General features: G+C 45.6%; 2 protein-coding genes across 3 annotated transcripts; one reads left to right on the forward strand and one right to left on the reverse strand.

Annotated features, from left to right (window-relative positions):
- Nucleotides 1-7,925: 7,925 nt before the first annotated feature.
- Nucleotides 7,926-49,038, forward strand: SLC48A1 (solute carrier family 48 member 1). 2 transcript variants are annotated; one of them, XR_011319386.1, is made up of 5 exons: nt 28,699-29,230; nt 29,313-29,381; nt 29,575-29,764; nt 29,925-30,081; nt 39,972-40,107. XR_011319386.1 is itself a non-coding variant. In XM_069758689.1 (3 exons), exons 1-3 carry the CDS (start codon nt 8,005-8,007, stop codon nt 41,966-41,968), a joined length of 438 nt encoding a protein of 145 aa, XP_069614790.1. In that variant the 5' UTR covers nt 7,926-8,004; the 3' UTR covers nt 41,969-49,038. The 2 variants fall into 2 exon arrangements, 1 of the variants encoding a protein (XP_069614790.1); XM_069758689.1 differs by lacking the exons at nt 28,699-29,230; nt 29,313-29,381; nt 29,575-29,764; nt 29,925-30,081 and adding exons at nt 7,926-8,137; nt 41,832-49,038 and having other exon boundaries at nt 39,972-40,139.
- Nucleotides 32,738-33,937, reverse strand: LOC138672295 (uncharacterized). Its single transcript, XM_069760247.1, has 2 exons — nt 33,685-33,937; nt 32,738-33,540 (listed from the first exon to the last, which is right to left on the reverse strand). The coding sequence occupies exons 1-2, from the start codon at nt 33,798-33,800 to the stop codon at nt 33,255-33,257; spliced, it is 402 nt and encodes a 133-aa protein (XP_069616348.1). The 5' UTR covers nt 33,801-33,937; the 3' UTR covers nt 32,738-33,254.
- Nucleotides 49,039-72,089: the final 23,051 nt, after the last annotated feature.

The raw sequence follows: 72,089 nt of genomic DNA on the forward strand, positions 1-72,089 counted from the left end.
GCACCCCCATTAGGCAGTCTGTATAGTATAATGCACCCCCATTAGGCAGTCTGTATAGTATAATGCACCCCAAATAGGCAGTCTGTATAGTATAATGCACCCCCATTAGGCAGCCTGTATAGTATAATGCACCCCATTAGGCAGTCTGTATAGTATAATGCACCCCCATTAGGCAGTCTGTATAGTATAATGCACCCCCATTAGGCAGCCAGTACAGTATAATGCACCCCCATTAGGCAGTCTGTATAGTATAATGCACCCCATTAGGCAACCTGTATAGTATAATGCACCCCCATTAGGCAACTTGTATAGTATAATGCACCCCCATTAGGCAGCCTGTATAGTATAATGCACCTCCATTAGGCAGTCTGTATAGCATAATGCACCCCCATTAGGCAGTCTGTATAGTATAATGCACCCCCATTAGGCAGCCTGTATAGTATAATGCACCCCATTAGGCAGTCTGTATAGTATAATGCACCCCCATTAGGCAGTCTGTATGCACCCCCTTAGCATCCCATTCGACAAAGCAGGTACGCAAAACGCGCGTCAGGGGCCGCGGGGCGGGTGACAGCAGCTGTGATGCACTATGGGTAAGCAGATAGGTACTTTGTATCAACCACTGACTGATGTACATCATGCACACTATGCACTTTACTGCTGCTATCTTTAAACTGTCGGGTCTGTATTGTAATCATTTCTTCTAATTTGCTTCCCTGATCTGATTGGTTACTAGGTGCTGTTTTGTCTCCCTGCCTACCTCCACATCTCCTCCATATGTTTCCATGTATATTTTTTTGATTCATACTTTTTGTTATTTTAATCTGTGTGTTCTATACGAATTAATAAATTTGGTCTATTTTTATACTTAAACGTTTTTGGGTGGCTTGTTCTTATACTCCACTGGTTCAGTTTCATTATGTTTCGGAGTATTCCGCGCCTTTTCTTATTTTCCTTTAAGAACTTTTGGGTGAGTTATATTTTTATTATGATCTCGGCCCCAGAACATAAGTTGTGCTTTCAGATTACTGTTATATTCTATATATAGGGAGCTATGTGGGTCTCGTGCTGTGTGTAGGGGGCTCATATTGTAAGTGGGGGCATATTGCCTGGGCCTGTGAGCTGTTATCCACATTGCAGTGCGGCTTATGGTTTCCTTTTATCGTCCCGAATGACGGAAATCCCTGATAAAACCCTGAATGACCAGGAGAGGGGGAAACGCGTTGGAAGATGCCATGCCATATTACGGCTGTGTTATTTATATTGTTGTGCATAGTAGCAGCATTTCTGATGATTTTCGTGTACGGATGTGCTCCAGAGCACCTGTGTGTTACTCTCATGACCTATCACATGAGCTATTGGGGGTCCAAGAAAGAAAAGATGGCCGACAGCACTCACAGCCCGGAGCGCTCGTCCAGGTCCAGGGAACACACTAGGACCACAGAAGACTCATGAAATAAAATGACAGCGCTCCATCCAGGTGTATAGTCCAAACGAATAAGTTTATTGAGCCACCGAATAGCCGAATAGCTGTTCGGTGGCTCAATAAACTTATTCGTTTGGACTATACACCTGGATGGAGCGCTGTCATTTTATTTCATGAGCTATTGGGGGATCATGTGACATGTCATGTGATGCATCATGTACCGGGGGGGGGGTTGGCCCACACCTTCTAAGCTGCCCGGGGCCCTGGCTACTCTTAATCCACTGCTGCTCACATGATTATAGATTCTCTCATGCAAGATTTTTGGATTGATTTTGCTAATAACACTCGCTGCACTCAGATGACATTCGAGTGCAGTCTGATGTTTTATACACGCCCATAGACTTGAATGGGTGCGCGTGATCCAAATAGCAGAGTCCGTTGTAGCACGCTGCAATTTTTGCTACAGACTGAGGCTGCCGTCACACTAGCAGTATTTGGTCAGTATTTTACATCAGTATTTGTAAGCCAAAACCAGGAGTGGGTGATAAATGCAGAAGTGGTGCATATGTTTCTATTATACTTTTCCTCTGATTGTTCCTCTCCTGGTTTTGGCTTACAAATACTGATGTCAAATACTGACCAAATCCTGATAGTGTGACGGCAGCCTGATTCAGTATGTAGATACAATCGCAGAGCTGCACTGCCCCCTAGTATAACATTGGTCCTAGTGCTATCCGATACCACTCGGCTGTGTCATACGCTCCTGTGAGCGATCCCTAAAGATGCACGGCTCCTCCATGACTCTTCATCTGCAAAGCTTTCACCAGATCAACAACAAGGCTAACCGTTGTAGATTGCACAGTTTACACTGGACGTGTACAGAGTGGGCCCTATTACCAAAATTTCTCCACCAGGTGTGCCTAGTACAGGACTATGAAGCCCAGACCAGCGGATACCGGCTGAGGGCCGGAGCGGGATCTGCAGGGGATTGATGACGGAGTATTTATTTTATTAACGGGCATTTAAAAAAAATTGTATCTTGCCAGGAAAACCCCTTTAACACAGTTCACAACTGGGACCCCACCTCAGTGCACTTTACCTTTAAGGCTATGTGCACACATTGCGGATTTTCTGCACAAAATCTGCATCTCCTGGCAGATTTTTATGTGGATTTTGTGCGGATTTCACGCGTTTTTTACCTCTGCGGATTTCTATAATGGAAGGGTGCGGAAACGCTGCAGATCCGCACAAAAGTGACATGCTCCTTCTGTTGATCCGCAGCGTTTTCCATGCGTAAGTTTCCGCACAGCGGGTTTTTTTCTCATTGATTTATATTGTACTGTAAATCACTTTGCGGATCTGCAGTGTTTCTGCGCGGAAAAAAACGCTGCGGATCCGCCGTAAATCCGCATCGTGTGCACACGGCCTAAACAGCACAAAGGCCTCATTCACACATCATTATGTTGGATCAGTATTTGGAGTCTGCAAAACACAGCACGGCTGTCGGTCTGAGTTGTGTCAGTTCTCCATAATTCGGGGGGATAGTCCATTCCTGTGGCCGCCAGCGACCAACGCCGCTGCCGATATGTTCCCAATCACGGAGATATCCATGGATGGTGACAAACTCCTATGGGTGTAAGGATGCCCTCACCATACCAGGCTGCGGAGCCACCCTGGCTGGGGCTACTCAGGCCTTCTCACCTTTGGTTGGCACCCAGGTGTTCACAAGGAAGCTGGAGAGAAACATCTGCCCCAATATTGGGTTACGTAGAATTCTCAGCTACTCGCTAATTAGTCTATGTACACACAATGGGGGCTGGTTTCCATTACCTGCCCAGATTGGGGGCCGCCAGTCTCAGATGGCCTAAGCCTTACATTGCCATAATTCATCACTCCATTCCCTTTTTCGAGACGACATGGGAGACCCAGTTGTAGTTTACATTTTAGCTTTAGTCCTGTGTCTTTGGGGACGGGGGTGTACTAATTTGTGCCACACTGTAGTCAATGACTTTGTTAGGAAATATAAGAACCCTCGTACGCCCTCAGTGCCCACATTCGTGGGAGTATTTAATAGTTTATCCCAAGGAAATGTTGATTCTGAGGCCGGCGTCACACACAGCGTAAAACAATACGGTCCGTATATTACGGCCGTAATACGCTGAAAAGTCCCGAAAAAAGTGGTCCGTAGCTCCTCCGTAGGCAGGGTGTGTCAGCGTTTTTTGCGCATGGCATCCTCCGTATGTAATCCGTATGGCATCCGTACTGCGTGGTTTTCTCGCAGGCTAGCAAAACCAACATACCGCTATAGAAGTGATCCATGTGTCCCAAAAAGAAAAGAAAATATATATATACTGTCTATATATATATATATATATATATATATATATATATATGTGTCAGTAGACACATATATTAGAGAGAAAAGCCGGTAATTCAGTGCGGTGTACAGTAAAATCACACTGACAGCTTACAGTAGAATAGGTAGAATAAATGTGTACACATAGAATAGGTATATATATATATATATATGTCAGTGAGACACATATATGTATATATATTAATATTTATTCCAGCGCTAGACAGCTTGAAAGCCGGTAATTCAATTACCGGCTTTTTCCTTCTCCTTCCTAAAACCCGACATGATTTGAGACATGGTTTACATACAGTAAACCATGTCTTCTCTCCATTTTTTTTGCAGATTCCACACTACTAATGTCAGTAGTGTGTATCTGCAAAATTTGGCCGTTCTAGCTCTTAAAATAAAGGGTTAAATGGCGGAAAAAATTGGCGTGGGCTCCCGCGCAATTTTCTCCGCCAGAGTAGTAAAGCCAGTGACTGAGGGCAGATATTAATAGCCTGGAGAGGGTCCACGGTTATTGGCCCCCCCCTGGCTACAAATATCTGCCCCCAGCCACCCCAGAAAAGGCACATCTGGAAGATGCGCCTATTCTGGCACTTGGCCACTCTCTTCCCATTCCCGTGTAGCGGTGGGATATGGGGTAATGAAGGGTTAATGCCACCTTGCTATTGTAAGGTGACATTAAGCCTAATTAATAATGGAGAGGCGTCAATTATGACACCTATCCATTATTAATCCAATACTAGTAAAGGGTTAAATAAAACACAAACACATTATTTAAAATTATTTTAATGAAATAAAAACAATGGGTGTTGCAGTATTTTATTCAACGCCCAATCCAGTCACTGAAGACCCTCGTTCTGTGAGTAAAAAAACATAATAAACCAACAATATACTTACCCTCCGCAGATCTGTAACGTCCAACGATGTAAATCCTTCTGAAAGGGTTAAAACATTTTGCAGCAAGGAGCTGTGCTAATGCAGGCTGCTCCTCGCTGCAAAACCCCAGGGAATGAGGCTAAAAATAGATCAATGATCTATATTTAGCTTTATTTGCGGTGAGGCGCCCTCTGCTGGCTGTTCATAGATCGTGGGAAATTACCTAGAAAGCTCCCTGGCTTTCTAGGTAATTTCCCACGATCTATGAACAGCCAGCAGAGGGCGCCTCACCGCCAATGAAGCTAAATATAGATCATTGATCTATTTTTAGCCTCATTCCCTGGGGTTTTGCAGCGAGGAGCAGCCTGCATTAGCACAGCTCCTTGCTGCAAAATGTTTTAACCCCTTCAGAAGGATTTACATCGTTGGACGTTACAGATCTGCGGAGGGTAAGTATATTGTTGGTTTATTATGTTTTTTTACTCACAGAACGAGGGTCTTCAGTGACTGGATTGGGCGTTGAATAAAATACTGCAACACCCATTGTTTTTATTTCATTAAAATAATTTTAAATAATGTGTTTGTGTTTTATTTAACCCTTTACTAGTATTGGATTAATAATGGATAGGTGTCATAATTGACGCCTCTCCATTATTAATTAGGCTTAATGTCACCTTACAATAGCAAGGTGGCATTAACCCTTCATTACCCCATATCCCACCGCTACACGGGAATGGGAAGAGAGTGGCCAAGTGCCAGAATAGCGTATCTTCCAGATGTGCCTTTTCTGGGGTGGCTGGGGGCAGATATTTGTAGCCAGGGGGGGGCCAATAACCATGGACCCTCTCCAGGCTATTAATATCTGCCCTCAGTCACTGGCTTTACTACTCTGGCGGAGAAAATTGCGCGGGAGCCCACGCCAATTTTTTCCGCCATTTAACCCTTTATTTTAAGAGCTAGAACGGCCAAATTTTGCAGATACACTCTACTGACATTAGTAGTGTGGAATCTGCAAAAAAAATGGAGAGAAGACATGGTTTACTGTATGTAAACCATGTCTCAAATCATGTCGGGTTTTAGGAAGGAGAAGGAAAAAGCCGGTAATTGAATTACCGGCTTTCAAGCTGTCTAGCGCTGGAATAAATATTAATATATATACATATATGTGTCTCACTGACATATATATATATATATATACCTATTCTATGTGTACACATTTATTATATCTATTGGACTGGAAGCTGTCAGTGTGATTTTACTGTACACCGCACTGAATTACCGGCTTTTCTCTCTAACAGCGCTGCGTATTTCTCGCAAGTCACACTGCTTGTCCGTGTGTAATCCGTATTTTTCACGCTTCCATAGACTTTCATTGGCGTATTTCTTGCGCAGTACGGTGACAAACGCAGCATGCTGCGATTTTGTACGGCCGTAGAAAGCCGTATAATACTGATCAGTAAAATACGGCAAATAGGAGCAGGGGCATAGAGAATAATTGTGCCGTATTTTTTGCGAGTTTTACGGACGTAGATTCTGCGCTCTTACGTCCGTAAAACTCGCATGTGTGACGGCGGCCTGAAAGGTTTTCTGACAAATCTTTAGGGGTGTACAGTGTACTCATTTATTCTTCGCACTGTACATGCCCGTTTAAGAGCACATTACTCTTAAAGGGGCTGTCCACTATTGGTGGGCTCTGCATCATGGGGGGGGTCACATGAGAACTGCAGCCAATCAGTGACAGGTGGCAGACCAGGAAGTATCAGTTTCTATAAGTTTCACCTCCCTGGGGTCATTATTAAAGGGGTCTCCAGCTATGGACAATCCGTGTGGAGAGTTACAGTCTTAGTACTTTCACATTTAGGCCATGTTCACACAGTGCGTTTTTTTCTGCGGAACCGCAGCGTTTTTGCCGCTGCGGTTCCGCAGCTGTTTTCCATGCAGGGTACAGTACAATGTACCCTATGGAAAACAGGAACCACTGTGCACACGATCCTGAAATTCAGAAAAAAAGCCGCGCTGAATAGCTGCGGGAAAAAAGAAGTACCATGTCACTTCTTTTTTCGGAGCCGCAGCGGTTCTGCACCCATAGACCTCCATTGTGAGGTCAAACCCGCAGTAAAACCCGCAGATCAAAAATATATCTGCGGGTTTTATTGCGGTTTGTGGTGCCGAACCGCTGCAGCAGGAAGTGCGGGGAAGCGGGCGGAAGTGCGTGGGCGGAGTGTGGCTGCCCCGATCCCACCCCCCCGTGCTCCGATGCCCCCACCCCCGTGCTCCGATGCCCCCCCCCACGTGCTCCGATGCCCCCCCCCCCCCCCCCCCCGTGTCCTAATCTCCCCCCCTTATACTTACCCGGCCTCCCGGTGTCCATCCGGCCGTCTTCTCCCTGGGCGCCGACATCTTGCAAAATGGCGGGCGCATGCGCAGTGCGCCCGCCGAATCTGCCGGCCGGCAGATTCGTTCCAAAGTGCATTTTGATCAATGAGATATAACCTATCTCAGTGATCAAAATAAAAAAATAGTAAATGACCCCCCCCCCCCCCCCCCCCCTTTGTCACCCCCATAGGTAGGGACAATAAAAAAATTAAGAATTTTTTTTTTTTTCCACTAAGGTTAGAATAGGGTTAGGGTTAGGGGTAGGGGTAGGGTTAGGGGTAGGGTTAGGGGTAGGGTTAGGGGTAGGGTTAGGGTATTTTCAGCCATTTTAACCCTAAAAAACTCCCTAGAAAACACACAGACTCTGCATAGAAAACTGCATAAAAAAACGCATAAAAAAACGCACCAAAAAAAGCACCAAAAAAAGGACCTGCGTTTACTGCAAAGAGCTGCGGTTTTTAGTCCTGAAAAAAAGGATGGAAATCAGGAACGTGTGAACATACCCTTAATGGCTCCAGTGTCACCCGCACACACAGGTGAATGGCGGTCCTGGTTTTTGCACTTCTCCAGTCCCAAAGCACCGCTGTGCCCGTATCTCCATGCCAACGTGAGCTCCACTCAGTCAGCACCCGGGTGCGATGACGTAAGCCGGAGCACTGCGTGACGTCACTAGCGCGGCTCCCCATCACACTAGCTTTGTACAATTGTACTACCGGCCAACTACAAATTCTACCTGGCAACAGCAGATCATAGCGCTCATCCTATTGGCCAACAGGCTTGATTTTTTTCATTGGTCCTGGCTTTGTAATTTCTCCCATTTTGCGTGCAGCAATTGGTTCCCAGCAGTTTCGCTGACAGCTGTGCTAGCCAATCCGCGCTGAGAGCGAGGAGGGCGCTCTTGTTTGCCACCCGTGCTCCGGAGCGAGGCTTCTGCCTGTGTTGTCGGAGCGCAGCCCCTGTCTTCATGGCGGTCACCAAGCAGCTCTGGATCCGGATCATTTACGCCACGATGGGCACCCTCATTGGTGTGTCGGCTTTCCTGGCTTGGAATGTGGCCTTTGGGCAACCCTGGACTGCGGCCATGGGGGGCCTGTCAGGTAGGGGCAGTCCTGTGCTGAGCCGCAGGTGGTGATGTCATCTGGTGCTTTCCTAGTTTGGAGGAAGAGTCTAATGTGAAGAATGTTATGTCATCTGTTGTGTGCAGAAATGGTGGGATTGTAGGGCGCTGTGCGTGTGCGGAAGGGCTGTGCAGAGGGGGGCGCTGTGCGTGTGCAGAAGGGGCGCTGTGCGTGTGCAGAGGGGGCGCTGTGCGTGTGCGGAAGGGCTGTGCAGAGGGGGGCGCTGTGCGTGTGCGGAGAGGGCGCTGTGCGTGTGTGTAAGGGCGCAGTGTGATGGGGCGCTGTGCGTTAGGGCGCAGTGTGGAGGGGGGGCTGTGCGCGTGTGGAGGGGGCGCTGTGTGCGTGTGGAAGGGCGCAGTGTGGAGAAGCTCTGTCCTTACATGGAGGAGTTCTGTGCATTAGAGCGCTGTGCATAGGAGCTCTGCGTGTGTGCTCATAGGAGCACTGTGCGGCTGTGGCGGAGTCGTGTGAGCGGATGATGGCAGCCCTACCTAGTCTGAGCAGTAGAGGTTGTGCCGCTGATCACTGATGGATGAACAGTTGTTGCTGCGATAGTTTTATTACAATACACCAAGTGACGACGTTACTTACATAACTGAACTTGAGTAAGAATTTATCGTCATGATGTCACTGATCGGCCCCTGATCAGGTGACCACAGTGCGGAGTGCAGGAGATCTGACACTTGGCTGTCCGCACAGATCTGCCCCGGACAAGACCAGTATCAGTGACCACAGCTTCGTTGGACTCTGATCGGGGGGATTTTTCCCTCTGTACAAAGCTGATACTACGTAGACCAGGAAGAACTGACCTCACTTGTATTTCAAGAGTAGAGTCAATTTGGGGTAGGACTTGTGTGAAGGATGTGCGATGTGTTGGAGAGACCCCACTATATCAGCACCCCCATCATGGAGGACTCATGCCAGCAACCCCATCATGGAGGACTCATGCCAGCCTGGTATTACAAAGTAGGCCAATAACCAGGATAATTGCCAGGAGTGGGACCTTGAGAAACCCACCTAAGGGTATGTGCACACATATAGAACTCCTCTGCGGATTTTTCCGCAGCAGATTTGATAAATCCGCAGGGCAAAACCGCTGCGGTTTTTCCTGCGGATTTATCGCGTTTTCTATTGCGGATTTACATCTGCAGTTTTCTATTGGAGCAGATGTAAAAACGCTGCGGATTCCGCACAAAGAATTGACATGCTGCGGAAAATAAAACGCTGTGTTTCCGCGTGTTTTTTTTCCGCAGCATGGGCACTGCGTTTTTGGTTTCCCATAGGTTTACATTGTACTGTAAACTCATGGGAAACGCTGTGGATCCGCAGCAAAATTCGCAACGTGTGCACATACCCTTATGAGACACATGCTTATCTGGCCAGATAAAAAGTGGTTTAAAGGGTTATTATCAAAACTTAAATTGTTCTCTATCCATAACATGGGGGATTAGTTACTGAGGGTTGAGGAGTCCTACTGCAATGATCCCAGGAACCCACACTTTGCAGAGCAGCTTATTGAATAGTGCTGTGGTGTGTGCGCTCAACCGCTGCTCCACTCATTCTCTATGGAATGGTCAGAAATGGTCAAATACAGCCCATTGAGAATGAATAGAGTTCAGGTCAAACAGGGGCCCCTTCTCTCTGTTCCAAAATGTGGCCCTTAGTAGCCCAGCTCTTGTTATCCAGAGCCACATTCTGATGATTCCTCAGATCCCCAGCAGTCAGACATCAAGTGATTGGGAAGTTACATTATTATGGCTAAGGGAGAACTTATGATTTTGGGATTAACCCTTTAAATCTGATTGAAATGAAGATTCGATAATCTTTCAACTATTGGCTGACCACCCTCTCTCTCTCTGCGCGCCGGCCTCCCTCTCTCTCTCTGCGCGCCGGCCTCCCTCTCTCTCTCTGCGCGCCGGCCTCCCTCTCTCTCTGCGCGCCGGCCTCCCTCTCTCTCTCTGCGCGCCGGCCTCCCTCTCTCTCTCTCTGCGCGCGGGCCTCCCTCTCTCTCTCTCTGCGCGCGGGCCTCCCTCTCTCTCTGCGCGCGGGCCTCCCTCTCTCTCTGCGCGCGGGCCTCCCTCTCTCTCTGCGCGCGGGCCTCCCTCTCTCTCTGCGCGCGGGCCTCCCTCTCTCTCTGCGCGCGGGCCTCCCTCTCTCTCTGCGCGCGGGCCTCCCTCTCTCTCTGCGCGCGGGCCTCCCTCTCTCTCTGCGCGCGGGCCTCCCTCTCTCTCTGCGCGCGGGCCTCCCTCTCTCTCTGCGCGCGGGCCTCCCTCTCTCTCTGCGCGCGGGCCTCCCTCTCTCTCTGCGCGCGGGCCTCCCTCTCTCTCTGCGCGCAGGCCTCCCTCTCTCTCTCTGCGCGCCGGCCTCCCTCTCTCTCTCTGCGCGCCGGCCTCCCTCTCTCTCTCTCTGCGCGCCGGCCTCCCTCTCTCTCTCTCTGAGCGCCGGCCTCCCTCTCTCTCTCTCTGCGCACGGGCCTCTCTCTCTCTCTGCGCGCCGGCCGCCCTCTCTCTCTCTGCGCGCCGGCCGCCCTCTCTCTCTCTGAGCGCCGGCCTCCCTCTCTCTCTCTCTGCGCACGGGCCTCTCTCTCTCTCTGCGCGCCGGCCGCCCTCTCTCTCTCTGCGCGCCGGCCGCCCTCTCTCTCTCTGCGCGCCGGCCGCCCTCTCTCTCTCTGCGCGCCGGCCGCCCTCTCTCTCTCTGCGCGCCGGCCGCCCTCTCTCTCTCTGCGCGCCGGCCGCCCTCTCTCTCTCTGCGCGCCGGCCGCCCTCTCTCTCTCTGCGCGCCGGCCGCCCTCTCTCTCTCTGCGCGCCGGCCGCCCTCTCTCTCTCTGCGCGCCGGCCGCCCTCTCTCTCTCTGCGCGCCGGCCGCCCTCTCTCTCTCTGCGCGCCGGCCGCCCTCTCTCTCTCTCTGCGCGCCGGCCTCCCTCTCTCTCTCTCTGCGCGCCGGCCTCCCTCTCTCTCTCTCTGCGCGCCGGCCTCCCTCTCTCTCTCTCTGCGCACGGGCCTCTCTCTCTCTCTGCGCGCCGGCCGCCCTCTCTCTCTCTCTGCGCGCCGGCCTCCCTCTCTCTCTCTCTGCGCACGGGCCTCTCTCTCTCTCTGCGCGCCGGCCGCCCTCTCTCTCTCTGCGCGCCGGCCGCCCTCTCTCTCTCTGCGCGCCGGCCGCCCTCTCTCTCTCTGCGCGCCGGCCGCCCTCTCTCTCTCTGCGCGCCGGCCGCCCTCTCTCTCTCTGCGCGCCGGCCGCCCTCTCTCTCTCCGCGCGCCGGCCGCCCTCTCTCTCTCCGCGCGCCGGCCGCCCTCTCTCTCTCCGCGCGCCGGCCGCCCTCTCATACTCCTACTTTCTCTATGACAGCTGTCCTGATTTCAGTGGTGGTCAGTTCTAACAGAAGGCTCGCTCCCCGTCTCTGATGGCACATGACTGAGACTGACACAGCGGACTAGTGATTAAATGGTGGCATTGGAGCAGCTGTCACAGTGAAAAGTATAAAGTCCTAAGATTTAATGTTACATATGCAAGTTGATGAAGTTTTTATCTTCCTTTTATCTTACTGGGTGCCCCTCTGATGACACTGGTGCGTATAGTATTTCCAGTGCTATCAACATCCTGAGCTCCCGCTCTGCAGCCCCTGGATCCAGTGCTTCGGGCCACATAGGGCTTTCAGCTGTAAGAAGGGGCCTCCTATGGAGAACCATGCCAGTCAGTGACCCCCACACATGCTGAGAGGGGCATACAATAGTCCCCCCCCCCCCCCCCCATATGTCTCCATGTGACTGCCTCCCCGTTGGTAGACCTGACCTTAGGAGAGGAGAAGAGAGGGGCAGCTGATGAGCAGGTTTCTCCCTCTCCTCTAAGGCACAGGACCCCCATTGTTGTGAGTGGTAGGTTGCAATTATAGGACAACCCCGTGTAAACCTCTCCAGGTACACACACCTTTAAAAACAATTCTGTATGAAGAATGTGAAGTTTTCACTAGTGATCATTATCATTTTTTATGGCCATTTTTGATGATAGGTAATGCCCTGGTATTGCGTGAAAATGAGTCTTCTGTGCATAAACCATACGTTGTGTTGTGGCTCTGATCGGACGTTCATTTTCACATACGCGTTCTGTCAATGTTTTTCATGGCTATAACAGAAACCTCTAGAATCTGCAGAGCTGTTCACGTGTTCGTGGTTTTTTGTGCATTGAGTGGTCAACAAGAAACAAATGTCCATTTTTGATCCGATTTTCAGAATGAACTCTTCGTTCATGAAACACTTGGAGAGGGCCCTGATGGCGTCCCAGAGCCTCCCAGTGCTGTCCGTCTGTCACTTATTGCCAGGACTAGGAGAAGCTTGTGAAACCTTCATCAGGGTTTTTTTTTATTTTGCATGTGAGAAAAACTGATGAAACATTGGTGGCATCAACTGATACATTGATGAAATTGCTCCATTTTTTTGCATATGAGAATAATAACCAGTGTCTTACTTGAGCCCGCCATACATATGGTGCCAAGAGCCAACTAAGACCCCATTACTGGAGACCGGGGATTAATTTCCCAAAGTCTGCTGTGGAACACGTGATAAGGGAATGTTCAGAAAACTTATTGCTGCCGTTTTCTCTTCTCTACTATGGTCACTTGGATGTCTTGACCCAAACTAACAGCCGGTCATGAGACTTATGGATAAGTCAGGGATTATCAGCCACGTTGCGCTGATGTGTACTGTCCATTGCCCTGTGTTGGGGATCTAAGGGAACCCGAACTTCTATACCATGCCCCGTTGAGGACATCATTTGGAAGAAATGCTTTGTGCATAGATGTTAGACTGTAGCATAGAAGCGGAATGCAACAGTAAGAAAACCTCCACCTGAAATTGGGGATATATGGACGTACAATAAAAACCAAAATGGTCTTCTATAGGTGCCCTGTTAAAGCCGTGTCTTCCCAGTGAACCATGTAATGGCCTTGTCATCAAGCTTCATGTAGGAGATCAAGAACAATTATGTATTAACAATAATTGCTTAACTCTGGGACTATTCATGTGTCCGTTTTTATTGTGGTGGAGGGGGTATTGGTGTGACTGATTTAACCTGTACATCATTGTGAACTTGTCTTGAAGTGCTACTGTCTTGTGACAGGGGAACCAAAGGGAATCTGCAGCAGGATTTGACCCCTCAAACTCTCTCTCTATCTATCTATCTATCTATCTATCTATCTATATATATATATATATATATACACATATATATACACATATATACAGCCAGTGGACTAAGAACACCTAGTGTTCGAAACGCGTTCAGCTGTATCATGGTCGTCCTTCCGTTCATTGGATATTGCTGATTTTTGACATGCAGTGTTTCCTCTTTTTTAAAATATTTTGGAATAAAAACTTTTGATTTTATATACTTTCCTGAGCTGGATTCCTCTTTCATTCTCATCGTTTCCAGAGAGCCTTGGCAGAAGCTCTTTCCGTGCTCGGACTGAATAAATCCCATGGAGATTACTCAAAAAGGGTGAGCTGAAATTTTGTGTGTGTTTTTCCAGCAATATCTTTACATGGCCAGTCCATTCCTCCTTTACGGAGAAATCAACATTTTAATTGATATGCAAATGAGGCTGAAGAGCTATTGTAAATATGAATCCCCAGTCACTCCAGCTCTATTCCCTCTCTCAGTGCCACCGCCGCCTCCTCCTGCTTGACTGATAGCCTCTGTGCTGTGTGACGCCAGGAAAATGAGCTGTTAATCAAGCAAGAGGAAGCTGCACTGGGCGAGAAATAGATCTGGAGTGACAGAGGCTTCAGATCTACAAAAGATCTTCAGCACACTCGCTCATCACTACTACTGATGCCAGCAAAACTGTCAGCAGACCTCACAGTGGTTGAACTTCCTTAGCTCTCAAGTGCTAACGCTTAGGCTATGTGCACACGTTGCGGATTAGCCTTAGGAATTTCTGGTGCGGATTCTGCCTTTCCTGGCAAAAAACGCACCTGCGGATTTGTCGCATTTTTTGTGCGGTTCCGCAACTTTTTTTGTGCGTTTTTTCTGCGTTTTTTTGCGGATTTGCTGCGTTTTTTTACCCCTGCGGTTTTCTATAATGGAATATACAAAAACGGATTAGCAAAAAAGAAGTGACATGCTACTTCTTTTAAACCGCAGCGTTTCTGCAGCGGATTTTCCGCAAAGTGTGCACAGCATTTTTTTTTTCTCTTTCATTTACATTGTACTGTAAATCAATTGCAGATCTGCAGCGTTTCTGCACCGCAAAAAACGCTGCGGATCCGCAGAGAATCCGCAACGTGTGCACATAGCCTAACAATTGTAAGTTCACATTTCTTTTTTTGTTAATGTGGATTTTGAAGCCGATTCTGTTACAAGATCCACGTCAAAATCTGCTCCCAATATTGTTCACTTCCGATCGATTTCATTGTAAAAGTTATTGAATGTTTGTCACCCCTTTTCCTAATTCTAGAATAAAGACATGGTGAAAAAAAATAAAACTACCGTAATTCAAACAGTAATCCGCATAGAGAAAAGGTAAACATGGAAATGCCAAAATTGACTTTAAAAAATGCCCCTCCCTCAAAAATGTAATAAAAAGTGCTCAAAATGACATACGTAAACCAAAATGATATCAATAGAAACTGCAGCTTGCAGAAAATGAGTTCTCACACAGCTCCATTAAAGGAAAAAGTTATGGGTCAAAGAGAATGGCGACATGAGCCAAGATATGTTTTTACAAATCTCTGAATTTTTTGGGGGCTATGTGCACACGTCAGGATTTCTGCAAGAAATCCGCATGCGTTTTTCTTGCGTTTTTTTGCATGTGTTTTTTTTGCGGATTTTTGGCGTTTTTATCTGGAGGTTCCCAAAGCAATAATATAGTGGGAAATCCGCAAAATTAATGAACATGCTGCGTTTATTACCGCGGAAAAAAACGCAACATATGCACAAGAATTGTGGAATGCATTATAAATGATGGAATGCATATGTATGCGTTTAAGCGTTTTTATAGCGAAAAAACGTGAAAAAATGCAAAAAATCCTGAACCTGTACACATCTTAAACTGCTAAAATAATAAAAAGAGAATAAATTTGGTAATCGCATTAACCTAAAGAAATAATTTAGTCAGGTCATTTTTACCATAAAATAAATGCTGTAAAAAATGACACAATGTAGCAGAACTGCATTATTTTCTGTCTTAATTTTTTTCAGATTTTTCTGTATATTATACAGTGTGGAAAATAAGTATATGATACACTGCTGATTTACAAGTTTTCCCACCTACAAAGAATGGAGAGGTCTGTAATTTTTATCGTAGGTATACTTCAACTGTGAGAGACAGAATTTAAAAAAAAAAACAGAAAATCACATTTGTATGAATTTTAAATACCATATATACTCGAGTATAAGCCGACCCCCCCTAATTTTGCCACCAAAAACTGGGAAAACTTAATGACTCGAGTATAAGCCTAGGGTGGAAAATGCAGCAGCTACCGGTAAATGTCAAAAGCAAAAATAGATACCAATAAAAGTAAAATTAATTGAGACATCAGTAGGTTAAGTGTTTTTGAATATCCATATTGAATCAGGAGCCCCATATAATGCTCCATACAGTTTGATGGGTCCTATTAAATGCTCCATATTAAAATATGCCCCATATAATCCTGCATAAAGGGTAATTATGGCCCCATAGGATGCTCCATACAGTCACTGCCCCATTTGCTTCGCTAAAAAAAAAAAAAAATCACATGCTCACCTCTCCGTCGCTCAGGACCCTGGCACTTTTACCTGCTCCTCGTGCGGCTCCGTCCTCAGCAATGACGTTCAGCAGAGGGTGCGCACTGACAACGTCATCGCGCCCTCTGACCTGAGCATCACAGCCAGAGGACGCTGATGACGGAGCCGCACCGCAATAAGGATCGGTAAATATCGCGCAGCGCTGCGCTCCCCTCCCCATATACTTACCTACTGCTGGCGTGGTGCAGTCCCTGCTTCTCCCGGCGCTGCATATTCTTCCTGTACTGATCGGTCACCGTTACCGCTCATTACAGTAATGAATATGCGGCTCCACCCCTATGGGAGGTGGAGCCGCATATTCATTACTGTAATGAGCGGTACCATGTGACCACTTAGTACAGGAAGAGTATGCAGCGCTGGAAGAAGCAGGGACCGCACCAGGAGTAGGTAAGTATAATTAGACAGCCCCCACTCCCCGTCACCTGCCGACACCCGGGTATGAGTCGAGTATAAGCCGAGAGGGGGACTTTCAGCCTCAAAAAATGGGCTGAAAATCTCGGCTTATACTCGAGGTATATACGGTAGTTTTCATTTTATTGCATGAAATTAGTATTTGATCACCTACCAACCAGCAAGAATTCCGGCTCTCACAGACCTTTTAGTTTTCCTTTAAGAAGTCCTCCAACTCTGTACTCATTACCTGCATTAAATGCACCTGTTTAAACGTGTTACCTTTATAAAAAAACAAAAATAGAGATATCACCGCAGTGTTGCAATGTAACGTTTCTACCCTCTGGGTCTTTCTCAAACCTTACTTCTAACAGTAGAAACGGAGAGGAGGGCACAAATCCCTGGAGAGGTGCAGGAGTCCCGTTAGGGGCTATAAGTTGGCAGCTTCAGGTGTCCGTTTCTACTGTTAGAAGTAAGGTTTGAGAAAGACCCAGAGGGTCGAAACGTTACCTTGCAACACTGCGGTGATATCTCTATTTTTGGTGTTTTTTCTAAATTAAAAAACCACGTATTTGGCTAAACAATATCTTGAAGACATCTTTCTTGAGTGCGACTGTTGATGTTTATGACTACATTTTGGAGAATCACTCCATGTTCAGTCTGCACCAGCATTAGCGAGAGTGCACGTCTTGTTCTTCATTACCTTTGTAAAAGACACCTGTCCACACAATCACAATCCAACGTCTCCATCATGGCCAAGACCAAAGAGCTGTCTAAGGACACCAGGGACAGAATTGTAGACCTGACCAAAGCTGGGATGGGCTACAGGACAATAGGCAAGCAGCTTGGTGAGAAGGCAGCAACCTTTGGCACAATTATTAGAAAACGGAAGAAACTCAAGATGACGGTCAATGTTCCTCGGTCTGGGGCTCCATGCTAGATCTCGCCTCATTGGGTAAGGATGATTCTGAGAAGGGTCAGGAATCGGCCCACAACTACACGGGAGGACCTAGTCAATGACCTGAAGAGAGCTGGGACCACGGTGTCAAACATTATCATTAGTAACGCACTACGCTGTCAGGATTAAAATCCTGCAGGGCACGCAAGGTCCCCCTGCTCATGCCAGCACATGTCCAGGCCCGTTTGAAGTTCACCAGTGACCGTCTGGATGATCCAGAGGAGGCATGGGAGAAGGTCATGTGGTCAGATGAGACCAAAATAGAACTTTTTAGTATCAAATCCACTCACTGTTTTGAAGGAAGAAGGATGAGTACAACCCCAAGAACACATCCAAACCGTCAAGCATGGTGTTGGAAACATCATACTTTGGGGGTACTTTTCTGCAAAGGGGACACCATATTGAAGTGAGGATGGATGGGGTCTTGTATCGTGACATTTTGGCCAACAACCTCCTTCCCTCAGTAACAGCATTGAAGGTGGGTCATGGCTGGATCTTCCAGCATGGCAATTATTTAATAACAACTTGTTAAAGAAGTCGCAAATGAAGCATTCATATGGCTCTGTCACTGGGAAATATTTCAAAGGAAACAAAAGTGCAAAAATAAAAATGGCTCTGACCTAAACTGTTTAGAACTTCAATACTACAGCTCTGGCAAAAATTAAGAGACCACTGCAAAATGTTCAGTTTGTCTGATTTTTCTCTTTATAGGTTTATTTTTGAGTAAAACGTAAATTGTTCATTTATTCTATAAACTTCTGACAACATGTCTCCGAATTTCCAAGCAATAAATTTTGTATTTTTTTTAACAAAGAAAAATGGTCAAAATAAAAAACAAACAAACAAAAAAAAAACCAGTGCTGTCAGACCTCAAATAAATGCAAAGAAAACAAGTTAATAATCATTTAGAAACAACAATACTAATGTTATAACTCAGGAAGAGTTCAGAAATCAATCTTTTGTGGAATAACCATGATTTTTAATCAAATCTTTCATGCGTCTTGGCATGCTTTCCACCAGTCTTTCACACTGCTTCTGGCGCATAATTGTAAGCAGTTCTTTGTTTGATGGCTGGAGATTGGGCTGCCCATGACAGGGTTTTGATGTGGTGGTCTCTTAATTTTTACCAGAGCTGTAGATCTAGTACATCTGTGGGCACTATTAGTAACACTGCCGTGTTTCCAGCAGTAGTTCTTAGTCATGGCTGCCATATCTAAGAGCCTTGCTGTATAGTTACTCCGCATATAATAAGCTTTTGAGCCCACATCTGCTAGAACCACATGGGTACATAAAGAGCTAGACATCCAGGACATCTTCTTGGGCTAATGTACATTTTGTTTTACAACCTCAATTCCCCCCCCCCCCCCCCCCCCAAAAAAAAAAAAAAAAGTTGAAACACTGTAAAATGTAGAGAAAACAAGAATGCAATGATTTGGAAATCTCGTACAGCCATATTTTATTCCCAGCAGAACATAGAACACAGATCAGAAGGTGAAGCTTAGACATTTTTCCGTTTCCATTGAAAAAATGAATTCTAGAAATTGATGGCAGCAACACATCTCAGAAAAGTTTGTACAGGGTTAAAGGGAATCTGTCACCTACTTTTTCGTCTAAAGGTACCTTCACACTAAACGACGCTGCAGCGATCCAGATAACGATCCGGATCGCTGCAGCGTCGCTCTTTGGTCGCTGGAGAGCTGTCACACAGACCGCTCTCCAGCGACCAACGATGCCGGTAACCAGGGTAAACATCGGGTTACTAAGCGCAGGGGCGCGCTTAGTAACCCTATGTTTACCCTGGTTACCATCCTAAAAGTAAAAAGAACAAACGTTTCATACTTACCTTCCGCTGTCTGTCCCCGGTGCTCTGCTTCTCTGTACTGGCTGTGAGCACAGCGGCCGGAAAGCAGAGCGGTGACGTCACCACTGTGCTTTCCGGCCGATGTGCTCACAGTCAGTGCAGGAAAGCACAGCGCCGGAGGACAGACAGCGGAAGGCAAGTATGAAGCGTTTGTTCTTTTTACTTTTAGGATGGTAACCAGGGTAAACATAGGGTTACTAAGCGCGCCCCTGCGCTTAGTAACCCGATGTTTACCCTGGTTACCAGCGAAGACATCGCTGAATCGGCGTCACACACGCCGATTCAGTGATGTCAGCGGGAGAGCCAGCGACCAAATAAAGTTCTGGCCTTCTAGCCCCGACCAACGATATCACAGCAGGATTCTGATCGCTGCTGCGTGTCAAACTGAACGATATCGCTAGCCAGGACGCTGCAACGTCACGGATCACTAGCGATATCGTTTAGTGTGAAGGTACCTTAAAAGCTGTGGCCACCTGCATCAGGGGCTTATCTACAGCATACTGTAATGCATTCTGTAATGCTGTAGATAAGCCCCGATGTAATCTGAAACATAAGAAAAACAAATTAGATTATACTCACCCAGGGGCAGTCCCGCTGCGATCCGGGTCCGATGGGCATCGCGGTCCGGGTCCGGCGCCTCCCATCTTCATAGGATGACGTCCTCTTCTTTTCTTCCTGAGCAGGCGTACTTTCTGTCCTTTTGAGGGCAGAACAAAGTACTGCAGTGCGCAGGCGCTGGGAAAGGTCCGAGAGGCCCAGCGCCTGTGCACTGCAGTACTGGGTGAGTATAATATAACTTGTTTTTCTTCTCTTTCAGGTTACAGCGGGGGCTTATTTACAGAATGCTGTAGATAAGCCCGTGATGGCGGTAGCCGAAGCTTATATATGAAAAAGTAGGTGACAGATTCCCTTTAACAAATGACAGCTGAAGAGTTAATATACAAATCACATGACTGTATTATAAGAGCATGTTAGAGAGGCAGAGTCTCTGGAGCAAAGATGGTCAGAGATTCACCGTTTTATTGTGGCAATGCAGCTGTGCGACTTCTTTCCCTTTAGCCGATCCGTCCCAGCGTTGTTGGAAGGTGCGGTGCTCTGTCTGGATAGAATATTTTCTGCTTGGCTTCGCTAAAAACATCTGCTTTTTGCTAGATAAAAACAAATCTGCTGCCAATTACCCCTTCAGGACTGAATATATTCATGCCTTCATTAAAATCATATGTAATATACCTGGCAGGCTAGAACTCGGTGAAGTCTGGTGCCAGTAGTTAATATTTTCAGTTAATTTAGTGTTTTGGTGGTCCCAGAGTATCTCAGCTATGTACTAGTAGCAATACATGATCATTGCAAACGTATGCAACCTGGAACTCAAAGTGGGAGCTATTACATCTAGGAAATGATCAATCTGAGAACTTTATTTTCTTTGACCAAACTAATGGACAAGTTGGAATGACCACTGCGGTCAGAAATGAATTGGCCACAGCCGTTCTCCAATAAACGAGGTTCAGTTTGAGGTTTCTTGGGATTGGTGGAAATAGAAAGCCCTATACTTCCCTGGTGGGCTGCAGTTCTGAAAAGTGAGCCACGATGTTATTTTAGCCTTGCTACCCGCCACTAGCTGAAGCCACAGTTTAATTCAGTGCAATGGTTACCAGCACCCGGGAAACAGTAGTGGATTAGTAGTAGAAGTAGATTGCTCCCCCACTTTTCTTTTTTTTTTTATGTGATGTGTTGTACTGGAAAGCAAGAAAAAACATTCCAAGTGTGTTGAAATTGCAAAAAAAGTTAATTCCTACAATTGTTTTATTTGCCAGATTAATTTATTTTTCTGGTCATATAAACGTGAGTGCTTGTTTTTTGCCGGACGAGTTGTATTTTTGAGTGACACCATTCTTTTTACCATATACTGTACTGAAAAAGGGGGGAAAAAATCCAAGTGCGTTGAAATTGCAATTCCACAATTGTTTTTAGGGTTTCTTATTTACTATGCCACTATATGGTAATACTGAACTGGCAATATGATTCCCAGGGTCCATACGAGTACACAGATACCAGCCATGTATACTATAGTTTTTTTTTTTAATTTTATTTAGGTAGTGTTTTTAAATTGTCACCATTTTTCGACACCACTAAAGTAACATGTTCGTGTTTAATTATTTGGGATATGGGGCTGTGTGAGGGTTTACTTTTTGTGCCCGGAGCTCATGTTTTTTTATACCATTTATGATTCCCTTTTTATTATATTGCAATGTTGCGGCAGCCAAAAAAAACCCAAACGTAATTCTGGCGTTTTGATTTTTCTTACTCATTATGTCGTTGGATTCATTTTATTTTTTTGGATCAGACTTTTAAGAAGGCAGTGATACTAAATGTGTGTTGATTTCATGGTTTTATTTTTAATGGGGCAAAAGTGGGGTGATTTGAACTTGTTTTTTTTTTCCCACATGTTTAACTTTTTTTTCTTTTTAATTTTTTTACTGAATTTAATAGTCCCCTTGAAGCTATGATCGTCCGATCGCGTGTCCTGTACATAGCAGTGCTTGAGCCCTGCTATGTATAGCAGAAATCATAGGTCGGTGTTCACAGGAGGCTCATTATCACAAGCACGGTGGTCATCAGAAGACCCCCGTCTGTTATGACAACCCATTGGCGCCCTGCGATCACATGACAGCGGCGCCGATGAGCGGGATGTATGACGCGCTTCCGGTCGGCGCTTGTTAAATCCCACTGTCAGTGATTGACAACGGCATTTTACTGGATATGGGGTGATGATCATTAAGGGGTTAATGTACAAATTGGATCTGAACAGTAGATCAGTTTAACCATACACTTCCTTTTAAAATGCTGCATGTGAAGATCTTATTGCATAATATTTTTTTGCCTCCCTCTTGTAATGCTTTCCAAATGGCGACATTCCTGAACTAAGAAGGAAGAGCGTAAACCTAAACAGTGAGGGTCCATATTACCCATTTGTGAAGAACTTCATGAAGCTTTTATGCAGATTGGTTCCCCCTATTTGTTTATACATGTATATATTTTATCCAGTCAGAAATGCATACTCCCTAAACCGTATAGTTGTGTAGGACTTCAAACAATAAGCCAGTCGATCCTTCATGATCCCAAGCGCTGCCTCAGCAGCGAGAAATTGCATTTAGAAATGGCGTCTGTAAATCCATTGGTGTGTGACGACGCACTTACAGCTTCTCAGCCTAGCGCTGTAATTCTTCCCTATCAGCACCCTCACCTGGCTTACTGACAGGTTATTGCACCATGTACCAGAGCAAAGGATCTGTCAGTTGGCCAGGTAAGGAAAATGCTGGGGAGAAAATACAGCGTGAGGCTGAGAAGCTGTAAGGCTGGTTTCACATTTGCGTTTTTTGCCGCTGCGTTTCTAACGCATATAAACGCATTCGTCTTGTTTTCCTATATTTAACATTAAAAACGTTTCGATGCTTGCGTCTTGGCGCGGAAATGCAACATGTAGTAATTTCTAGAGGCGTTTTTTTGCCGCAAAAAACGCATACGTTCGGTTGCATAAAAAAAATGTATTGCTGTCTATGTAAACGCATGCGTTTTTTAGCACATGCGTTTGGTTGCGTTTTCTCTTACCCCATGATGGCACTAACGAGAGAGAGGGATCCGCCCTCAGGGACAGGAAACCCACAGGTTAAAAAGGCAGGACCTCTCCTCCACCTCAGTTCGGTTTCCTGTCCCCGACGGGGATCCCACAGCTCACCATCCAGGAGTCCAGGGACCATCGGGCCGAGTTCAGGCAGTGGGGGACCCTGCCACGGTCTCAGGTGGATTCCTCCCTGAGGGCGCGATCCGGGGTCGGCGGGCCTCGTAGATGTGCGCAGAGGGGAGGCAGTGAAGAGGCCAAGAAGAGAGACTGCCTCTTCCCTTTCAAAGGAGGACGATCGGTAATAGGTAGCGGCGGCTACCTGGAGTTTTCTCCGCCGGTCCATGAGGCGCACAGGGGGTGGTGACGCCGGTCACCGACAAGCGGCAGAACGCTGGGAGCAGCGGCGGCTGCGGAAGCTCCGTCCCTCCTGTGAGCCGGTAACCAGTGAGCGCGCACGCGAGGTTCGGCGACTCTGGGTAAACCGGAAGTTGCCTGGCGCCGCTCTGTCGGTATATATCCGGAAGGAAAGGGGCATACCGCTGCTCAGAGATTACCACCATGAGTGGAATTGAGCAGTCGGTGGAAGAAATTTCACAGGCCCCTGTGACAAAGAACCCGAAGGAGCGCCATTCTTCAAGAAAACCCACGCAGCGCAGCAGCTCAGGATCCCAGCGCAGCAGAGGCTCTGGTGGATCCAGGAGGGAGACGGTGGTTCAAGTGGAGGAAGCATCCTCAAGGCCACAACCGGTATCTTCCTCACATTAGGAGGGTAAGTGACCTCCGTGAAAGTGTAAATTCTAATAGGGGTTTATTGTTTCCTAGGGAAAGAAATGCCAAGGGAAAAGTAAACATAGAGAGTTCCCGCTTTGTTCAGCAGATTTGCCGGATTCATGGGTTAAAAATCTCTGTGCGCCATGTATTAAGAACACCATTGATGAGGAGACGCCAAGTTTCACATCTGAATTAAAAGATTTAATTAAAACCCAAGTAGCAGACGCATTAAAAAGCGTAAAAAACTGTAAAAGAAAACATAAAGAAAAATCTCCAGATTATAGCTCCAGCGAGGGAGATGGCACGAGTGAGGATTCAGATAGCTCTACAGCTTCAGCATCCTCCTCCGCATCTTCAGAAAGCGGTCGCAACTGTTTCCCAATAGATGAAACGGATGCGCTGGTAAAAATGGTTAGGGCGACAATGGGTCTGGCGGACACTCGTTCCAAAAAATCCGTACAAGATCTAATGTTTAGTGGCCTGGAACAAAAGAAGTACAGAGTATTCCCATTAAACGAAAAAATACAAGCCCTAATAAAAAAGGAGTGGAAAAGACCAGACAAAAAAGTACTGTTAACACCCAAAAGGAAATATCCATTTGATGACCCAGCCTGCGCCTCATGGGGAAAGGCGCCAAAATTAGACGTCGCCATCGCGAAAGCCTCTAAAAAGTTCGCCCTGCCTTTTGAGGATATGGGGACCTTCAAGGATCCTATGGATAAAAAGGCCGATGTCTTCCTAAAGGGGTCCTGGGAGGCCGCCAGCGGGGGGCTAAAACCCGGTATAGCTGCTACGTGTACAGATAGAGAGCTAATGGTCTGGCTGGATCATTTAGAGACTCAATTAAAAAAATAAAACCCCGAGAGAGTCTATACTGGACTCCGTGTCAGCGATGAGAGGTGCCGCTCCATATTTAGCAGATGCCTCAATAGACTCAGTTAGGCTGACGGCAAGATCAGCTTCTTCCTCAAATGCGGCTAGGAGAGCACTATGGCTGAAGTGCTGGCCGGGGGACCTGCAAACTAAAGCCAAGTTGTGTTCCATACCGTGTGAAGGTGAATATTTGTTCGGTCCCACCCTAGACGATGTCCTCGAAAAAGCGGTGGATAAAAAGAAAGCCTTTCCAGGATTCCTAAATCAGTCTTATAGGCGGCCCTTTCGAGGGAGGAGGTTCACACAAAGACGCCCCCCAAAAAACCAAAAGGAGGGGTGGGAAGACAGAAAATTCAAAAGAGGAGGTTTCATGTTCAACAAACCGGAAAATAAAAAACAGCCACAATGAGGGTGTGCCCCAGGTAGGAGGGAGACTGACCCACTTTCTTCCAACCTGGGAAAAAATTTCTGGAAGTGCCTGGACTCTAAACATCATAAAGACGGGCCTAAGACTAATTTTTCACACAATGCCACACAATCAGTTTGTGGTCACACCACAAAGAAAGTCGGAGATCGAGCAGCTGAGTATCCAGAGGGAAGTTCTCAGTCTTCTGGAAAAGAAAGTCATACAGGAAGTTCCGCAACAGGAAGAGACGAGGGGGTTTTATTCTCCACTCTTTCTTCGAACAAAGCCGGACGGAACTTTCAGAGTAATTATAAATTTGAAACAACTAAACAGATACCTGGTAATAGAAAAATTCAAAATGGAAACAATAAAATCATGTGTCAGGTCCCGTTTTGTTTCATGACTGTTATAGACTTAAAGGACGCATACTATCATGTGCCAATCCATCCGGAGTTCCGGAAATATCTCAGGGTTGCAGTAATGATACAAGGGAAACTGAAACATTACCAATACAGGGCTCTTCCGTTTGGTCTAGCCATTGCCCCGAGGGTATTTACAAAATTAATGGCGGAAGTAATGGCCCATATAAGGGAACAAACATATTGATTGTGCCTTATCTGGACGACCTCCTAGTGATGGGCAGTTCCTCTCTACATTGCAGCCAGCAACTAAACAGAGTGATGGTAGCCCTATCGAATCTAGGATGGTTTTTGAACCTGGAAAAATCCAGGCTTATCCCGTCTCAAGTACAGTTGTACTTAGGGATAGTAATAGACTCAACAAAGCAAGAGTGTCGTCTGCCGGAAGAAAAAGTATCCAACATGATACATCTAGTGAAGCAGTTGAGTGTCTCTCCTCTGATCACTCTAAGGAGAGCCATGTCCATACTGGGGTCAATGACATCCTGTATCCCAGCGGTCCAGTGGGCTCAGAGCCACTCGAGAGATCTCCAGTGGGAAATACTAGAGGCGGTATCCCACGCAGAAGGAAATTTAGAAAAGCAATTGAAAATATCCTCTCGGACAAAAACTTCCTTAGCTTGGTGGACAGACCCGTCCAATCTCAGGAGGGGGGTTCCATGGGTGTGGCCGGTCTCGATAATCCTGACCACAGACGCAAGTCCTTGGGGGTGGGGGGCCCACCTAAACAGGCAAATTGCCCAAGGTCCTTGGTCAGGGGAAGAAAAAGACCTTACTTCAAACATGAAAGAGCTTTTAGCAGTTCAGTACGCCATCAATCATTTTTTAACATCCCTCTGTTCCCACCACGTGAGAGTACTGACGGACAACAGGGTGGTAGTAGCATATTTAAATCATCAGGGAGGGACGAGGTCTCAATCCCTAATGAAAGTAACAAATCTCATCATGTCACAAGCAGAAGCCAACTTGTCCTCCCTGACAGCCCTTCACATAAAAGGGTCAGAAAATCAAACTGCAGATTTTCTAAGCAGAACCCAATTAAAACAGGGGGAATGGGAGTTAAATACAAAAATATTCAAACGCATAGTGGATCTTTGGGGGGCCCCGGATATAGATCTATTTGCAAACAATCAAAATCGGAAAACGGAGGCCTTCTGCTCGATAGATCCTCGGGGGAGTCCAGTGGCTATAGACGCGTTGTTAATTCCATGGAAATTCCATCTAGCTTATGTGTTTCCTCCGATAGCTCTAATTCCCTTAGTCTTGAAGAAAATCAGGGAGGACAGAGCCAAAGTGATATTGATAGCTCCGTTCTGGCCGAAAAGAGTATGGTTCCCATGGCTACGCCTAATGTCCATAGCGGATCCATGGGTACTTCCAGATATCCCAGACCTTCTGCATCAAGGGCCAGTGAATCACCCACAAATAAAAAGTTTGCATATGACGGCCTGGCTTTTGAAAGGGAACTGTTAACAAAAAGGGGGTTTTCTTCAAATCTAATTTCTACCCTGCTGGCCAGTAGAAAACCTATAACTATCAGAGCATACGGCAAAGTCTGGAAAAAGTTCCTCTCCACGTCAGCAGTTACCCTATCAGATCAGATGCCAATCCAGGAAATTCTAGAATTTCTTCAAAAAGGATTAGAGAAAGGCCTAGCAACAAACACTCTGAAAGTTCAGATTGCAGCATTGGGTGCCCTTTACAACCAGGATTTGGCGGGGAATCACTGGGTAAAAAGATTTATTAGAGCATCTACTAGGTCCAGACCAGTTATACATCTCACCGCTCCTCCCTGGGATCTGAACTTAGTCCTTTCAGCACTAACTAAAGGCCCCTTCACATTAAGCGACGCTGCAGCGATACCGACAACGATCCGGATCGCTGCAGCGTCGCTGTTTGGTCGCTGGAGAGCTGTCACACAGACCGCTCTCCAGCGACCAACGATGCCGGTAACCAGGGTAAATATCGGGTAACTAAGCGCAGGGCGGCGCTTAGTAACCCGATGTTTACCCTGGATACCATGCTAAAAGTAAAAAAAAAAAAACACTAGATACTTACCTACCGCTGTCTGTCCTCCAGCGCTGCGCTCTGCTTCTCTGCTCTCCTCCTGTACTGGCTGTGAGCCGGAAAGCAGAGCGGTGACGTCACCGCTCTGCTTTCCGGCTCACAGCCAGTACAGGAGGAGTGCAGAGCACAGCTCTGGAGGACAGACAGCGTTAGGTAAGTATCTAGTGTTTGTTTTTTTTTACTTTTAGCATGGTATCCAGGGTAAACATCGGGTTACTAAGCGCGGCCCTGCGCTTAGTTACCCGATGTTTACCCTGGTTACCAGTGAAGACATCGCTGGATCGGTGTCACACACGCCGATCCAACGATGTCAGCAGGAGTCCAGCGACAAAATAAAGTTCTGGACTTTATTCAGCGACCAACGATCTCCCAGCAGGGGCCTGATCGTTGGTCGCTGTCACACATAATGATTTCATTAACGATATCGTTGCTACGTCACAAAAAGCAACGATATCGTTAACAATATCGTTATGTGTGAAGGTACCTTAAGGCACCGTTTGAACCTTTATCTCAGGCTTCACTGAAAATAATATCTTGGAAAACCTGTTTATTGGTGGCCCTAACCTCAGCTCGCAGGATTAGTGATCTGCAGGCCTTATCAGCTTACCCACCTCTAACCCAAATATTAGATGACAGAGTAATCCTTAAAACTGACCCTTCTAACCTTCCCAAAGTGGCGTCAAAATTCCACAGATCTCAAGAGATAGCGTTACCATCTTTTTGCCCCAATCCAAAAAACAAAAAAGAGGAGGCTCTACACACACTAGATGTAAAGAGATGTCTAACACACTATCTATCAGCCACAAGGGAGTGTAGGAAAGGGAGGGCTCTGTTTGTCTGCTTTCAGGGACCAAATAAGGGTCACAAGGCATCGAAAGCCACGTTGGCAAGGTGGGTAAGAGATGCCATCAAGATGTCATATACCTCTTCCGGAGAACAAGCTCCGGACACAATTAAGGCCCATTCAACCAGGTCGGTGACAACCTCTTGGGCTGAACGTGGTGGAGCATCAATAGATCAAATATGTAGAGCAGCCACTTGGTCTTCCCCCTCTACATTCTTCAAGCACTATCAGCTTAATCTATCTTCTCCCTCAGACTTAACTTTTGGTAGGAGAGTTCTTGAGGCAGTAGTCCCACCCTAAAACTTTCATTCTTTGAAATTCTCTCGTTAGTGCCGTCATGGGGTAAGAGAATATCGTAGTTACTTACCGATAACGGTATTTCTCTGATCCCATGACGGCACCTGTATATTCCCTCCCTTCACGTATGGGTGTCCACACTACTAATAATTTAAGTCACGAGGTGTGCATATAAAAAAAATAAAATATATATATAGAGAGAGAGAGAGAGAGAGAGAGAGAGAGAGAGAGAGGAGCTTATATAAGTTATATAGTTATGATTTGTTGTGTAAAAATAACCAATTAAGTTACAGCAGAAATTCCCTGCAAGGCTATGTAAACCAACTGAGGTGGAGGAGAGGTCCCGCCTTTTTAACCTGTGGGTTTCCTGTCCCTGAGGGCGGATCCCTCTCTCTCGTTAGTGCCGTCATGGGATCAGAGAAATACCGTTATCGGTAAGTAACTACGATATTTGAACGCATGCATTTCAATTAAGATAACAATGTCTAGACACTGATAAGCCACCCCCCACCATCAAGGTGATAAAAGGGAGGGTGTGGACAGTTGCAGGTCACTTCTCACCAGACTCTGAAGCCAAAGAGACACGGACAGGCCACATCTTGGAGGACAAGACCCTGAACAATGTGAGTATATCGTAGCCAATGCCTTTTATTTTCTATTTTCTGTCTATACATGTCCTAATTTCTGCCATTTTTTTTCTTTCTACATGCATCAGAATGTCATCTTCAGATTCTTCATCTGATGAGGAATATCAGCCACGTCAGTCGGAAGTGGAGCATGTCAGTGAGGTAAGTATTTGCCTCGTCAGATCGGTAAGTATTCACTGTCACATCGACACATGTGACAATTTGATTTTTCCTTTTTTTTTAGAGCTCTTCTACTGAGGCACAGACCGGGCAGGAGCAGCGGAGTCAAGGTCCGGTGGAAAGACGGCAGCGGGTACGTATACAAGGCTGACTCTCCTCAGTGTAATATTCTTGAATCTTCCTTTTTTCCACTCGTATTTCTAAACTTTTTCCGTCTGGAATCTTTTTGTATCTTGACTTTCCTATTCATGCCATTTCTCAGCATCTTTTTTCTTTCTTTTCCTTATGTAATTGAGCAAACCTTAATGACTTTCTTTAATTTTTAGGTTTCACAACGGGACGACCTGATAGACAACGACCTACTGATCACCCTGGTCCAGGAGCGAGTCCCATTGTGGGACAGCCAAGATCCACTGCACTCGAACAACACCAGGATTCGGCGGTTGTGGAATGAGGTGGCCCAAGCGATGTGGGATGGCTGGGACAACGCCCCGCCACGGGTCTGTAGTGCATTTAGTAAGTATTGCACTGCAGTGTGAAGCAGCAGAGACCTTGGCCGTGCTCACTCGACTGTGTGTGATGAAAGAAACTCTCCGGAGTTTCTCTCATCACACACAGTTGGCTGAGAACGGCAAAAAGTCAATTTTCTGACCATAATGGTTTTTTTTTTTAACAGTGGACAAAGTAAAAACACGTTAGCGTTCGATGAAGGACCGCTTCAACAAGGACCTGCGTCAAGAGAGTCGTGTTCCCAGTGGTTCAGGAGCAAGGATCCGAACCTACAAATACCATCGCATTCTGGCATTTTTAAGACCGGTCCTTGCCCAGAGAACGTAAGTATTTATCACATGCTTTAGGTTGTATTGTATTGCCATAATCTGTATTTTTAAATTCCACAGAATTTTGCGTCTGGTTAATTTTTGGTATTTTCTTTTTCCTTTTTTCACAGCACATACAGCACAACTGTCGGCCCAGGTTCTGGAGCGGTCCTTCATCCGACAGCCACGGACCCGTCCCAGCCATCCAGCAGCGCAGCAGCAGGTGGGCCTTCCACACTAACTGGAGACCAGGGAGCAGGTCCATCAGGTCTTCCCCTTTCGCAGTCCTCTTCCACTGCCCCCTTTTTTTTTGGGCTCATCACGGCAGCGGCAGAGGGCTTCGGACAGGTCACTCATGCCCGAGTTTTTGCACTTGAGCTCGGTTTTACACGAAGCAATCAAGGCTATAGGTGACCGAATGGATGTTTCACATAACCTCTTGAATGCCCGTATCCAGGAGGTCACCAAAAGCCTTGATCAAGTGAAAGCCGACCTCCAGAGGCCAGCTCATCATTTTTTTAACCAAATTGAGCAGGGCATGTCGGAACACCTTACTCCTGATCTCCAGCTCAGTGTGGTGCAGGCCTGCAATGCTGCTTACGTGCAGGCTATGCAGCAGAGTCGGTATTTCCAGCAGACAGTGGCGGCATATCCAACTGTGCCTTCACTGTCTCGATTAACCTCAATGCCGACCTCTGCTGCATACCACTGCACGGCCACCTCGATTCCTTCCACAGGCGGACTCCACTACAGCACCAGCACCATGACGAGTGCAGTTGGACATCCCACCGCTACCACCGTGACAACCGCTGCTCCTGCTTGGACCTCCTCCACTGACACCACGATGCAGCAGGACCCTGGCATGGCTTTCCGGACCGCCCCCACCACGATGCAGCAGGACCCCGGCATGGCTTTCCGGACCTCCCCCACTACGATGCAGCAAGACCCTGGCATGGCCTTCCGTACCGCCACCACCACGATGCAACAGGACCCTGGCATGGCCTTCCGTACCGCCACCTCCACGATGCAGCAGGACCCTGGCATTGCTTTCCAGACCGCCCCCACCACGATGCAGCAGGACCCTGGCATGGCATTCCGGACCGCCCCCACCACGATGCAGCAGGACCCTGGCATGGCTTTCCGGACCGCCCCCACCACGATGCAGCAGGACCCTGGCATGGCTTTCCGGAACGCCCTCACCACGATGCAGCAGGACCCTGGCATGGCTTTACGTACCGCCCTCACCACGATGCAGCAGGACCCTGGCATGGCCGTTTGCTCGACAAGTGCTATGGACTGTGACACAGTGCAGCCGGACCCTGACAGGTCACCCGCCACCACGCCACGGCATATGAGCCCACCAAGACGTCCCCCAACCAGGCAAACCCAGGGAAAAAAAAACAGAAGACCCTTAGCATTCCTCCCCCTTCACCTACCAATGTGTCTGTAATGTCAGGTTTGTCTCACCCTTCCAGTGCGTCTCAAGCCTCTCATGTGTCAAGCCCCATCCCCGAACTTCCAGACCCTTCTAGTTTCATTGCCCCTTCTCCTGCCACTTCTGCGTTGTCCATGGTTAGCCAGGCCTCAGTTCTTCACAACCCCCGTTTACATCACCCTACCCCAAGCCGGCGCAGTTAAATACATTTTTTTGGTTGTTAAAAAAAATAAATACAATTTGATTTGCCACAATTATGTTTGGTTTATTGTGTCTATCGCCGCCGGCAACACACCGCACGCCAAGAAACGTCACCACACACTTACTTTTTGGCCCACATCATATCTCCAGTAGTTAAAAATAAAAAGACTGCAGCTTTGTGTGTCTTTAGTATACAGATATGATGTGGGCCAAAAAATATTACATGTATCTCCATAATCTTTTTGTCTGTGCCTAGTGTGGCAGTCTGAAGAGAAAATGGTGGAAATACAGTGCAGACCTCTACTGAACAGGTCAGGTGTCAAAAAACTCATTAGTTATGACACCTGACCTGTTGAGTAGAGAACTGCCTTGTATAACCACCATTTTCTCTTCTTTATACCTAATCTATTACACACAAATTGAGGGGACAATGGTTGTCACACGCTACATACTGTATCTATGCTCACCTGCCCAGGTGTCAGAAATAGTGAATTCATGAGCCTGTATATGTTTATCATGAATTCATTATTTCTGACACCTGACTTGATGAGTATAGATAGCGTGATAGTGATTGTCTCTCCATTTTGTGTCCAATGGATACAGGAGAAGACAATCATGACGCAATGACGTCAACAAGCTTACCAATAAAGCAACATGGCTGCCATTACTAGCAGTATGTGGCCAGTGTTTTATATCAGTATTTGTCAACCAAAACAAGGAGTGGAACAATGAGAGGTAAATTATGATATTAACATAACTAGCACCTCTGCCTTTATCACCCACTCCTGGTTTTGAATTACAAAAACTGATATGAAATACAGACCAAATACTGCTAGTTTTAGGACAGCCTTGGTTTGTAGAGGGAAAACATAGGAGACACGGTCAACACAACCAAAACTAAAGTTTATTAATGAGAAATATTATTATCATTGTAGAAAATTACTGGTACAGATATAATTACAACAGGACATTTACACAACATTGTCCTGCCATGACACACGGCCAATATCTGAATCAAAAAAGGCAGCAAATTGGTCCCGCATGTGATCAACGGCTGCAGTTGACCGCAGCGGGTGATGCTGGAAATCGGGCAGTGGGTGTGCAACGGGTTTATCCAGTTCAATGTTGGGTTGCTCCTTAGTCATTAGGTAATTGTGGAGAACCACACAGGCTTTGACCACCTCGTCGACTGTTTCCACTTTTAGATTTATGGCTGATGCAAGAACGCGCCATTTAGCGACAAGAATCCCAAAGGTACACTCTACTGTTCTTCGGGCCCTGGTCAGTCTGTAGTTAAAGATCCTTCTAGTGTGGTTCAAGTCCCGACTGGAATAGGGCTTCAGTAGGTTTTCACACATCTGGAAGGCCTCATCCCCAACCATAACAAATGGCAGCGGTGGACCTTGAGTGTTGGGGAGAGGTCGTGGCGGGGGAAAATTGAAATTTTTGCCAAACACACGCCGGCCCATATCCGAGTTCTTGAAACTCTGGGAATCGTTGCCACGGCCAAAAGCTCCAATGTCCACGGCGATGAAGCGACAGTCCGCATCCGCTATTGCCATGAGCACAACAGAAAAATATTTTTTATAGTTTTGGCAGGTTTGATAATGCAGATGTGCTTTCCATCCACCGCTCCTAAACAGTTGGGGAAATCGCACACACTCCAGAATTTTTCAGCTATTTCAAGCCACATGTCCGCGGTGGGTACGGGTATAAACTCATCCCGGAGTACATTCCACAAAGCCCGGCAGGTGTCTGCAACTATTCCGGACAGGGTGGATATTCCAAGCCGGTATTGGAAGTGGAGGGATGATAAACTCTCTCCGGTTGCCAGAAATCTGTAGAAAAACAGAAACAAAAAAAATTACAATCTATTCTATTTATGGTGTGTTTACGCTAAAGAAAGGTAGGTAAATAGCCAAAACATACATGCCTGAAAACAAAAAATTTGGACTGTCATTGGGTTTAGATTTGTAACGTACCTTAATGTAACCAGCAGACGTTCCTCCGGTGGAATCGCTCTACGGAGCTGGGTGTCCTGTCTCCGTATGGTTCCTTGGACACGAGCAAGCAAATCCCGGAACGGGTCTTGCGACATCCTTGTATATTCATGGAATTTCTCCGGGTTGGCATTAAGCTCGGCATAGAGCGTGTGATAGGCTCCACGGCTTTCACGTACTTCGATAATGGGGTGCCTCCAAAAACGCCTACGTTGTCTCCGTCTCCATCTTTCGCGATTTCTGTCTTGCTCCCAAGCAAAAGCACAGGCAAGAAACAGCTTGAAGCTGAAATCCAGGTTGAAATAAAAGCTCTCCATGTGAAGATCCATCATGACACAGGATACAGTAGCAAACTGTTAACATTTCAGTAGCCCTAGGGTCTATATATAGAGATCCCATCATACACGCCCTCTGTAGTCCCATTGGCGGTGTCTGGTTATCTTGATTTTTCTCTTGTGAAATTTCTAATCATGCGCATAAAAAACGCAAACGCAGGAAAAAACGCATGTAAACGCGTACAAACGCAGCGTTTTTTTAACCGCATGCGACATCACATACGTCTAAAAAACGCTGCGTTTGTACGCGTTTATATGCGTTTTTTCCACCACTTGCGGGTGCGTTTAAAACACTGCGGATTTAAATGCAAATGTGAAACAAGCCTAAGTGCGTCGTCGCACCACAATGTATTTACAGATGCCACTTCAAAACGCAGTTACTTTCTGCACGTGCAGTGTTTGGGACCATAGAGGTTTTGACTGGCTTATCTTTTAAAGGGCAACACACTTTAATAGTTCGAGGGGAGGGTGTGGTAAAAGTATGTGACAGGCTCTGTTTCGTCTAGGTGCAGACGACTGTGTTTTCTTATCTGAGAAATTATGAGTTTGGAAAAGTCTTCATCGTCTCCATTCTGTCCTTCAAGTGCCGTCTGATGTTTTCAGTGGAGCATGACAATTATTAATTCTTTATTTTCCTCTTCAGGAGATTACACTTGTACTCTTAGCCACCACAAAAACATCCACCACCTGGCATACTTTATTGTTGGCAGCCTCGGCATGACGGGTGGGACACAGTCACGCGCCTCAGTGCTTTCTGTTGATATATTGGGACATTTTCCTATCCTGTTCTCTCTATATGGAAAGCTTTTACTTGTTGTGAACAGTTCTTCCCTTGGTCGTAACCCCTGATCCGTGAAATCCGCTGATGACTGCACATAGACTGGAAAGAAGGCTCTTCACCGTGACATGGCGGTTTCAGATTTTTGAAAACTTTGGATTATTTGCTGAATCACGCTGCCTCCTTTTCCCCTGTTTTTAGAATAAGTTGCAACTCTAGAAATACTTCCCTTTTTATTTTGTTTAGCAAGGTCCGAAAACTGCTTGTGCAAAATGCCTTGTGGAGTCACGTTTTCATCCATGAGATACTTCCTTACATTTACATTTCTTCTTCACTGAAAATAACAAGTGCTCCCAACAAAACTGTTATTCCCTGATCCTTTCTATATAGAGTTAAGTCCAGAAATATTTGGACACTGACGGAATCTTCATGATTTCAGCTCTGCAGGCCGCTATTTTTGTTGTAAAGTGAAACAACAGATGCAATTGCAGTGTAGACTTTCAGGTTTAGTTAAAGGTGTTGGTCCAAAATATCCTGTGAAACGTTAGGAATTATGTCCATTCTTCTACACAACCTCCTCATTTCAGGGGCTCAAAAGGAATCGGATAAATTATCTTTATCATAAATAAAATGTTCATTTTTAACACTTTGTAAGCGAAACCTTTGCAGGCAAAGTCTGGAAGCCATGGATGTCCCCAAACGCTGGGTTCGCTCCTTTTTGCTGTATTGCCAGCCTTTACTGCAGCTGACTTCAGGTTTTGGTTGTTTGTGCCTTGGAGGGAGCTGCGGTATGATCAGACCATGTCCTTGTATGGTCAGACACAGCCATTACACAGTACACAGCAGGGGCACTTTTATAAGATTATCTCAGCACAGGAACATTTTTTTTTTATATATATATATTTTTTTTAGCACATCTAATTGTGGAAATTATTGTTATTCCAATATGTTGATTAATATGTACTTTGTTCAGGGGACAACTCTTTTTAGTATACCGTATATACTAGAGTATAAGCCGAGATTTTCAGTCCATTTTTTGGGGCTGAAAGTCCCCCTCTCTGCTTTTACTCGAGTCATACCCAGGGGTCGGCAGGGGAGGGGGGGCGAGGGCTGTCTAATTATAGTCACCTACTGCTGGTGCTGTCCCTGCACGTCCCTACTTCTTCCAGCGCTGCAGATTCTTCCTGTACTGAGCGGTCACATGGTACCGTTCATTACAGTAATGAATATGCGGCTCCACCTCCCATAGAGGTGGAGCCGCATATTCATTACTGTAATGAGCGATAACTGTGACCGCTCAATGCAGGAAGAAGATGCAGCGCTGGAAGAAGCAGGGACTGCACCGCGCCAGCAGTAGGTGAGTATACGGGGAGGGGAGCGCAGCGCTGCGCGATATTTACCCATGCCCACTGTGCTTCTATTTGACGCTGCGTAAACTCACCCACGGCGTGGGTTTACGAGTCACAGCATGTCAATTTCTGTTATGGAGATGCTAGTCTCTGCAACAGAAATTTTCACGATAGAATGTATTGGATGCGGTAAATACGCATTGTTCAGTGAGCACATGCTGATTTACTTGTGTGATTAGAATGCAGCGCTCTGGACGCAGTGAAAATACGCTACATCCAACGCGCTGCTGCTTCTGGATCATAGGAGAGTAGCCTTACATGTTTGGTTGCAGAAATTTCTGCAACCAATCTACTGCAAGTGAATGTACTCTAATGCACACATGTCAAACTCTGGCCCACGTGCCACAAATGTCCCGCAGACGCCGGCACCAACCTCCCCATTATAGGGTATAGAGCGCTATATGGGGCTATTATACTATGGACAACTATGTGAGGCCCATTATACTGTATGCAGGACTGTGTGGAGCCCATTTTTCTGTATGGAGGACTATGTGGGGCCCATAATACTGTATGCAGGACTTTGTGGAGCCTATTCTGTATGGAGGACTATGTGGGACCCATTATTCTGTATGGAGGACTATATGGGGCCCATTATACTGCGTGGAGGGTTGTTAATAGATATCAAGGTTGGCCCGCGACTTTGTCCAAGTTTTTTATTTTGGCCCATTCTGTATTTTGACATCCCTGCTCTAAGGGTATGTGCCCATGATGTCTTTTTCAGGTAGGTATGCTTCATAACAAGCATGAAAAAGCACTGAATAAATGTTACAAGCAATGAACATGTGCACTGCAATGTAAAAATGACTTGCTGCTGCTATGTCCAGTCTTTTGATTGTCTTTTAACTGCTTAAGGTTTCCAAAGACTCAAAGAAGTTAAAGTGCCTTGACCATTGTTCAGGTGGCTTCCACTTGGAAGCACCTCACTATTTCACACATCCAAATATTTGCTTTAAAAGACTCCAAAAAAACACTTCAGGAAAGACGCCGCCAGTGGCGTCTTGATCACATACCCTAAGAAGGAGAAGGGAAACGCTGCTTCTATTTGGCAAGAGATCAGTGTCTAGGAGGCTTTTGCGCCCTTTAAGTTTTGGTTACAAATTTTGGATATTTAATAATGTACAAAGAAAATCAAAATGACTTAATCAACTCCGATACATTTGAATTAGCTTTTGGTATGTTTTCTTGTTGTGTGGGATTTTTTAATTTTTTTTTTTTAATTAATTAATTTATTTTTTTTAAGATCGTGTTCAGGAAGAAAATGTGCAATCCCTCTGCCAAGTCATCAGTTTCAACTACTCTGTATTGTGAAAGTGCAGAGTCACCGGAGTATTATACAAGCGCAGTCAGGTTTACAACGACTGAATAGTCTGTTTTCTATAAATGAAGACTAATCGGAATCCGGACTACGGAGCGGGGTGAAATATAAATCCCGTCCGTGTATCTGTTTTGGGGGGTTTTCTTTACGTCCTTGTTCCTACGCGATTCGTTTTTTGCAGCCATACAGCATTTATTATGTGAACAATTTCCTAATTAAAGGTCACATACAGCTTCTTATCTTAATAATTGTAATGCCTCTGTGAAAATCACCTGAGCGAGCCCTCACGGACTTGGTCCAGATTTTTCACGACGTATTTGCAGTATTTCTGCTGCATTTCTGTGGTCCTCATGCGTTGCATGCGGGTTTTGAGTGGTTTTGCTGAGGATTTTACAGTCGGCCCGCAGAACACATTCCACACCGAACATTTACACTATGTAGATGAGATTTTTCAAATCTCATGAACTCGCCTACGGTAACTCTTTTTGGATAATCTGCAGTATAATACAGTAAGGGCACGCTCCTGTGGAGTTTTGAGCCTGCAATATTCAACAACAATTGCAAGAGAAAACCACATTGGAAATTCAGGAGGTTTTCTGATGTGGGTTTTGAAGAGGCTTTTGTAGCACCTAGCTCCACATTTTTTTTGCAAAATCCAAAAAGAATTCACATAAAAGAAGCCACTTTTTCTTTTCCCTCCTGTCAAAGATTTTTTTCTTATTATTTAAAAAAACAATACTGTTTGAACAGCAATGTGAATTTCCCACCATATCAATAAGAGGAGTGTTCAAAGAGAATTTGAAACCTTTTTTCTGTGGAGTTTGAAGCAGATTGCAGCATATCAAGCCTGAAAGCTGGTGGCCTGACCTCATGTAGGTCAAACTTGGGGACAGGTTTGGGTCTTTACAATGTTAAGTGTTGGACTAGGATATCTATGGCCCACCAGTGAGCTGTAGTAGGAATAAGCCCCTTACTTTCCATTTTACTCGTGAACCCCAAGCCACATGACTTCAGTCTCCTTACACCTACAAGGAGCAACTCCATGCTTGGCAGGACCCTCATGGCTCTTTAGCTGGAGTGCCCCCTTGTAGCTCAGGCACACATGGGTGGCATTCATGAGCTCCATAGTGGGTCAGTCTAAGCCTGAATGTTAATATTTAACGTTATTTACTTGGCATAAACTGATACAATTTAAACCTAAATTTTGCACAAATCTGCAGGATCCACCCCATGGATTACAGTCACACATATTGTACTGAAATGTGTCACATATTCTGCCACCTAATACCCACGATAAATCAGTGGACCAACCCTGATAAGCATTTGTACACACTGATTATGGCAGGTCCTGAAGTCTAAAGAAAAATAGACCGATTATTATGGTACTGTGCTATACACAAAAACCCTAATAGAGCAGATAACCTGAATACTGTAAAATAGAAAACTTTATTAGGTAATCATAGCGAACAATAGACTTAAAACCAATTAGAAAAATGTTTTTGCAAGAACGTGAGTTTTAGGCTGCACTAGGTGCTACATGTGGCTGTACCCTTCTCTTTTAGGAGTTATTTTTAAAAAGTAGGATCCTCACTAATCAGACATGGGTCACCTTTTCTGTGGAGGTATAGTAATGAAATACGGCACTCCGAGCAACGGTTGGTGCTCGGATACAGTCCCAGTTCTTATATATTTAGAGAGAAAAGAATCTGGCGCTCAAAACGGCAAGATGTAAAGAAGGTGCCAGGCGCTTGATCTCTGTACAGAATGGACGCACCTTCTCCTGCGCTATCTCATTCCTCCTGCCGTGGTTACACACTCCAGTCTATGTTTGATAAGGTCTACTTGACCGAAACATCACTGACTGTTACACTGACTTTGGACCACGTTATTAAAAGGAACTTATTCACATCATGCCATTTTGAGCTCCGAATTCTTTTCTGTATATTTTCTGTTGATGTGCCATAAACGTCTCATGTGAGAAAACCTGTTAGGCTATGTTCACACTTTGCAGATTCCACTGCGGATTTTTCCGCAGCAGATTTCCAAAATCCGCAGTGAAAACCCGTTGCGGTTTTTACTGCGGATTTATCGCGTTTTTTACTGCGTTTTCTTCTGCGGATTTTCATCTGCAGTTTTCTATTGGAGCAGGTGAAAATCCGCAGAAAAGAAGTGACATGCTGCGGAATGTAATCCGCAGCGTTTCCGCGCGGTTTTTTCCGCAGCATGTGCACTGCGTTTTTTGTTTCCCATAGGTTTACATTGTTCTGTAAAATCATGGGAAACTGCTGCGGATCCGCAGCGGTCAAATCCGCTGCGGATCCGCAGCAAAATCCGCAAAGTGTGAATATAGCCTAACTCTTATAATTGAATTCATATGGGAAAAATACCGTTCTCCTTGTACAATGTTAACTCTTCTGTATTCTTTCGTGCAGGTGTTTTGGCCTTGTGGTCTCTCATCACACACATAATGTATGTTCAGGACTTCTGGAGAACATGGCTGAAGGGACTACGCTTCTTTCTCTGTATTGGGATATTCTTCTTTATCCTGGCTGTCATTGCCTTCATCACTTTTCTTGCTCTAGCCATATCTAATCATCAGTGTAAGTATCTGAGGTTCCTCTGCAACCTGCAAGGTCCGTTGTATTGGAGTGCTAAACGTAACGAGAAAGACAAACTAATGGCATACAAGAATAGTGACTGCGTGGTAAATCTCTTCATTTAAAGGCATGTGCCGCTTGTAGATTACTAGCCTTCAGCACGTGTAGCAAAGGCTTTAGTAAAAGGAGTTTCAGAAAGGACAGGTATTCAGAGTCCGGTCTCACTGAATGAGATGCTTAGTCTTCAAAGGTTCATTACTGTTGGGCTAAAGTTAGGACTAAACTTAAGGCCTGATTCATCAAAGCTTTCATGCCAGATTTGTGGATTAAAAGCTTTGAAAATTTCGCAAAATTTAGGGGCAAATTGTAGTTACACCTAAATTTTACAACTTGGTGTCTACTTGCTAGTTTCTCCCAGGTCCACTGAAATAAGCAGGACTGGGGCAAGACTGAGGACAATGGGGCATAAGGCCACAGCCCATCTAATCCATGGCACGCTGTGGCATTTCCTATGCCAGTAATATCACTCCAGGACCTGAATAGAGTGAGATTTCTGATGATGCACACGTCAGATTCATGAATCCGGAGCGTCCGACTCCAGCAATCCCCCCTCATCAAGACCCCCGTGAACAACACTGGTCTTGATTAATGGTTTTTTCATAGAGTAATCAGAACCGTAAATTGAACCTGACTGTTGATATAGGCCGCATGTATCGCACACTGGCTGCGTGATTTCAGCCATTTTGTTTGACTGTGAGAGGCCGCCATGAACTTGCCTTTCCGACTACTCTCCCATGTGGCTCGGTCCTTGAACGACTTTTAAAGCATGTTTTTCTCCGAAACACCACAGCATTTCAGAGTCAAACAAACATGGCTGAAAGCTAAAGGGACATTTCCCAGTGTGTTTTTAACCAGCCGTGCAAGGTACAATACAAATACCGGGAGAAGCTGCACCTCTCTGAATGAGGAAATGTAACAAAAATTGTGTAGCCAAAAGTCCCAATTCATCAGGATTAATGATGCTCACACTGGTCTCGATGAGGGGTATGTTGGAGTCAGATGCTCCTGATTCATTATGAGGCGTGCTTCTGACAGGACTGCGGAGTGATCCTCGCCACAAATCCTACTCCTGTCAGGGACTGGAGTCAGATTTCTGGCATAAGGAACCACAGCTAGTCATGAATTAGGCGAGCTGATGTCAAACCTCCACCATGCCCCCTTTGGTCCAGCTACGCCCCTCTGGGCGGAACCGTCCATTAACCTATGGCAAACACCAGTTTTTGCAACTTGCAAAGTTTTCTAACTTTATGCAAGAATTCTGGTATAAAAGCTTGCATGAATGGGGGCCATCTTTTTTTTTTTTCTTTAACTTTTATTACTTGCAGCTGTAATTATTTACTGTTCTTTTACAGGAACAATGAGAATGTTTCATAGTTTTAAGGTTGATAGAAGACACAAGTCCTTCTGCTGTAACCTAAAGCTTAACATATTAGGCTCCACATACGGCAATCGGACTAGTTCCCTGGATTAATGACCCGTCTCCAGAATGTTGCACCCATAACATAATATTTTCCCAGAAAGGCGTCCATCCTAGAACAAGTGAAGTTACCATGACAACATGTTGTGGCAGAGAGATCCACAGTCTTCATGTTAATGGCTAATTAATATACTTTTTGCCTTTTTCCCCACCTTTAGCTTTCACTGATCCAAAGAGTTTGTACTTGTCGTGTGTGTGGAGCTTCATGTCCATGAAGTGGTCCTTCCTGCTGGGCCTCTACTCTCACCGCTACAGGAAGGAGTTTGCCGACATCAGCATCCTCAGTGACTTCTGACCCACTCATCTAGTGACTGAAAGTGGATTTTTTTTAATGGTCTTTGTATGTATAAGGAGCTGCCTGTCTTCTGCTCAGCTACTCTACAACCACTTCTGAAGGGAACTACATAAAGGAAAGGAGAAGACGGACATTGCATCCACATTCTTATTCGGCTTCCTCCATAATGAGTTTTTTTTTATTTTTTTTTTAAATACTTATTTTATTTTTTTCTCATTTTACCCCCTAATCTGAACTTTCAGTGATTTTAATAACAGTACCTGAGCGCTACGTCTCTCAGGCAGAGCTAATCAGCACAGTCACTTTATCGCGGCTCTGCCCAAATGGAAATGGATTGATCAGGTCTGTCGATTCTGCGGATCTTACCTTTACGAAGGTGTCTAATTACATGACGCTGCGAGGATTTTACTTTGTTTTAATCATATGCTAACTCTCCTGTGTGTCTGTCTTTGTGTAACTAAAAATAATGGATATTTTTATTGTCCTCAAAAAAAAAAAAAAGCTAATTAAAACAGTTTTTAGCAAAAATGGATGGTAAACTACAGCTGCAGTCAGATTACAGCTCTTGTATTTCAATGTACGACACTCGATGAGGAGTACGATATCTGCACTATGAATGTTGGCCATCACCTGTATACCCATTACCTTGTCCCCAGTTCTTACTGGTGAATCTGTACTTATCCCCAAAAAGTGTCTAATGGTGCTCCATTGTCAAATGTTTGGGGGAGCCCTCATGGCTTCCATTTCTATGGTGATAGAGCCCCCAAATATTCCTGTATATACTTGGCTATCCTTTGCACAGGATAAGGTACCTGTTTTCATGTGATTGGGGTCATTAAACAGAGGGGGGAAAAACTGCCACTAGATCACAATGAACACGATCAACAGAAAACTTTAACGTTGGGTAATAAATCACGGTGAATATACAATTAAAGAGTAACCAAACCGTTTATGAATTTTTGTTATATATTTGAGTCATCCTTATGATTCTTTCATTGCAAGCAGAATAGTGGTGATCCTGATCCTGAGACCCCCACCACCCATTGCTCAAACTCCCACCTGAGTGGCGCGCAACTCATGAGACAGCAGCGCACAAAGAAAGCGGGGTACAGATACAGAAGACAGCATAGACCATGAACCCTGCGCCTTCTACTGAGTCTGTATCCCACTGTGGACGGGTGAGCTGAGCAATTGCTGGGGGTCGGGGACCTACTTGCATTTAAGTATTAAAGTTAGACACATTTCGTTACTGTTTAGGTATCCACTTTCATGATCAGGTCTGAAGGGGGCATTCACACTGTTCACAGTGATCTATACCACGTTATAGGCACACAGTATGTACATTTCCCTTGTAGTGAACTTGACAGCTGACACATGCTTGCTCGATCCGTGGGCAGCGTGTATCCGGCACTGATAAGCTGTGGCATTTCAGAGCGTATACACTTTAAAAGCCGTTGGGTGCCGAACCGCCATGGACGCGAATTAGAAAGTCGGGTCTGACAATTTCTCCCCACCGCTGCCTTGGAGTGACAGTTCTCTCCCTATTCAAGCACAAAGGGAGAGACCTGTCAATGCAGGCCAGTGGCACAGAGAAGCTGCTGGGGTCTGACCGTTTCTCCCCACCACTGCCTCGGAGTGACAGTTCTCTCCCTATACAAGCACAAAGGGAGAGACCTGTCAATGCAGGCCAGTGGCACAGAGAAGCTGCTGGGGTCTGACCGTTTCTCCCCACCGCTGCCTCGGAGTGACAGTTCTCTCCCTATACAAGCACAAAGGGAGAGACCTGTCAATGCAGGCCAGTGGCACAGAGAAGCTGCTGGGGTCTGACCGTTTCTCCCCACCGCTGCCTCGGAGTGACAGTTCTCTCCCTATACAAGCACAAAGGGAGAGACCTGTCAATGCAGGCCAGTGGCACAGAGAAGCTGCTGGGGTCTGACCGTTTCTCCCCACCGCTGCCTCGGAGTGACAGTTCTCTCCCTATACAAGCACAAAGGGAGAGACCTGTCAATGCAGGCCAGTGGCACAGAGAAGCTGCTGGGGTCTTGACCGTTTCTCCCCACCGCTGCCTCGGAGTGACAGTTCTCTCCCTATACAAGCACAAAGGGAGAGACCTGTCAATGCAGGCCAGTGGCACAGAGAAGCTGCTGGGGTCTGACCGTTTCTCCCCACCGCTGCCTCGGAGTGACAGTTCTCTCCCTATACAAGCACAAAGGGAGAGACCTGTCAATGCAGGCCAGTGGCACAGAGAAGCTGCTGGGGTCTGACAGTTTCTCCCCGCCGCTGCTTCGGAGTGACAGTTCTCTCCCTATTAAAGCAAAAAGGAGAGACCTGTCAATGCAGGCCAGTGGCACGGAGAAGCTGCTGGGGACCGGCCTGTCGGACTCTTCTCCAGCACGGCTCGGTCCCCCCGTGATTTTTAAAGTATGTTTGTTTTCTGAAATGCCAGAGTGTATCAGAGTGAACCATAACTGGCTGAGATCATACATGCCGCCTGCGGATTGAGCATCATGTATCAGCTGTCAAGTTCACTATAGAGGAGTCTTCCCATCTCCGAAATCCAGAAAAGCTTACAGTATATATCACAGATCATATAAGAGTAGAAAACTTTTTAATGTTTGAGCTTTAAAAAGGTATTCCCATCGCCAATATCCTATCCCAATAAGTAATAAGTGTAATAATAATGATAATATTAGCAAATAACTCCAATTAGAAATGTAGTATAGTTCTTCTGATTCGCTATGTCACTTAACCCTTGTGCAGGGGATTGCAGTAGCTTAGATATCCATGGATATGACCACTAACTGTCAACTATGAGTGGTCGTAACCATGGATACCTAAGACCACTGCAATGCTCTGCACATGGAGTAAATGACATGATGAATCAGAAGAACTATACTACATTACTAGTTTTAGGCATTTGCTATTATACCTACACATGGGGATATGATATTGGATTTGGGAATACCCGTTTAAGCTCAAATGTTGAGACGTCTACCAGATATATGCTGTAAGCTGTGCTGTGTATACAATAAACTTACACTGACGGACGCTGCAGTGTGAATGCGCCTGATATGCAGCGAGTGGATTTTCTTTGTGTTCCTTAGCCTAAAATGTATATATGTACGGGCAGTAAAATGTTTAATATGGCTTCTAATGGTGTATGTAAAGGTTATGTATCGCTGCTTACTCCTGGTCGGGCTCTTAGGACAGTATAACTGCTTAGCCAGCACCCAGGAAGCAGATAGGACGTCAGCCGAGGGCTGCACCCAGACTGACAGCCGGACTGTCACCCGTCACTGATATTCCTAGAGGTGTCGTCCTGGGGAGCGATCTGCTGACCGCACCTCTGTGTCCGCACTGCACAGGCTGCAGAGAAAACGTCTGTCGTATATGTTACTACTTAATTGTTATTGGTATCATGAAGGTCTGATTTCTGTAAAATTATATTTATATTGCACCTTCCATTCATTCATTTACTCGGTGATCAGGATGGTATCAGATCGGGTCTGGCGAATCTTCAAGGTTCTTGTCTGGAATTAGCGCAGGTTTCTCACCAATCAAGGAGATCTCCTGTTTTTTTCGTACCAAAAATACCGTGTGTAAAGTATCCATAGGCTTCTATGGAGTAGATGATCAGCAAAAGCTTTTTATTTTTCTTTCATATTCTTTGATTTTAAACTGCATGAAAAATTGTCTGGTTATGTGGTGGTTAGAGAGGCACGTGTGGATCCAAGTTGTGCAATTCTACAGACCTACAGACACAGATGGGGTTTAAGGATTTATCCCTGGGTTTGATTTACATCATACATGTAAAATTCTGCTCCAGACGGTCTGGAAACTGGTGGTCTGTGTACTAGTGCAGAGCAATCCGCTATAGATTTGCCTGTTGGCTTCACTGCTGGATCAGTAGGTACGTATGAGTTATACATACTCCAGGATTGAACCTGACTGGTGGGCACAACCTCGCTCCATACAAGTGTATGGAGCAAGGTGGCGCCCACTAGTCAGGTTGTGGCTGGGAGAATGTATAAAGCATATGTCCCGGTTCAGAAACTGGCAAATCCCCGAAGAGCACAGTGTGTGCCATGGGGAGGGAAATCATAAGTCTGCAATCGCGCAGAGTGACTGCAGAATTATTTTGGACCGGGCAACCCCTTTAAGGGTTGTCCAGAACTTACACAGTAATGACCTATATGTAGGATGGGCCATCAGTATCTGATAAGTGGGGCCTCTGACGCCCCGACACCCGGGCTGAGCGCTAGTTATGGATTCCAGCAGTGACCAGATCCAAACAATGTGTGGCGCCACTCATCGTTTAATGGCCGCTCCTGGGTACTGCACCTGATCTCTGTAGGGTAAAACTTAGGGTCCATTTACACTACAAGATTAACATGAACCACGTGTTTCACGATAATCTTGCAGTCTAAGCCGGCTGTCGATTGCCCCATGAATGTACAGAAAGCTCATTCATTTGTGCTGCACATAAGATCATCGTTCTCGGCAGCACGTCACCCGTGTGTAACAGGACTCGTGCTGCTGAGATAAATGACAATCGGTGTGCCCTGAACGGTCGGCCTTTACATTTCTCCAAATGCTCTTTGAAGTTACTGATTCAGCATGGAATGGTTGATTTCAGCTCTGAAGGCTGCAGAATTATATACAAGTAGTGATGAGCGAATATACTGGTTACTCGACATTTCCCGAGTACGCTCGGGGGTCCTCCGAGTATTTTTTAGTGCTCGGAGATTTAGTTTTTCTTGCCTCAGCTGAATGATTTACATCTGTTAGCCAGCATAAGTACATGTGGGGGTGGCCTGGTGGCTAGGGAATCTCGAGTAACGAGTATATTCGCTCATCACTATATACAGGCTATAAAGTGGCATCAGTATAAAATAATGCATTGGGTCGCTTTTATTTAAAAAAAACAAAAAACACCTTAGTCTTTTTGCCCATAGTTGAAACGCTGAACCTACTGTGCATTTGTATGTAATTCCCTAAGATTCCTTCTTAAAGGGACGCGCCCATGGACGGCTGTGAAACACTAACGCCTATTTAATTACACTATTTGTTCCTGGTCTGTTTTTACACGGACATTTCCGCACCACACTAATTCTAGGGGCTTTCTTCAGCATTGGGCAATAGGTATGCCGTGGATTACAGGGTCACTAAGGGTCGGGCATACAAGTGCTGTAATCTTAAAGAATAAGACCCCGCACAGATACAATTTATTGCATCCATTGTTGATGCAGGGCGATCGCATAAGAGATTCTCTGTTTTTCGGGAGCGAAGTTTAACCATTGTGTAATGAAAAGTTTGGCAACTTCTTAATCTGCTTTGTGTTGGAATTGGGAGATCTTTTGCTTGTTGTCTGATGACGTACATGAGCCGAAAACCTCCTGATAAGTCCTGATCCGCAGGGGACGATGGGGCGAGCTTTATAGCTTCCGGAGTTAAGAGGGAATATTGCTATATACCGTGAGCACCATTCACACACAAGGGCAAGGAACTGTTCTAATGAATTGTAAGTGTCGCCCAAAGTATCCATTCAAATAACTATTTCCATAGTGGACAGTTGCTAAAATATATACTGATTGTGTGTAGTAGTTTACATTAGTTCCTGACATTTCTGTTCCTTTTATCTGAATATATCTGTATTGCCCCATTAAAGTCAATTTGTCAGCAAGTTGTTGCTTTGTCATCTGAGAGGAGCATGGTGTAGGGGCTGAGACCCTGATTTCAGCGAGGTATCACTTTAATAGGCTGCTCCAATAAAGTCAGTGTTTTATCAGCAGGAGATTATCACTGCAGGACTAGGTGTCTGGTGCCTCCTAGTCAGCTGTTTTATATAACCCCTCCCCCACCCCTAATTAGGAGCCTTTTGTCTGTGTACAGTGTACACAGAAAGCTGGCAACCAGTGTTGTGGGCGGGTTATACAAAGCTCCGTTTTCTCCGATCTCAAATACAATGATTTTATTACAACTGCTGCACCCAGTAGACTAAATGATACATCACTGGAATCAGGGTCATTGTCCCTACGTTATGGTGCGTTCAAATTACATAAAAGCCTGCTGACAGATTCCCTGCTGTCTAAACTTCTGCAACAAATCTATCACATGTGAATTTACCCTTGGGGAACAGTGACGGGTGAAAATTGGATATAGAATCCATCGTGATTCCGGTATTTACTGTTTTAATGACAGCTATATGAGAGGGGCAGGGTATGTTAAAACTGTTGTTAATTTTTAATTTTGTCTTACCATAAACCACCATAACACATTTTTCTTTTTACCTTTTCATATTTTATTTCACTGCTATATGGTGCCCACAACGGCACCGTAATGCGGGAATGACTCAATACAACATGCAATGATTGTAAAGTGCAAACCCAGCCATTGTGAAATAATCTAGAGGAAAAACATGAACTTTGACCTTTCGTCTGCTTATCGGCTGTGTATTTTTTCCACTTTTATGTAAATCAGCCGATTAGTGCAATTAACAAGACGAGTCGTGCTTTGTTGCTTTAGAAATTGTGCCATCTAATGGACAATCCTGGCACTGCAGCTCATGTGTACCCTGCGTTTAGGATGGCACAAGTAGTGGACCTCATTCCCCTGGTGTCAGACTGGGGACGTTACATGTGGCAGCAATGTCATTTACATTGTTTCATGCCGGGAAGCGTTTTTTTTTTACATTTTTCTCTGCAATCGTGCAGTTTGTGCCAATTTTTTTAATGAAACAAGTACGAAACATTGTATTTTCCAGGTTAAGAATGCATATACTTGTAAGTTTGTATGCAGGCCCATGTAAAAAGAGCATTGCATGTACAGCTTTGGCTTCTTTGGGACTCGTACGTATTATTTGCATATACTCCGCTCATACATGCACTATAGAGGAGCTGCAGGTTCAGGCCGTTGTGCCGCTCCTCTGTAAGGGATAGCTTCTTGTATAATTATTCTACTAATCGCCCTGAAATCCTGGACCATGTCCTGTTTTCATACCGAACGTATATCTTTATTGTAACTATGTTCATATTTTATTGGTTCTTTTTAAATAAATATGGCAGACAGCATTTATCTGTACTTTTATTTCATATGCTGATGTCCTGATTAGTTTTTTTAATGTATCCACTATATAATTGTCGAAGGGTCACTTCCGTCTGTCACGGATATTCATTGGTCGCGGCCTCTCATGGAAATCCCAGTCGCTGATTGGTCGTGGCAAAACACCCACGACCATTGCCACGACCAATCAGCTACAGCACAGTCCGGCGGCAAAATGGCAGTCAGTGCCCGCTCCATACTCCCCTCCAGTCAGCCCTCACACAGGGTTAATGGCAGCATTAATGGACCGCGTTATGCCGCAGTGTAACGCACTTCATTAACGCAGCTATTAACCCTGTGCGACCAACTTTTAACTATTGATGCTGTGTATGCAGCATCAGTAGTAAAAAGATCTAATGTTACAAATAATAATAATAATAAAAAAGGTTATTCTCACCCTCCGACGTGGCGCTTTCCTCGGCAGTGCAAGCGGCAGGTTCCGGTGCCAAGGATGCTATGCGAGAAGGACCTTCCATGACGTCACGGTCATGTGACCGTGACATCATCACAGGTCCTGCGCACATACCAACCCCGGGACCGGAAGCTGCTGCTTGCACTGCACACAGGCGCCAGGACTACAAGGGGCCTTCGGAATGTGAGTATATGTTTATTTTAAGTCTTTTTTTAACCACGCATATAGTGCTCACATTGCTATATATTACGTCGGCTGTGTTACATACTGCGTGGGCTGCGTTATATACTGCATGGCTGCTATATACTATGTGGGCAGTGTTATATACTGTGTGGGCTGCGTTATATACTACATGACTGCTATATACTATGTGGGCAGTGTTATATACTATGTGGGCAATGTTATATACTGTGTGGGCTGCGTTATATACTACATGGCTGCTATATACTATGTGGGCAGTGTTATATACTGTGTGGGCTGCGTTATATACTGCATGGCTGCTATATACTACGTGGCCAGTGTTATATACTATGTGGGCTGTGTTATATACTGTTTGGGCTGTGTTATATACTGCGTGGCCACTGTTATATTCTGCGTGGCCTGTATTAAGGCATCGGGTATTCAAGAATATGTCATGGCCTGTGCTATATACTATGTGGCTGCTATATACATAGATATTCTAGAGTACCCGATGCGTTAGAATCGGGCAACCATCTAGTTTTATCATATTTATCTATTTTTTACCTCTTAAAAGGAGTCTGTCACCACATTTTTGCCAAGAGAGCATCATAATGTAGGGGTAGAGACCCTGATTCCAGTGATGTATCACTTACTGAGCTGACTACTGTTATTTTGATTGCAATCGCTGATTTCTTTGCTGCAGATATTGCACTTCTCTAAATGCTGAGTTCTGTATAACCCCGCCTGCACCACTGTCAGTTTTCTGCCTATGCACAGTGTAAACAAAAAAGCTGCCAATCAGTGGTGTGAGTATTTATACAGGGTTCATTAGACTAGACTATGCTCGACTACCTGGAAGCAAGTTTACTAGTCCTTTAGTGATGATATCCTGTTGATGAAAATGGATTTTCTGAAAGCTGCAGCCAGCAGCCCAGTAAGTGACCCATCACTGGAATCAGGGCCTCTGTCTCTACATTATGCTGCTTATGCCCATGTTAGCAGCAGATTCTGTACATTTTGAGTTGCGGTGGATTAGCGTAATAATTGGCAAAGTAACTATATCAGATAGTGAATTGTGGAATTTGGAAGCCAACTCAACATCTTCAACAGCCAGATTCATGAAGGTGTTGTTGAGTTGCCTGTCGGGGCCGTGGGGTACTCGGTACTGGGCACTGTACTTAAAGGGACGTGTCACGACGGTGACCCGGTCCGTGGCCCTGGGCGCCCATGTTAGGCTAGTTTCACATTTGCATTTAAAAACGCAGGGTTTAAAACGCATCCGCAGGTGGTGAAAAAAACGCATGTAAACGCGTTCAAACGCTGCGTTTTTTAGACGCATGCGTTTTCGCATACGGTAAAAAAAGCCGCGTTTTTACGCGTTTACATGCGTTTTTTCCTGCGTTTGCATTTTTGATACGCATGATGAGAAATTTCACAAGAGAAAAATCAAGATCCAGACACCGCCAATGGGACTACAGAGGGCGAGTGACATGACTCTGTGAACCAAAATATGGAAATATTGTAGCTCTCAAAATGTGGTAACGCAAAAAATATTTTTTGGAATAAAAAGCGTCTTTAGTGTGTGACAGCTGCCAATCATAAAAATCAACTATAAGACCCACTATAAATAGAAATGGCTAGGGTTTGGATCCCTAGGGTTAGGGTTTGGATCCCTAGGGTTAGGGTTTGGATCCCTTTATCACCTTGATGGTGGGGGGTGGCTTATCAGTGTGTAGACTTGTTTTTCTCTATTAAAACGCATGCGTTTAAAAACGCAACCAAACGCATGTGCTTAACCCCTTCATGACCTTGGGATTTTTCGTTTTTCCGTGTTCGTTTTTCACTCCCCTCCTTCCCAGAGCGATAACTTTTTTATTTTTCCGTCAAATTGGCCATGTGAGGGCTTATTTTTTGCGGGACGAGTTGTACTTTTGAACGACATCATTGGTTTTAGCATGTCGTGTACTAGAAAACGGGAAAAAAATTCCAAGTGCGGTGAAATTGCAAAAAAAGTGCAATCCCACACTTGTTTTTTGTTTGGCTTTTTTGCTAGGTTCACTAAATGCTAAAACTGACTTGACATTATGATTCTCCAGGTCAGTACGAGTTCGTAGACACCTAACTTGACTAGGTTATTTTTTTATCTAAGTGGTGAAAAAAAATTCCAAACTTTGCTAAAAAAAAAAAAAAATTGCGCCATTTTCCGATACCCGTAGCGTCTCCATTTTTCGTGATCTGGGGTCGGTTGAGGGCTTATTTTTTGCGTGCCGAGATGACGTTTTTAATGTTAGCATTTCGGTGCAGATACGTTCTTTTGATCGCCCGTTATTGCATTTTAATGCAATGTCGCGGCGACCAAAAAAACGTAATTCTGGCGTTTTGAATTTTTTTCCCGCTACGCTGTTTAGCGGTCAGGTTAATGCTTTTTTTTAGTTGATAGATCGGGCGATTCTGAGCGCGGCGATACCAAATATGCGAAGATTTTATATTTTTTTTATTGATTTATTTTGATTGGGGGGTGATTTAAACTTTAATATTTTTTTTATTTTTTTAACATTTTTTTCAACTTTTTTTTTTTACTTTTGCCATGCTTCAATAGCCTCCATGGGAGGCTAGAAGCAGGCACAACGCGATCGGCTCTGCTACATAGCAGCGATCTGCTGATCGCTGCTATGTAGCAGAAATGGAGGTGTGCTGTGAGCGCTGACCACAGGGTGGCGCTCACAGCCACCGGTCATCAGTAACCATAGAGGTCTTAAGGACCTCTATGGCTACAATGGAGACGCATCGCCGACCCCCGATCATGTGACGGGGGTCGGCGATGACGTCATTTCCGGCCGCCCGGCCGGATGCGGTAGTTAAATGCCGCTGTCTGCGTTTGACAGCGGCATTTAACTAATTAATAGGTGCGGGCAGATCGCGATTCTGCCCGTGCCTATTACGGGCACATGTCAGCTGTTCAAAACAGCTGACATGTCCCGGCTTTGGTGCGGGCTCACCGCGGAGCCCTGCATCAAAGCAGGGGATCTGACCTCGGACGTACTATCCCGTCTGAGGTCAGATAGGGGTTAAAAACGCATGCGTTTACATAGACAGCAATACGTTTTTTTGCCGCAAAAAAACGCATTTTTTTTGCGGCAAAAAAAGCCTCTAGAAATTACTACATGTTGCATTTCCGCAACAAAACGCAAGCATAGAAACGACTCATGCATCATCAAACGCGGCAAAACGCATACAAAAAACGCATGCGTTTTTAATGTTAAATATAGGGGAAAACACATGCGTTTTTATGCATTGAAACGCAGCGGCAAAAAACGCAAATGTGAAACCAGCCTTAAAGGGACGGTCTTTAAAGGGGTTTTTGAAATAAAGTTCGTGACACCACCTGTGGTAATCGGTCAGAGGTGACCAACGCTGCTTAAAGGGGTCCTCTGGGGTGGTGTTATGGCAGCCAGATGGTATAACTTCCCACAGGTGAAGTAGGTCCCTAGGGCTGCCGGTGAATAAATGGAAGATGGTGAGTGGTGCAGTAAAGAATGAAGGACGCAGTTGTGCAGTTTCTTTACCTGGTTTACTGATGGTAGCAGGTAGCCTCAGTCCAGGGCACCAGATCACAGGTACAGGCAGGGTCCGGCCAGCTTGGAAGCGAGTTCAGAGTCCAGCTTTATCAGGTGGAGTTTAAAGCCTTCCTTCTAGCGCTGTTATAGTCCCTTACTGCCAATAGCTTTGTAGCAAGGTCCTCTCGGTTATCTCTGTCCTTTGTGTAAATGGGACACAAACCCATATGACAGGTGACTCGATCCTTTTTACAAGGTCTCTATCATGACCCAGGCTCTATGTGTCACTGTGTCTCCTGGGTGTTAGGGAGAACAGGTGATATATAATCCAGTGGTCCTGACGGTTTCTGCTATGTGTCTTAGAGTCCCACAAAAGCTCGGTCTTCCGGCTACCGATGTCTGCGCTCAATTAGGGATGTAGCCCAGTCCCAGCTATTCTCCCCTGTTGTCACACTCCTGTGCTTCGCTCTCTGGCACGTTGGCTAAAGGTACCTTCACACATAACGATATCGTTAACGATATCGTTGCTTTTTGTGACGTAGCAACGATATCGTTAAGGACATCGTTATGTGTGACAGCGACCAATGATCAGGCCCCTGCTGGGAGATCGTTGGTCGCTGAACAAAGTCCAGAACTTTATTTCGTCGCTGAATCTCCCGTGGACATCGCTGGATTGGCGTGTGTGACACCGATCCAGCGATGTCTTCACTGGTAACCATGGTAAACATCGGGTAACTAAGCGCAGGGCCGCGCTTAGTAACCCGATGTTTACCCTGGTTACCAGCATATAAGTAAAAAAAACAAACACTACATACTTACCTACCGCTGTCTGTCCCCGGCGCTGTACTCTGCACTCCTCCTGTACTGGCTGTGAGCGTCGGTCAGCCGGAAAGCAGAGCGGTGACGTCACCGCTCTGCTTTCCGGCCGCTGTGCTCACAGCCAGTACAGGAGGAGTGAGGAGAAGCAGAGCGCCGGGGACAGACAGCGGTAGGTAAGTATGTAGTGTTTGTTTTTTTTTTACTTTTACGCTGGTAACCAGGGTAAACATCGGGTTACTAAGCGCGGCCCTGCACTTAGTAACCCGATGTTTACCCTGGTTACCCGGGGACCTCGGGATCGTTGGTCGCTGGAGAGCGGTCTGTGTGACAGCTCTCCAGCGACCAAACAGCGACGCTGCAGCGATCCGGATCGTTGTCGGTATCGCTGCAGCGTCGCTTAATGTGAAGGGGCCTTAAAGGCTTCTCTTCCTTCTGTATCTCGCTATCTAGGAGCTACAGCACCTCAGGCTGTATGGCCCCTCACCCGTCCTTCTGCCTCAGACTGCTCCAGTCTGCTGTCTGGCACCAACTATCTTAATCTTCCCAACTGCCTAGCAACTAACTCCTCCTCCCGGCCAAAGAGAGAGCAGCTCCCCTGATTTTGTGTGTAGAGCCCCCCCCCCCCCCTTTCTGGCCTGAAGTCAGAATGGTGTTGTATGTACTAATTACCTGTTAAAAGGAATCCTCCATCGCTTCCAAGCATGACATCACTCTCCCCATGAGGAAAGCAATGCCACTGTGACATCCAGGACCCTGGAGCATCACACTGTCACTAGAAATGAGCAAACTTGTTTGGAAAATGTTTGCCAATCTCAAATTCGGCATGAACATAGCACATTCGGATTTGTGTTCGCTGTTCACAAGCATTTTTACTCAAAGTGTGCAAAAGTCGGTCACCATTCGGTAAATCAGTGCGTTTCCACTAATGCATTTGTATTACTTTGGCTAAGATCGTGGTGCTGTATGATCAGGGGAGGGGCGTGGAGAGGTTAGAGGAGCGTATGGAGGGATTACAGGAGCAGAATACGCTGCTTTTTTCCCCCCCTCTTTTGGCAGCCAATCAGGGTGCAGAAACCATCCACGACTTCATGACACAAGGGCTTCTGTGATTGGCTGCCGAAGTCACATGTCCCTGGTCATATAAAAAACGGTCATCTTGTTTTGCTGGCCATTTGCTCAGTGTCACAGTGCAGAGAGGTCGCTCCTGCTCTAGCGCTGCTGCTGAAAGTGAACGTGTCAGTGAAATAGATAGGATCCTGTCCTGTGTGAAATCGATCTTCCAGCATCGAAGTAAAAGTGGAAATACTGTGTGGCAGTCTCCGGAGGCCCCATTTGCTACTACAAATTATTTGTGCTAAAACTGTGTTTGAGTGGCAAATCAGAAGGCCAGATTTCCACGTAAAAATTGTTAAACATAACCGTGTTGTTCAGGCACACTAAGAAAATAAATAGTAATTGTTCATTTAGTGACAGGTGACTGACAGCCGTAAGCCTAAGGTTGTGAAACAGCAGGTTACAAGAGGGGATGGCTACTTACAACATGAGTGGGGGAAAAAGCGAGGTCGTGGTGAAAGGAGGAATAGACTTGGTGTTCGACGTGTGCGTGGGTTACGTGTTAATGAAAGCTCAACTGAACAAACACCATCTCGTCCTATCCACAGACCCCTGACAACATCTGTTACTGGCCAGACTACTTGACTCCCTTTCTTTGGCAGCCACACACAGTGTAGATGAAGCTCGGAAAGAACATAAGCTACAGTGGATGGCCAGCGATGCACCAAGTGGCCTCTCCTCCTGTCAGCATTCAAACCCAGCAGCTCTTGTGTTCCAGGCTGCAGCTCTTTCCTCTGTGCTATTCAGCTATCTGGACAGTTCCTTGCTACATCAGATACTAGTACCTGTGTTGTTCCTGATGTCTCCAACCTGAGTTCCTGATGCCTCCACCCCAGGTTCCTCATTTTCTCACCCTGTGATCCCCTGATTGAGCACCCTACTTAAACCTGGCACTTCGCTACTTTCATTGTGAGATTATTGGGCTCCCACCCTTTGGTCTAGCTTCTTCCCACCTGCTGCTTAACCTCAAGATACTACTGATGCTCAGTGTACTGACCTCTGGTTATATCGCCGACTGTTACCTGCTTATCTTCCCATCTATACTGCTGTTCCTTGTACAGACCTCTGGTTATATCCTGACTATGATTCCCTTTATCCTCAAGATACTACTGCTGCTCCGTGTACCGACCTCTGGCTATAGCCTGACTACGATTACTGCATATTCTTCCACACTAAACTGCTTCGTGTACCGACCTCTGGCTATATCCTGACAACGCTACCTGCCGGTGATGCCTTTAGTGGTTTCAATATTGCTAATCCAACTCGAGTCAGTCCTTTGCACCACCTCTTTCTCCACCTTATCACACACAGTACAATCCTCAGGTGGCACCCCAATCACCCTTGTTTCCCCCGGCTTCAAAAATTGCCAAATGCCCAACTGACTGTGGGGAGAGCTGTTCACACATTCTATTCCAAGGGCACCAGAGGTCTGCTTCCGAACAATCATTGAATCCAAAGGAGGAAAACATCTGCACCGATGCCCAAAATTTTTTCACGTTGTACCTGGGACCGGACGAAGTAGGGTCCGAGCAGAATCCAGACCCTCTTCGCCAGCCGTTAACCACCAAGGGTGGCAATGATCCTGATGAGACTCCGATACCAGAGGCGCATGAGGACTGTACTGTGGTGTCAGGACAGGAAAAGGAAGGAGGGTAAAGGTACCGTCACACTAAGCGACGCTGCAGCGATACCGACAACGATCCGGATCGCTGCAGCGTCGCTGGAGAGCTGTCACACAGACCGCTCTCCAGCGACCAACGATGCCGGTAACCAGGGTAAACATCGGGTTACTAAGCGCAGGGCCGCGCTTAGTAACCCGATGTTTACCCTGGTTACCATCGTTAAAGTAAAAAAAACAACCACTACATATTTACCTACCGCTGTCTGTCCCCAGTGCTGTGCTTCTCTGCTCTGGCTGTGAGCACAGCGGCCGGAAAGCACAGCGGTGACGTCACCGCTGTGCTTTCCGGCTGCCCGGCGCTCACAGCCAGAGCAGAGAAGCACAGCGCCGAGGACAGACAGCGGTAGGTAAATATGTAGTGGTTGTTTTTTTTACTTTAACGATGGTAACCAGGGTAAACATCGGGTTACTAAGCGCGGCCCTGCGCTTAGTAACCCGATGTTTACCCTGGTTACCAGCGAAGACATCGCTGAATCGGCGTCACACACGCCGATTCAGCGATGTCAGCAGGAGAGCCAGCGACGAAACAAAGTGCTGGACTTTCTGCCCCGACCAGCGATATCACAGCAGGGGCCTGATCGCTGCTGCCTGTCACACTGGACGATATCGCTAGCCAGGACGCTGCAACATCGGATTGCTAGCGATATCGTCCAGTGTGACGGTACCTTTACTCAGAGTGAGGAGTGTGAGAACAGAGAGGATGATGATGAGGTTGTAGATCCCACTTGGTGTGAACCTACAGGTATGCAGCTGAGTAGCTCAGCAGATGAGGTGGAGGAGGATGAGGTTATGTTGCGGCTTCCCACACAGACACAAAGTGATGCAACCATGACAAGCACTGCATCCTCAGCCCCAAAACTGTCTGTGGCCAGCACCGGTTGCGAGTGTGCTGCTCGCAGAGGGCGCAAGAGTTGCCTAGCCTGGGTGCTTTTTGAGACCGCAAAGGATGACCCAACACACGTTATCTGTCAAGCTTGCTAAGAAAAACTCAGAGTCAAAAATTGCAATAATTTGACAACTAAAAGCATGAACCGGCGTATGCGCGATCAACATGCCTTAGTGTGGGAATTTCATTGTGCTAAAATGTGGACCATCGGGCCTTGCCAACTGTCGGCCATCCCATCAACCCCATCTGCTACTTCTTACTCAGTCACCATGCCTAGTCTTCTCATATAGGTTTCCGGCCACAGAAACTACACTTGTTTATCACCTACAGTTGGGGTGAGTGAGAGCCCATCAGCTGTTACAGAAGTGGACATGACTGCTGCTTTTGTGCAACCTAGCACAACACATCTTTCTCAATCCACCATAACATCACTGCCTTCACCTCACTCACAGTCCAGCAGTTTGTCCTGTTCTCCATACTCCACCCTCTCTCAGCACAGCAGAGTGAAAATCATGGATGTGTGATTGAGATCTGTGAGGGTCAGAGAATGTCCTGATCTGGTCCGATGTTGAGAATCAGAATAGGACATGCTCAATGTTTCTGTAAAAGCTCGAAGCACACCGACAATGCCCACAGATACAGGAATGTAGCCCTATTATGTATAGCACAGTCCCTTCGTTACAGTTTCATTTTTTTTATTATGTATCACACCGTCACTTATTAAGTACCATCCTCTAGTGATATATGCTGTTGTTCCTTATTATATAGCTTCCTTTGCTATGTACAGTACTTTCTGTTACATACTGTATTCTTGTTATTTTTGTTAGAACAGCGCCCTCTTTTATTACATAGCCCTCCCTCTTGTTAGATTTGAAATGACTGCTGATGGAGCAGTCGGTGACCAGACCTTAGGGGCGGACTGGGCCGGGTTGCAGAGGGGCATTTGCCCCCTGTGCCGGTCACTAAGCAGCTGATTAAGGCCGCCAGGGGGCCGCCTTGTTTTATCTGTGCAGGCGGCGTCACAGTGGAGCAGACACAGACATAGCCACAGCTCCCTGTGTGCAGCCGTCTGCTCTGCTGAAGTGGGGGAGCGCGGCTGTATCTTCTTCCGGCCGGAGAGGAGCTTGTGGGCGGCTCAGACAGGAGGCCGGATGGTGAGTTCCTTGTAGAGCTTCTCTATGTGGTGAGGAGGGGACGCTGATAAATCTCGGGCCGGTCCTGTATAGAGTCAGCGGCCGCTGCTCTGCTGATGATCACTGAGATTTACTGCAGGAGAGTGAACTTTTAGGGTCGCCCTGTCATTATCAGCTCCAGGGTCACCAGATCTGCAGGAAATTTCAATCTCCTGCAATAAATCTCCATCCCTGTACCTCAGAGTGACCAGAGACACAATACTGAATCCTGCCCTGGACTGATCCAGCCTGAGCCTGGTACAAAGAATAATACTGACATCAGTGGTTATACTGTGTACACACTATCTTAGATCTGCATTATACATACAAAAATGCGTATACTGTATAAGGCAAAGTTCACATTAGCGTTTGAGTCTGCAGCGTGGTGCTGCGGACTACTTTCCTTAAGCTCCACCTACTCTGCATGCGTCCTGCGTACCTATCTTTAACATTGTACACAGGGACATGCATTGTATGTGGATGCATCCGCGTGCATCATTTTGACGTGCCCTTAGAACGCAAGAAAATGCAACATGTTGCGTTCGGGAGGCACGTCAAAATGTCGCACAAGGACGCACCGCATACAGCACATGTCCCTGCATGCACAATGTTAAAAATAGGTACACAGGACGCATGGGGAAGTAGGCGGAGCTTAAGGAAAGAAGTCCGCAGCACCATGCTGTGGACTCAAACGCTAATGTGAACCCAGCCTAACAGTATATCAAATGCCAGTTATATGTTACTAGATGGTGGCCCGATTCTAACGCATCGGGTATTCTACAATATGCATGTCCACGTAGTATATTGCACAGCCACGTAGTATATTGCACAGCCACGTAGTATATTGCACAGCCACGTAGTATATTGCACAGCCACGTAGTATATTGCACAGCCACGTAGTATATTGCCTAGTCACGTAGTATATTGCCCAGCCACGTAGTATGTTGCCCAGCCACGTAGTATATTGCGCAGCCACGTAGTATATTGCACAGCCACGTAGTATATTGCCTAGCCACGTAGTATATTGCCCAGCCACGTAGTATATTGCCCAGTGACGTAGTATATTGTGCAGCCACGTAGTATATTGCCCAGCCACGTAGTATATTGCACAGCCCACGTAGTATATTGCACAGCCCACGTAGTATATTGCCCAGTGACGTAGTATATTGCCCAGTGACGTAGTATATTGCGCAGCCACGTAGTATATTGCCCAGCGACGTAGTATATTGCCCAGCCACGTAGTATATTGCCCAGCCACGTAGTATATTGCCCAGCCACGTAGTATATTGCCCAGCCACGTAGTATATTGCCCAGCCACGTAGTATATTGCCCAGCCACGTAGTATTTTGCCCAGCCACGTAGTATATTGCCCAGTGACGTAGTATATTGCGCAGCCACGTAGTATATTGCCCATTTACGTAGTATATACGTCATGGCAGGTCCTTCTCCCATACCATCTTTGCCACCGGAACCTGCAACGGAAGATGGCGGCCGGCGCGAGCGACTATGGAGGGTGAGTATAGCAGGTTTTTTTTAAAATTATTTTTAACATTACATTTTTTACTATTGATGCCGGCATAGGCAGCGTCAATAGTAAAAAGTTGGGGACACACAGGGTTAATAGCGGCGGTAACGGAGTGCGCTACCCACGGCATAACGCGGTCCGTTACCGCCGGCATTAACCCTGTGTTTGCGGTGACCGGAGGGGAGTATACGGGCGACAGGCACTGACTGCGGGGAGTAAGGAGCGGCCATTTTCTTCCGGGCTGTGCCCGTCGCTGATTGGTTGCGGCAGCCATGACAGGCAGCTGGCGAGACCAATCACTGAATGAATAACCGTGACAGACAGACGGAAGTGACCCTTAGACAATTATATAGTAGATGTTGTATGTGTTAGGGCCTGTGCACTCACTGCAGATTGTCGCAGATTTTTCTGCACAGATTTGTCACCAAACCTAAAGGGATTCCTAATGCCAGCAAGTGACTGAGAATGCTGATGTCTCGTGCAAACATTCCTTATATTTTTTCCTTGCAGATTTGGTACAGATGTAAATCTTCAGCATGTCACTTTTATCAGTGTTTTTGCTGCAGATTTCACTCAGACTAATAAGTGGGGACAAATCTGCAATAAAAATGCATGTAAAAACACCTCAAAAACTACTATATGCAGCCTTTTTCCTGCAAAGAAAGACAGAAATGGAGCAGAAATTTCTGCACCAAATACTGTAGACATACCATTGGGGTATGTGCACAAAGTAAAATTTCAGCCTTTCTTGGCAGGAAACACGCAGCTACAAAACCGGTATTTTTTATCCCTGTGTTTTTAACTGATTTGAGTGAAGTCAATGGTGAAAAACGCAGGGAAAAATGCACAGAGAATTGACATGCTGCAGAATATTCTCTGCACCAAATCTGAAAGGGTAAGTTCACACTATGCGGTTTTTCTGCAGCAAGACCTGATCGCTTGGCAGGAAAGAAGCTGCAGAAAAAAGTATGTTTTTCTTGCGTTTTTTTGCTGCGTTTTTTAATGAGGTTTTTGCTGCGGTTTTGGCATGCTAGATTTGTCTCTTGTGCATGCTGATAAAGTTTAGTGTTGAAAAAAAAAGTCCTATTCTATAGAATCGGGGTTTTGGCACAAAAAACGCAGCAAAACCTGATACCTGAGTTTTTGGTGTGTTTTGTCAGCATTTTTTCACCACCCATTCATTTCAGTGGGTGAACAAATGGTGACAAAAGTGACAAGCTCCATTGTGCAAAAAGACATGCAAAGCACAAAATCCTGATGACAAAAAAAAAAAACAATGTGTGCATGAGATTTCTGAAATCTTATAGACTTTGCTGGTTCTGTAAAATGCAGCTGAAAATTTGCATAAGAAAAGCATCAATAACATACATTGCAAAAACGCCCTGTGTGAACTCAGTCAAGAATACTCAACATCTGCAGGACACTTCAGGTTTCTCATTCACTTTGCTGCCATCAGGTTTTGCTTCAGGTTTTGTTAACAAATCTGCGCAGAAAAAAACATGGCAAATATGCGCAAGTGTGAACATGGCCTTATACTTTGTGTACAGACATCAGATGTTATACAGTATACACACTGTGATGTATACGTATCTACACACATACATACGTGTATACCGTATGACAGTGTTTCATATGCAAGTAATATATTATCCTGTATGTGTAAGGGCATGTTTCCACGTGGCATAATACATCAGGATTTGCTGCGGATTGGACACTGTGTGTATCCGCAGCGTCCAGATATTACAGCATAGTGGAGGAGATTTTATGAAATTCCATCTCCACTATGCGTGCAGGGACGCATCTGGCGGCCCTGCATTTACGCACATGCAGCGCGTCTTTCTAGACCGCAGCATGTCTGTTTATCTTGCGGAGAAGACGCTCCGTCTCCGCAAGATAAATAACCCACTCTATGTACAGGATGCGGTGATTCCGCATGTGCTCAATGAACACAGGCGGAATCACCACACGTACAAAGGGGGGCAGCACTTTGGGCAGAGCGGGGTGTCTGCTGCATCCAAAGCGCTACGTTTCCTGACCATGGAAACATACCCTTATACTATGTGTACAGACATCAGATGTTATATAGTAGATAATATTGTATGTGATGGTCAAATACCTGATGTCTGTACTCGTAGTATAATATACAGTATACCAGTCACATACTATCCTGTATATGACATCTGATGTTTGTAGACATATCACCCACCAGTCACATATCCTGTATACTATATGTAATATACTACGTGCACAGATATCTGATGGTATATACTGGATATGTGACTGGTGTAATATCTGATGTCTGTAGTCATTGTGTAATATACACCACTCACATAGTATCCTGTATACATAGTGGGTACGGAAAGTATTCAGACCCCTTTAAATTTTTCACTTGTTTGCTTTATTGCAGCAATTTGGTAAATTCAAAAATCTTAATTTTTTTCTTATTAAAGGGAACCTGTCACCCCCCCTTCCCCAGACGTTAGAAACTAAAAGAGCCACCTTGTGCAGCAGTAATGCTGCATTCTGATAAGGCGGCTCTTTTAGTTATCGGTGCAGTCAAAGCAGAAATAATGCGTTTTATAATTTCTCAAAAATACCTATCTTTAGTCCTGGAAGCAGGTCTTTACCCCCCCCCCCCCCCCCCCCCCCCCGATGCACACGCCACACTGCCGTCCATTAAGGCTTCTTCGGCGCCGGGCGCCGCCCCCTCCGCGCTGTTTTCAAATCATCCGGCGCCGGCGCTCTTTTGTCCTGCCTGAGGCAGGCGCAGTGAGTGCTGCCCGTCTGACCTCAGATGCAGACTGCGCCTGTGCGGCCGCCCTGCCTGTGAATCCCAGCCCCGCAGTGTGTTATGCTTTATTCACAGTGTGGGGCTGGGATTCACAAGCAGGGTGGGCCACTGCCTTGTGATTGCCCCCCAGGCTGAAAAGTGCCAGCCAGCCCCTGCCAGACGACCAACCAGTACATCAGCTCTTCCATTAGAAAAGAAGCTTTCCCGTGCTCCATCTGCTGTCATTGCATTATATATCTAATAAGAGAGGACAGTATATAATAAAGACAGGGTTCTATATAATCTGATATGTAAAGGACGGAGCTGTACATAAGAGAGGGTACTGTGTAATAAGGGACGGCAAAATACATAATAAAGAAGACTATAACATATACAGTATGTATGGGTATGTGTGGGGCTATATACAGGTGCTTCTCACAAAATTAGAATATCAGCAAAAAGTTAATTTATTTCAGTTCTTCAATGCAAAAAGTGAAACGCGTATATTATATAGAGTCATTACAGAGTGATCGATTTCAAGTGTTTATTTCTGTTAATGTTGATGATTATGGCTTACAGCCAATGAAAACCCAAAAGTCATTATCTCAGTAAATTAGAATACTTTATAATACCAGCTTGGAAAAATTATTTTAAAATCCGAAATGTTGACCTACTGAAATGTATATTCAGTAACTGCACTCAATACTTGGTCGTGGCTCCTTTTGCATCAATTACTGCATCAATGTGGCACGGCATGGAGGCGATCAGCCTGTGGCACTGCTGAGGTGTTACGGAACTTGCAAAAAGGAGGAATGCAGCAGCATTCTGTAGAGACTAATATATATATGTAAACACAAAATCTATCATAATTGCTTAGTAAACTGAAATAAAAAGTAAAAAAAATTTACTTACAAAAGAGGTTCTTAGCACATAAATTGGCCAATTCATGTGAGCCCATCAACTGCAAACAGGTGACCCTGCTCTGATGGGTCCAATCATCTAAAACATGCCTCTCTTGTGCTATAAGTCTACAGTGTGAATAAGCAACCCAGCCTCTCCTGGGTTACAAACCTGCACATTTAAGTAAGTTGGTAGAAACCAGCGTTGATTATAAACATCCTTGGGCTGATGGGTGGGGTGCAGAGTCAGAAAGGAGGTGGTAGCACCCGCCAATGAATAACTGCAAAGAAAAAAAACCTGACCAGCACCTCCATATAATGTGAACAGATGCCTACTGCAATGAATACATAACTTGTAAAAAGGAGGTGATCAGCCTGTGGCACTGCTGAGGTGTTTGGAAGCCCAGGTTGCTTTGATAGCAGCCTTCAGCTTGTCTGCATTGTTGGGTCTGGTGTCTCACATCTTCCTCTTGACAATACCTCATAGATTCTTCATGGGGTTAAGGTCAGGCGAGTTTGCTGGTCAATCAAGCACAATAATACTGCTGTTCTTAAGCCAGGTATTGGTACCTTTGACAGTGTGGACAGGTGCCAAGTCCTGCTGGAGAATGAAATTTCCATCTCCAAAAAGCTTGTCGGTAGTGCGAAGCATGAAGTGCTCTAAAATTTCCTGGTAGACGGCTGCGCTGACTTTGGTCTTGATAAAACACAGTGGACCTACACCAGCAGATGACATGGCTCCCCAAACCATCACTGATTGTGGAAACTTCACACTAGACCTCCAGCAGCTTGGATTGTGGCCTCTCCACTCTTCCTCCAGACTCTGGGACCTTGATTTCCAAATGAAATGAAAAATTTACTTTCATCTGAAAACAACACCTTGGACCATTGAGCAACAGTCCAGTTCTTTTTCTCCTTGGCCCGGGTAAGACACTTCTGGTGTCTATTGGTCATGAGTGGCTTGACACAAGGAATGCGACACTTGTAGCCCATGTCTTGGATATGTCTGTGTGTGGTGGCTCTTGAAGCAATGACTCCAGCAGCAGTCTACTCCTTGTGAATCTTCCCCGAAATTATTGAATGACCTTTTCTTAACAATCCTTTCAAGGCTGCGGTTATCCCGGTTGCCTTTGCAACTTTTTCTACCACACTTTTTCCTTCCAATCAACTTTCAATTAACCCCTTCTTGACCTTGGGATTTTTCATTTTTCCATGTTCATTTTTCACTCCCCTCCTTCCCAGAGCCATAACTTTTTTATTTTTCCGTCAATTTGGCCATGTGAGGGCTTATTTTTTGCTGGACGAGTTGTACTTTTGAACGACATCATTGGTTTTAGCATGTCGTGTACTAGAAAACGGGAAAAAAATTCCAAGTGCAGTGAAATTGCAAAAAAAGTGCAGTCCCACACTGGTTTTTTGTTTGGCTTTTTTGCTAGGTTCACTAAATGCTAAAACTGACCTGACATTATGATTCTCCAGGTCAGTTCGAGTTCATAGACATCTAACATGACTAGGTTATTTTTTACCTAAGTGGTGAAAAAAAAATTCCACAACTTTGCTAAAAAAAAAAAAAAAATTGTGCCATTTTCCGATACTCGTAGCGTCTCCATTTTTCATGATCTGGGGTCGGTTCAGGGCTTATTTTTTGCATGCCGAGATGATGTTTTTAATGATAGCATTTTGGTGCAGATACGTTCTTTTGATCGCCCGTTATTGCATTTTAATGCAATGTCGCGGCGACCAAAAAAACTTAATTCTGGCGTTTCAAATTTTTTTCTCGCTACGCTGTTTAGTGATCAGGTTAATGGGTTTTTTTTATTGATCGGGCGATTCTGAACGCGGCGATACCAAATATGTGTAGGTTTGATTTTTTTTTTTATTGATTTATTTCGATTGGGGCGAAAGGGGGGTGATTTAAACTTTTATATTTTTTTTATTTTTTTCACATTTTTTTTAACTTTTTTTTTTTAACTTTTGCCATGCTTCAATAGCCTCCATGGGAGGCTAGAAGCAGGCACAGCACGATCGGCTCTGCTACATAGCAGCGATCTGCTGTTCGCTGCTATGTAGCAGAAAATCAGGTGTGCTGTGAGCGCCGACCACAGGGTGGCGCTCACAGTTACCGGCGATCAGTAACCATAGAGGCCTCAAGGACCTCTATGGTTACAATACTGAAGCATCGCTGACCTCCGATCATGTGACGGGGGTCGATGATGCAGTCATTTCCGGCCGCCCGGCCGGATGCGGTAGTTAAATGTCTGCGTTTGACAGTGGCATTTAACTAGTTAATAGGTGCGGGCAGATCGCGATTCTGCCCTCGCCTATTACGGGCACATGTCAGCTGTTCAAAACAGCTGACATGTCCCGGCTTTGATGCGGGCTCACCGCCGGAGCCCGCATCAAATAGGGGATTCTGACCTCGGACGTACTATCCCGTCCGAGGTCAGAAAGGGGTTAATATGCTTGGATACAGCACTCTGTGAACAGCCAGCTTCTTTAGCAATGACCTTCTGTGGCTTACTCTCCTTGAGGAGTGTGTCAATGACTGTCTTTTGGACATCTGTCAAGTCAGCAGTCTTCCCCATGATTATGGAGCTACTGAAACAGACTAAGGGACCTTTTGAAATGCTTAGGAAGCCTTTCCAGATGTTTTTTGTTAATTATTCTAATTTACTGAGATAATGACTTTTGGATTTTCATTTGTAATGACTCTATATAATATGAGTTTCACTTTTTGTATTGAAGAACTTAAATTACTTTTTTATGATACTCTCATTTTGCGAGAATCACCTGTGTCAGTGTGTGGAGATATATATATATATATATATATATATATAGATATATATATAGATATATATATATATATATATATATATATATATATATATTTGTTGCCTAAAAAGGAGCAGCAGGGCCCAGATGTATATTTTGCACAGGGGCCCCAAGCTGTCAGTGTCTGCCCCTGAATAAGAGGAAAAGTATCATAGAAACACATGCACCACTTTTTTCACTACTCCTAGTTTGGGCTTACAAAGGCCGCCGTCACACTTGCGAGTTTTACGGACGTAAGAGCGCACTCGCATAACATACGGCACAATGATTCTCAATGGGTTTAGTTCTATCAGCCGTATATTACGGATCCGTAATATACGGCGTTCTACGGCTGCACAAAATCGCAGCATGCTGCGTTTGTCAGCGTATTGCGCAAAAAATACGCCAATGCAAGTCTATGGGAGAGCGTATAATACGGAATGCATACGGACCATGCGTGTGACTTGCGAGAAATACGCAACTCACTGGCAGATGTCCGGAAATGTCCTAAGGCCTCAATCAGGCAGGTGAGACATGCTAATTAGGTGAAAAAGCCAGACAGTGAACCCGGAAGTCTGCTGCACGCCTCCACGGAGTGAGATTCAGCATGGCCAGCATAATCAATGTCGACATGCTGATCATTTTGGTCCAAGAGAGGCCTGTAATCTGGGACCAAAGAGACCCCAACTATGTCAACAGGGCACAAAAAGAGGCAGCATGGAGGAGCGTGTGTGGGTCCCTCTTCCCACATTATGACCAGCAGCCACGTGAGGCACAGCGACAAATAAGTAAGTACACCCATGTGTCAGGATTCCCCGACCGCTGCCACCAATTCGTCACGATTCACACCGTGACTGTCACCCCTACGTCACGGGTTGGGGTGACTTTAGGCCAACAGACGGCTATCACATGTGCAGGGGGCTTATCTTAGTTATCCCTCCACTGCTAACAATATGATGAGAAAACACACACAAGGCTATTGACCTCTTAGTTTACAACAGGGGCTTATTCTAGGTATCCCACTGCTTTCAATATACCACAAACTGCAGGGATTTATGTATATCCCGCTTACAGTTCCACTTAACACTTGCAGCTCTCTGGCGCCCCCCTTACTCTCAGGTCAGATTAGGTACTGCACCCTGGGTAATTAGTCGCCAGAAAGGCTGCCTGCTATGTACTGGCTATTGGGCACGCTGCAGCGACGCGATAAACTACTCCCACTCAGGCAGGAACAATAATTAGCAACGCCGCAGTCGCTTCAGCATAACCCAAAAGTCTGCACGTTATCACTGCCACCAGCTTCGATTAAACGGGTCCGAAGCTAACCCAACACAGTAGCGTAATTCTCTTCCAGAGACAGGGTACGTTTAGAGCATGGAGAATGAACTAACATATAATATTATATCCCATAAAAAAAATTAGGCAGTGCTTTATCAAAAATATTTTATAAAGATGTTACAAATGAGACAATTGCAAATATGTACAAGGGTAATTATGAAATAAACAGGGATTAAATGAGAAGGTAACACTCACATGTTCAAAGCATGGCAGGCAATCAGGCTAGGGGAGTTTTTTCCATATGTCCCAGCTCATTGGACGTGCTGCTGGCTTCAGGAGAAGACAAGAAGTCAGGAAGAAATCAAGCAGAAGACTGAGCTGGGGAGCCTGCCACAAACTTAAAACTTTAAGGCTGTGACATCACAGAAAGGCTGTCTTATCCAGACCCTCCTCTCTCTACATTCTGGGTAAACTTTAAACTATTTTCTCTGATTTCTATAACTTCACTACAAAACATGTCAGAGTCATAACAAACCTAGCATTCATCTCGGATTAACGTGAGCATTCTAATGAGATCAAATATGTCCTATCTGGGATACATATTTACAGAGAAAACCCTACTTCTTTACCAGATGGAGCTAGAAGCTCAGGTTTTACGTGGTGAATAGATCCACCGAGGGGTGTAAAGAATATATATTTTCATGTTTTTTACGTAAACGGGTTGTGTAATATCTTAACAAAACAAGACAAAGGACTTCCATGCATTTCTGGAAAGTTAGAATCCAGTTCTAGCCTGTCACTTTCCACTGCAAGAATGCCGGTCGTAAATACTTCGGCTCTCTGAGCTAGAGGTAATAAACTCTTCCTCCCCCATCTACACTGGCAAAGCAGCTCTTGGCTGAGTGAAAGGGAAGGAATTTGAAGCTACAAACTGTTGCAGCATCACTCCAAGAAGGGGGGCTTAGCCCACGCAGGCTAGCACGAGAACTACTTATGATATTTCATACCATATCGTGACACCATGTTTGAAATGTAATGTTCTTGTTAAACAGCAGGCCCTTACTACTTTGAATTTCTAAACATGAATTTATAAATTAATCCAGAAATTAATAGAAAGCACACCAGTAGATACATGGTGTTGTACATGATAAACGGATTTCAGGAATGTTTTGAATAGGTGTCCCTTACTAACAGTGTTTCCCAGTAATTGTGCTTTCTGGGATAGAGGGTAGCGGACTCTGTCCTTTTGGCCTTGCTTCATAATTGTGTGAGTTTTTCAAATTTAAGACTAAATGTGCTCCACAAATGCCTATTTCTATGCTACACTTAAATCTGTGTAGTCAATTACACCTTGTGTGAGCACTCTGCATAATCGGCTAATCAATGTGTTTAATTTTTGTTGTTTCAGTGGGTGATGTTACAACAAGGTGGCGGAGTATCCGTGACCAATATAGGAGGGAGAGGCAGCAGCGGGAGAGAAGTGGACCCGGGGCACCACCTAAAAAACGAAAATACGTCTATTTCGACCGCCTAACCTTTCTGAACCCCAGCATGGACCTCAGGCCGTAAGTAAAAACATCACAACCTTTTTTTATTTTTTAAGTTTGAGAAATGATTACAAATAAAATTTCAACTAAATAAATTTTTCATTTACAGAACACAGTCTAACCTCACTGACAGGGAGACAGGGTCTGACTCTGAACTGGTCATTGACCCAGTTGGTGAAGGTGAAGAGGTGGCTGGTCCATCTTCTGCTCCCTCAGGCTCCATCCCTCCAGGATCCTCCTCATCTGGCCAGCCAGCTCCAGCTGCAGCAGAACAACAGCAAGAGGCCCCACAGTTCTCATCAGCAGCATCATCATCAGCAGCAGCAGCACCACCACATAGCCAGGATGACCCTGGAAATAGCAGCAGCCCTACTGTTGCCCTGGAGCGATCCCCACAGGCTGCAGTCAGACCACAGCGTTCACGCCGCAGGAGAGAGCTTCTCCAAAGCAGGAGAAACGTGGATGCTGGGGTCATGAACTATTTGGCACGGGTTCGAGAGGATGATGGGGAGGAGGGATTTACAAGGAACCTTGCCCAGTACTTACGGTCCATAGAGCGGGAGTTGAGGCTTCGTGTGAGAGGGTGTTTTCAGATCCTTATTGATGCATGCACCCCCCCCCCAAATAACCCATACAATCTCTTGCAGATGATTGAACAGTGGCAGATGTCACCAGAAAATATTCTGCGGCCTCAGAGATTACAAGGCATGCATGCTCAACAAGGATCTGAAGCAGCCCCTCCACGTCAGCCAACACCTCAACCCCAACCCACAACGAACCCACAATGGCAACCTCAGCAGCATATGGCGGGATATCAGCAACCATCCCAATATGGCCACTTGTCCACACCCAGTGCTGGAGGCTGGTCCCAACCTGGGTTTGGACAATATGGTCATTTTGGTTTGGGGTATGTTTCCCGTCCATATCGTCATCAACATCAGGGGTATCTCCAAAATCTTGTCCCCAATCTTCAACGTGCCCAGCATCATAGCAGGCATAATGTCCCTCAGGCCACTACCACATCCACACAGGGTGCTGGACAATTGGGCCTACAAAGGCCACCTGATGCTGACCCTGAGCAATCAACATCTCCAGCACCTACCTACCAGGACTTGTAATTTTTTATTTTTTTTTAATTTAACAATTTTGTTTATTTTTTATATTTGATTTGTATACACAATATTGTGTTTGTGCTTACATAGCAATCTGTAATGTGGTTGTTGATCCTAATTTTTATGGCCACAAAAAAGTGTGGAATTTAGAAAAAAAAAAGTTATGACAAAACAATAACCAACCCCCAAAAAAATTTAGATAAGTAAAATTTTCGTTACTAACAATCAAACTCTGGATGCGCTCTATTCATTCTTACATCACACACACATGATATGCTCATAACCATATGTGAAATAATTAAATACAACAGACCTAGTTTCAAAATTGTGAAATTTTTTTTTTAGATTTCTCAATAATTACACATGCAAAATTGCATAGTCTTGCCAGGGAGTAGCACCTTGAGGAGTCAAAAAATAATTTGTCAATACATCACGAACTTTGAGGCCAGAAAGTGGACGACGCGGAGGAGGGACATATGGGGTAGGCCTACTAACATTGCTCATGAGGTGATCTTCAAAATTTGGTGAGGAACAATCATGTATTCTGGTGAAATTATGTAAAATAACACAGGCTTTGATCACTTCATTGATTGTAGCCTCACTCAGCTGAATGGCAGACTGAAGAACCCGCCATTTGGCTACAAGAATCCCAAAGGCGCACTCAACCAGTCTCCGTGCCCTGGAAAGTCTCAAATTAAACACCCTCCGCCGGTGGTCAAGGTTGCGCCTGGGGAAAGGCCTCATGACGTGCCTCGTCAGTTGGAAGGCCTCATCGCCAACCAAAACAAAAGGCACTGCTTCCGCATTGGAGCCTGGGAGTTGTTGTGGTGGTGGGAGGTTCAACTGGTTGTCACATAGCCGCCGACCCATTATGGACGAATTGAAGACCCTAGAGTCTCCCGTTCGCCCATAGGCCCCAATGTCTACAATTATAAACCTGTAGTTACTGTCAGCAACTGCTAACAGAACTACAGAGAAAAACTGCTTATAATTGTAGAATTGGGAACCAGAGTTCGGCGGCTTACGTACCCTAATATGTTTCCCATCCACCGCTCCAATGCAGTTGGGGAAGTCACAAGTATTTTTGAAACCAGTGGCGATTTTGAGCCAATCCTCCTGTTTGGGCTCAGGCATCACAACTTCCTGAAGTTTCTGCCATATTTGGGAACAGGTTGTCCGAACAATGCCTGAAATTGTCGACCGCCCAATCAGAAACTCCAGGTGTAGACCCGCATAGGACAAGCCTGTGGACAGGAAG

The sequence above is a fragment of the Ranitomeya imitator genome, chromosome 3 (genome assembly GCF_032444005.1).
Source record: "Ranitomeya imitator isolate aRanImi1 chromosome 3, aRanImi1.pri, whole genome shotgun sequence".
In the NCBI taxonomy this organism is placed as follows: domain Eukaryota; kingdom Metazoa; phylum Chordata; class Amphibia; order Anura; family Dendrobatidae; genus Ranitomeya; species Ranitomeya imitator.

Coding starts and splice junctions, on each gene's coding strand:
- SLC48A1 (XM_069758689.1), top strand. CDS start 8,005: ATGGCGGTCACCAAGCAGCTCTGGATCCGGATCATTTACGCCACGATG. Junction 8,138..39,971: donor GGCCATGGGGGGCCTGTCAG/GTAGGGGCAGTC, acceptor TCTTTCGTGCAG/GTGTTTTGGCCTTGTGGTCT. Junction 40,140..41,831: donor AGCCATATCTAATCATCAGT/GTAAGTATCTGA, acceptor CCCCACCTTTAG/CTTTCACTGATCCAAAGAGT.
- LOC138672295 (XM_069760247.1), bottom strand. CDS start 33,800: ATGTCGCAAGACCCGTTCCGGGATTTGCTTGCTCGTGTCCAAGGAACC. Junction 33,541..33,684: donor CGTCTGCTGGTTACATTAAG/GTACGTTACAAA, acceptor GTTTTTCTACAG/ATTTCTGGCAACCGGAGAGA.